This window comes from Apium graveolens, chromosome 10, assembly GCF_009905375.1.
Source record: "Apium graveolens cultivar Ventura chromosome 10, ASM990537v1, whole genome shotgun sequence".
Lineage (NCBI taxonomy): Eukaryota > Viridiplantae > Streptophyta > Magnoliopsida > Apiales > Apiaceae > Apium > Apium graveolens.
The window spans coordinates 165,880,076-165,952,164 of NC_133656.1; the positions used below are offsets into that span (position 1 = coordinate 165,880,076).

Here is a 72,089-nt window from a genome sequence, read left to right on the forward strand (position 1 = left end):
AGAGCTTTAGATATATCTATTACTAAGACCTAATAATTAATATAAAGGAGAACTATTACCATAACTTATGTCAGATAAATATTCTTTTCAAAAACAAGGAATAATATACAAATTAGGAACAAACCAGAAAAATAGACGATGAAATCGATCAGCAAGTTATATGGAGAACTATAAGCATCCCTCGTAATTGGTTTACTAGAAGCAACACTGCTTCAATATAAACAAAGACACTTATTCAACCACTCAGTGTTCGAGCAAAATTTCTTGCAGCTTATCCAGTTATTGCCCCCCTGTGACCATCTCTTTTGCAATTGTAGCTCCTCTTTTCTTTTTTCCGATACATGAAATTGTAGCTCCCTAAATTGAGAGTTGTATGCCCTTCCTATTTGGTAGAAACATTTTTTCTACGGATAAGGGTCCTCCATTTCCTTCTGCAATTTTCTATTCAAGAGAGAAAGTAGGGTTAAATACCTTCATCACAGCTGGAGAAATTCTTTCAAATGTAAAGTGTATCACTACTAAACACTTTTGAATAACAATATAGTCATGTCCATGTGTATACGTCCCACAGAGAATGACAGGTAAAGGTTTCAAAGTATAGCTCACAATTAGAAATGAAATGGTAGGAGCATAAAATATAGTTCTATTGCTCCCAGCGTAAGCGCTATATGCAGCATCATAAACTTGATGTGGGTTTTCTTTCAAAGGCAAGAATACCTAGTGGATCGGAAACTGATCTAACATTCATCAGCAATGTAAACGTATAAACAGAACGAATCATTTTCACCGTGTAAGTATCAATTATTAAAAGACATTTTCAGCACCATGTAAGTATCAAAAAACAAATATGTAATTATCATATATCTCTAGCGACTATGCTTATGGTAATAAAGATCAAATACAAGGAACAATAATCCAAGTCTGAACTAAATCACTTGTATAAACAAATGCAAGTACCGCAATCAAATTGATCTTTGCCTTTACATTAGAGAACCGTGATCTTAGGGTGCAAATGAGCGCATATATTGATTATTCGAGCACACTGACAAGTAAACAGTAGAATTTCAGGAAATAGATTCCAAAATCATCTTTAAATTCCAAGCTATGGTAGTATTAGCATCTGTACATTTGTTTCACAATAGTCAAAAATAGTATTCATGAAACTAATCTACTCAATTCTAAAAGTATAACAAAAAACTGCATGTGTATAAAATTAATTAACATCAATTTCAAACTGTAGATCAAAAGAGGTAATTAACCAGAAATTCAAGCTAGAGATTTGAACATAAATAACTACTAAGACATAATTATTAACTTGTATCTGATAAGCAACGATTGAGAGTACATTCTACTGTAAAGAAACTTTCATCTTCTCACCGTCAGAATGGAATACTAAAAGGCAAGGCTAATAATAATGCAGCCATTTCATATAAAGATATTGAACTTATGTCAACAATCATGCCTTTAACAACAGAGATGGGTTACAACATGACAAAATCTGCCCCTACATGAACTATCAAAGTTTCCCCTGCTGTCAAGAAGAGCTTTAATCTCTGTATCTGTATTTTCAAGAAAATATAAAGAAAACAAGTACATTGTTGCCTGCTAAGAATATCTCCAAAAAGTTGGTCTCAAGAACAGAAACGTTTTGTGCCTCATAGAGCAATCAGCTTCTGCACATCCATTTGAAAAAAAGGGTTAGTACACAATCAAGTAAGAACAAAGCCAAAGAGCTAAGAATAAAGAACCCACCCCTCCTGCAAACACCATGCTCTGGCATTCTGGAACATTTGCAACCATGGACTTGGGCCTTTCTTCTTCACATCCCAATGCTTGGGATACCATGGGAACTGCCACATCAAGAAGCAACGCTCTGGATGAGGCATCATAGCAAGATGCCTCCCGTCTGGTGAACAAATAGCTGCCACGCCCAAGGGAGAACCATTGAGATTAAAAGGGTACACTTCGGTTGGATTTCCTTGATCATCACAATATCTTACAGGAGCCAATTTCGAGTTGAGCACACTTTCATGAACATCATTATCAGGAAAATATGCTCGTCCTTCACCATGAGCTGCCCATACACCTAGCGTACTACCCTCCATTCCTCTCAACATTATAGCTGGTGAGTCTTGTATTTTGACACTTGTGAACCGGCACTCAAAGCGTCCAGACTCATTGTGCACAAATCTAGGCTGTGATGGATCTCCACCTGTACCATGAACACCTCCAACTTCAGGTCCTGGAACCCACCCCAACAACGCCATCAGCTGGCACCCGTTGCATACTCCAAGACTGAATGTATCAGGACGATTGTAAAACTCTTGGAATTGATTCAATAGAGGCTGATTAAATCGTATAGAAGCTGACCATCCTTTAGCAGAATCAAGCACATCCGCATAGCTAAAACCTCCAACAAACACAATCCCACGGAATTTATCAAGTGACATGGCCCCATTAAGCAGATCAGACATTGTAACATCCCATGGTTCAAAACCAGCTGCATAGAATGCCGCGGACATCTCTCTATCACCATTGCTTCCTTCCTCTCGGATCACGGCTACCTTTGGTTTTGAACTGGCAGTCAGATATTTCTCATCCGTAGCTGTTGGAGTAAAGGACAATGACCATGAAGGTTCTTGTCGATTCTTCAATCCATCCTTTTCAGAATCCACACAAGAAGCTAACCTCTGGAGCTTTTCCAGCTGGAAACTAGTTTCTTCCCACATGTCCCGAAGAACAGAAGTTTTCTCATTTAAATGACTGACCCCGTTAACCTTTAGTTCTACCACAGGTTCTGCCGTTACTTGTCCAATAATATCAGCAGAAATGCCAACACCAGATAGCTTTCCCACCACCTTATCCACATTATGCTTGCTAACCTCAAGAACAAGACCAAGCTCTTCTGCATATAATGTTTCAAACAGGCTATTTGATTGTGAAGCTAAGTCCAAGCACACACCACAATTCCCAGCAAATGCCATCTCAAGGAGACAGACAATCAATCCTCCATCACTGATGTCATGACCAGCAGTAATAAGTTCATCCTCAAGGAGGTCTTGGACTCCTTCAAAAGCACGTTTAAGGTAAGACACGTCATCAAGATCGGGACAATCATCCCCAACTTGGTCAAACACCTGTGCAAGTGCTGATCCACCTAATCGTCGTTTTCCCTTTGCCAAATCAATATGAATTAGTATGCCATCATTTCCCAGCTTCAAATCTGGAGTCACAGTTTTGGTTATATCAGGGCAAGTGACATAAGCACTAATTACAAGATTCCCAGGAGCCTTAACTACTTCTCCAGATACATGGGCTGCCATGGAAAGACTATCTTTTCCCCCATCAATAGCAATTCCAAGTTCGATCATAGCTTCTGAAAGAGCTATAGCAGCATCATACATCGCTGCTCCTTCACCATCTAATTTGGCAGCATACATCCAATTCCCACTTGCCTTAACATCAGAAAGAGATGTAACCTTTGCCCAAACAAGATTAGTCAGTGCTTCTCCAACAGCAAGCCGTGCCATCGCCTTGGGATCCAGAAGACCTTTTATGGGCTGCTCTCCAATAGAGCATGCGCCACCAGTAAAGTCGGTATAAGTTTGAGCAATAACAGCAACATCAGCTAAAGTAATCTGTAAAGGACCCACTGTTTGCTGCTGTGCCACAAGACCTGTTACACACCTGTCAACTTTCGTTGTCAAGAAACGTTTTGAACCAACTGAAGGAAGCCTCAGGATCCTTTTCAGAGTATCCATTATAGTGATCGCGGGAGCAATATCAAGTGGCTCCATTGCATTAGACACACGATTGAATTCAAAAGTTTTTTGTGGCATGTCACCCAATACTTTCTCAAGCTCAAGATCCACAGCAGGGGGAGGCGGAGGTAGACCATTTGCACGGCATTTCTCAACAGCTACGCTATCAACCAAAACAACACGCCCTTCACCACTGATTGTACCAATAACAGCCATAGATACCCTCTCCCTTTGACAAATTGACTGCAAAAGATTACGGCTTTCAGGCTTCACCAAAATAGCATCTTGCTCCTGATATTCCGCACCCCATATCTCCAATACAGACATGGTATGGTCACCAACAACAATTGCCCTGATATCAATCTCCGCACCCTTCGGATATATAATTTCTTTGACAACATTACAGTTTCCACCTGCACCCTGGTCATGAATGCTGATAATAGGATTGTTCCCTCCCATTTCAATACAGGCGCGAACAACACGATACAGTTTCTGCGACATTTCTGCATCTCCACGCTGTACTGCATTAAAATCAAGCTCTGCATCATTCTGGCCACTAACCATACTTGATGCTGCACCACCTCCCATTCCTATACGATATGCTGGTCCTCCAAGCTTCACAACCAACATTCCTACATCAGGCTCTCCCTTCGAGATATGGCTGTGATCAATCTGCCCAATGCCTGCACTAAACATAATTGGCTTCAACCATTCGCGCCTTTCCCCGTTCGAGAGTCTCATACCAAAAGTCCTTAAATAACCTTGAATCATTGGCTCGCCAAATTTGTTACCATAGTCAGATGCGCCATTACTTGCATCAATAAGTATCTGCAATGGCGGTGCCAAGTTTGATGGATATGTGAAGGATTGATCTTCCCAAGGAGCATAAGAACCCTCGATATACAAATTTCCAACGCAGTATCCAGATGTAGAAGCAACTACAAATGATCCACTTCCAGTTGCATGAGTGTCCCTGATTCGACCCCCTGCACCTGTCTCTGCACCAGGATAGGGTGCCACTGCACATGGGAAATTGTGCGTCTCAGCAGTGAATAAGATATCCAGGACACGGCTAATCGAACTCAATGGGCAAGTTGAACCAGGCTGCTCTGGTCGCAGATGATTCACTTGAAACCCAGCAATTGCACTCGAATTATCCTTGAAACCAATAACAGAATTATTCGGATTAGCTTTCAACGTGCTCTTGACAATTTGCATCAGAGTATTATCCATGGGCTTACCATCTATCACAATTTTCCCAGTAAAAAACCAGTGCCTACTATGCTCACTATTAGACTGAGCAATATCAAACAACTCAACGTTTGTTGGATTCCGCTTAATGTCATCCTGGAAGAGCTTTGTATAATACTGTAAATCTTGTTCATCAAAAGCCAAACCCATCTCCATATTAATTTCTTCTAATGCTTTCCTACCCTTCTCCAAAACTGGTATATATCGAACCTCCTCCGGATGTACACTCGTCTCAAATGATCTTAACCTCTGAGTATAAACACATTCTGTCATCCGATCATGGACTATTGCAGCAATATCATTTATCTGACTCTCCAACAATCTGCCCCCTCCTCCCTTAACATACAACCGGTACCTCCTAGACCGTTCCATCCTATTCACTTCCGTCAACCCACACGCCTGACAAATCGAAACAGCATTAGCAGACCACGCAGTCGTAAAAGACAACCTCGGACCAACTTCAATCACCACACTCTCCAAACCCTCCTCGACCTCATCAAGAAAACTCTCAGTCCCCAAATTCTCCGGCTCAAACGTCTCCTGTAAAAGCCACCTAAGCACGGAAAGCTTCTCACTCGACAATGGCGAACTAATCCCAATATTAAAACACTGTTCAGTCTTCAACCCAACAATCTGATTCGAAACCTTAGTCTGAAAAGACTTCAGCAACTCATCATTAGCACTATCTTGAACCAACGGAACCCGAAAAAAATGTATCACATTCCCAACAAAGCTCGAAACTTTAGTCTTTTCATCAACAGAACTACCCACATCACCCGAAACCACAGCTTTAACCGAAAAGACTCTATCTTTACACACTCTTAGTGGTCTAATTTTATTTCTAACACTACCCCAAAGCAAACAATTAGTCTGCTTAGGTGAATATCTGGGCAACAATAATTTTTGCCTACAAGAACCCTGTACCCAAAAAACCCATAACACAAAATCAATTTCAACACTAAAGATCACAACTTTAAACAAAAAAAACACAAAAAATGGGCCATCAAGAAATACATAGATATACATACCTGTAAAAACTCAGCTGCAGAAATTTCTAAAGCAGCAGCCATAATCTAACCAACCAAACTGCAAAAATTAAATAATATATTTATTATTTGGAGAAGCTTATGCATTAATATAGTTGCATATAGATACATATATAGATACAGAGTGGGGGAGAGACTAACCTTTGAGAGGGGGAGGAGTGTGCTGAGGGTGAGGAAATGAGTAAAGTGGCTGAGTACGAGTAGAACCCTAAGTTTTGTTTTTTGTTTTTTTTTTTATTTTAACAATTTTTTGTTATAATTATTTGTTGAATTGAATTGACTTATTATGCTATAAAAATATATACTTCAAGAATTAGAGGTGCTTCTTTAAAGTTGGAAAGTTATTCCATTTTTGTAAGATTCTTCTTGTATTGTAAAGAATTCTCAACAAAGTACACATTCATGCCTTTTTCTGAATATAAATACTGATACATTAAATAAAGACTTAATTACACGAAAATGGCCTCAGTTATAAATTTTTTGCACAAAACTGGCTGAGTTTTAATAATAGGCACCCGCATGACTCTTCTTTAATTTTTTTAACATGCGATTGCATTCCGTCAGTTTCATCTAACAGACGTTAAACCAAAAGGATAAATTAGGAAATGTCTATTTTTAACTGCTATTATCCTCATATACAGTATATCCTGAAATCACCAGAGATTTTTAACAACAGGAATCCTAGTATCCCTGAAATCCAAAGTCCCCGATGAGGTTGAGAAAACGCAGCTGGAGCCACCACGCCGAGTAAGAAAGCAGAGCAAATTGTAACCAAAACACCTGCACAACAATCTTCCCGTATCACATCACCAAAATGGGAGTTTGATGGTTTGCTACATTTCTCGAATTTTGAATTCCTCTGACAAGGTAAACATATGAAGTTTTCTTAAGTGTGTCGTTACACTTGTTTTAGCGAAACAAATAAAATTCTCATTTCATTTCACAAACTTTGCAGAAAGAGCAACTGGATTTTGGAGAGATGGACTGATTTACGGGCATTGGTGCTTTTGGTGAATAAATTGCTCAGAAAGCCTCAGCAGCAGCAGCTGAAGTCCCTCAACTTCCATCATATCAGTTGGCTAATTGACGGACAATTTGAAACCACTGAGACCCTTTTCTCCAGTCGGAAAGTTTTATAATCGGGTACATATCTTGGCTATAGCGACCACGTCCAACAGGGTGGTTTAAGTCATAGGCCGCCACAAAGTTCTGGGAGGAGTTCATGAGATACGAATATAGAGTGGAGAAATTGTAGAGAGGAATGCATGATTCACAGAGTAGAACAAAACGCTGATTTGAAAAATCAAGAAGTGCATTGGCTAGCAAACGTCGCTCTGCTTCAATCATGTTAGCGTTTCCCATTCTACTATCTGCATTTGTGAGTGAATGAACAACCATGTTATTGAAAATCATTATATTACTTGACGGGGCTATAATGCATAAAATTGCCTCCTTAGTTAGTTAGCATAACCTTAGTGTTAAGATAAAAATTTACAACTAACAAACAAAGCACGATGAGATCCCTTGTGATATCTTGCCGCCCTAAGTTTTGGGTTTCACTCACCTCTCCCAAAATTTATCAAAAGACACTAATTTAAGGCATATTTCTGAGTGTATTATAGTCTCTTTGAGACTCTACCAATATTAAAAAGAAAGATCTAACTAAAGGTTTATGTTATGTTTATCAAAAGTTTTGGACAACTCTCATCCAAAGACGACGAAAATTACTTGCAAGCCATGTACAGGATAACATTTCAGTTGAGAACATTACACTTCACATAACCTCACTCAATAAACATATATTATAATAAGATGCGTAGTATTCATTTACAAAGCAACTTCTGCCACAAAAAATGAAGACACGTCTCCATTGCTTTTAAATTTCAATACTAAAATGTGAACAAGCTATATACATCAAACATGTGACCAAGTAATTGTGTTCTGTGCGTAAGTTTAAGACTTATAGTCTTCCATTCACCTTTAAAAGTCCAGCATAACTCAAGACAGAGTAATCTTCCTGATAAACTACATCAAACTAATGTCATCTATATTTTATTGATTCTTGGCAGCATATGATGCTACAAAAAAATCTAAAATCAAGTTACTTAACCTCACTGCCAAGACCAGAAAGGAATTAGAATTAGTCTAACAACTCGGGGCGAGTTACACATCCAACAACGCATCCTCTCCGTCTAGAAAAATACCTGCATACGGGTTTGATTCTTCGGCTGCAGTGGCAACAACAGTGATGAATTCAAAGTCATCAGCATTTGCCAATCGCAACCATAACTTTGGATTCACTAACCATGCTCAATTTTCTCTGATGCCCTCTGGTCTGCATATATATACAGGGGTTGTGTGTAAATAATATGATTTTACCAATTTAGCCCTCTGCTTAATTTTAAAAATTAGAATATATAACGTCCGTTAAATGGAGTTGACGGAATGCAATCGTGTGTTAAAAAAATTAAAGAAGAGACATGCGGGTGTCTATTATTAAAACTCAACCCGTTTTGTGCAAAAAAATTATAACTGAGGCCATTTTCGTGCAATTAAGTCTTAAATAAACGGTAGATAATGATATACTCCCTCTGTCCCACCAGATTGTATACAGTTTTTTTTCAATGTTCGACACGCATTTTAAGGTGAATAAAAAACATACTTCCTTAATTTATTTTTAAAATTTTCTTTTTTTTATTAAACTTCAAATATCAAATTTTAATTCAGAAGAAAAAAAAATTTAAAATAATTTATGCAAATATGTTATAAAGGAGCGTTAAAATGCGTGTCGGCTCCCCGTCCCCCAATGTATACTTTCTAGGGGGACAGAGGGAGTACTGTTTTTTTCGAATATATTAATATTCTTTTCTTTTTGGCTAATTAATATTGATTTTCTGTTAACATATACTCCCTCCGTCCCTCCCAATTGTTATCGTTTCTGGGAGAGTGTCCGGCACGCATTTTAAGATTTTCGATCGGGCCTATGAAACTTTTTTACGAGGCAAGTTTCGAGTTTAAAATTAAAGATTTTGTCAAACTCGAGTACAAACTTTTTTATTAAAATTCGAGATAAGCAAGACAGTGTTCTAGTAGACTCGACTATATTACACCGAATCTACTGGTCCAAATATTTAAATGACTGAAAGTTACCCAAAATTCCCACTATATAAGTATCGGGAATATGCATAGTATTAAAAAATTCAAAATTTTATAAAGGCTACGCATATTCCCTTTTTTATTTGAAATGAATTTACATCAAAAAAGTGTCTAGTCACTTAAAATATAAAATATGAATATACATGTGTAGCATGTGGGTTATATATTAAACTGTAAAAAATTGATACATAATTTCTAGATGCATATTACTGAAAAAAATAAAGGTCAATTATTAAAAATATCCTAAAATTAAAGAAAAATCTTATATCATTTTCATTTTATTATCAACAATAAAATTTACTAGAATAATGATTTGAAATGTTATAATTTTAAATAATTAGAGCTGAAAAAAAATTACAATGGTAAAAATTGAAAAATAAAAAGAGAAAACTATACTAGAAGACCTTGGCATTATGTTAGTGATGGTGGACATTGTATGTTGCCAATTGCCAACTGATCGGCAAGTTCAATTGCTATAAAAGTAACACTAGAATGGTGTTATTGAAAAATCTCGGGGGTCAGCTTCTCCGGGACCCCCCTCTCTCGGATTATACTTGTCTGAGCGATCCAAACTACTAACTTAGAGCATCTTAGAGGTGTAATTATATCTTTTAGTAAAAAATAGATATTATGTCAAATTTACTTAAGGAATTGTGTTTTAGTGGTATTAGTTATAATGATTAGCTATATTTAAAAAATAATTTTTATGGTTATTTTCAAATTTCAACAATTATACAATAATCTTTTAGTAAAAGGGGTTGGTAAGAAATTATTAATAAAAATTAATTATTTTTTACTTGATATAAGTGGAAATAATATATATATATATGTGTGTGTTTATATATATAACATATTAAATGATATTGTTAAAATATTTAAATCATGATAAAAATTAATTAACAAACATTACTTTTATATATTATAAAACATTTAACTAATTCTTTTTTTTCCAAGTAATTTATTAATAGTTTTTTATATAAAAATGTACAGTAAAATTATTATATAAGACATCACTGGGACACTCTTGGAACTACTTTTCTTGTCAAATGCCCTAAATATTAATTTAAAACATCATATAAGGCACATGTTGGACTTGCTCTAAACTAGTCTCCTTATCCTACTAATCACATCTACCTATCTTGATAAGAGCTTTTACCTATTTATTTTATTATTTTTATTATAAATATATAATTGTTATATATTTATATAAGTATATTAAATTTATTATATTATTGAATAAATAAAATTTAAAAAATATTTTAATATTAACGGGAATGATGCACGAGATTTATGTTAATAAATTTAATATATTAAATACAAAAAAAAACTAATTGATAATCCCAGATCACCCCGGGGTCTTCTCCTTTCCGGGCCCGGACTCAAACTCCTTTTGGGCGGAAATGGCGGCGGCGTGCGGTGTAGCTGTAGGGTGGGAACCTACAAAACAGAACCGGAGGGTGGTGGCGTCCCCGCGGCACCTCCGGCGTGAGAATGAGAAAGGGTTTTAAGGAGAAGAAGGGCAAAACGGGGATTATGCGAATATATTTTATGGTGTATGCATGTGTGTATGTATGTATAGGTGAGAGAGAGAGTATGTGAGATTGTAACCTGTAACCTTCCTTCTGTTCTACCTTTTATAGGCCTCCTACTAGGGTTTAGGGGTTTGTACCTTTTAATCTGGACCGTAGGTTTGCCTTTTGGACTGTAGGGCATCCGAACGCTTGGGATGCGTCAGAGTACTACCAGATCCGGACCGTAGGAACGTTGTGGATCCCGGCTAGCTGGTCGGTGGTGATGTTGCCACGTGTCCTGGCCCTTCCAGGTTAAAGCTGAGTACTTTTTGGGCTCTTGCTATTGGGCCCTGTGCCCCTATTATTGGGCTTGTATTATTATAGGCTATCATTTGCCCCCACCCCCTTATGCGGGTTCACCCGGATGGGGGAAGTATAGTAGTTATTGTTATGTGGCAGCGCCTTAGGAGAATTTTTGGGGGTTTTTTGATTTGTTGCCCCCTAACCCCGGGGTCAAATGGTAATGAGACCCCGGGGTTGACTTGGTTATTCATTTGATTTTAGCTCAAGGTGGGATTCCTTAGAAAATTTTTGGGGGTTTTTTGATTTGTTGCCCCCTAACCCCGGGGTCAAATGGGGATGAAACTCCGGGGTTGACTTGGTTAGTCATTTGATTTTAGCTCAAGGTGGGATTCCTTAGAAAATTTTTGGGGGTTTTTTGATTTGTTGCCCCCTAACCCCGGGGTCAAATGGGGATGAGACTCCGGGGTTGACTTGGTTAGTCATTTGATTTTAGCTCAAGGTGGGATTCCTTGAAGTACTTAGAAAAGTTTTGGGGTTTTTTTGATTTGTTGCCCCCTAACCCCGGGGTCAAATGGTAATGAGACTCCGGGGTTGACTTGGTTAGTCGATTTTGAATTTAAATTTTGGGCACGGTTTGGTGGACAAGTACACTGCTGACATTTGATTTGACCGGACTCTGAAAAGTTGACGCTGCAAATCCGGGGTGTCAGACGACTGTTGGGATTCCATCCGGGGTCAAAGATATATATGTTTTATCTGCATCTTTTGAGTGTGCCAGTTATTTACTTTCCCCTTTTTTTCTCCTAAAAAGACGCGCCCACGTAATGATTACGTGACAGTTCTTGTAATAACTGTTGTGCAGTTATTTTTTGGGACCAATCGGGGGCTGCCACGAGGGTGGGGTTAATTTTACTTCAAAAAACCTTTCACCTTTCACTGCCTTTCGCCCTTCTATAAATACCCTCATTGCTTTTCTTTTTTTCTTTTACGCAAACACTTCCACAGAAAGAGAAAGAGACCAGCGAAATTTTACAGAGATTTTTCGGAGCGTTCCTTGTTGAAGCCGCATTTCTTTCTCCTGCCATTTTGTAAGTATCTCGATCTTTTGCCTTCTTTTTTCGTTTCTTTTTTCTTTCATTTTCGCGATGCATGTAATCGCTTCGCGCGAGTTTTGCTTCGTTACTTTGTGTTTCTTGCTCAAGTTTCATGATTGTTTTGTTGTTTTGGCCTTGAATCTGTGTAGTTGTGTAGGATTTGCGTAGCTTTTTCGATGGTTCCGTGTTTGGTTTGCATAAATAACATGTATTGTGGTAGTTTTGTATGTGAAAAAGTGGGTTTTTAGTAGTGTAAAAAGTTGAAGAGCCCGGGGTGTGTTCTTGATATGTGTTTTTAGTTATGATTGTGTATATGAGTTGTAGATCTTGTTTTTGGGCTAAGATACGTACACGATTTGTTTCTAAACTCTTCTATTTTTTGTTTTGTTTTTGCTGTTGTTGGGTTCGGGTTTGGCATTGACTCCGGGGTGCGTTTATATAGATACAAATAATATATGCCAGGTAGTCGTTTTAAGCGTACTGCTACTCTTAGAAACCGGTATCCCGAGCGTCCTGTCGGATTAGGCGAACTTAACTCCTTCTACCCTTCTTCCTTTTCTAGCAGTAGCTCTGTAGAGATGCCTCCCCGGGTTGACCAGCCTCAACAAGTTTTAGCCCAGACCTTAGTTTTAGGCCCCGGGGGTACCCCGTCCAACCCGGATGGGTCTTGGGAAGATGTGGACGAATACTTTGTCCAATGCCGCGTGAATCCTAAGCCCTTGGGCTTTTATTACAGAGACTTATCTGAGGCGTACGGGGGCCCGGATGGGTTGGGCGGTAGGGAGCCTTACGACGAAAACGATATGAACCGGAAGTTTTTTACCGCCCCAGGGACCCGGTATGAGTGTGGGGCGGTTCACAAGGAGATTCAGGATAAGTACACAGATGTCGAGGTAGATAGTGCTCTTAGGCTCGCGTTTAACCTTGAGGATAAATATCAATGGAGATGGCCCGAGGAGCACGAGAGGGTATATCACAGACCGGAGGGGGGATGGGTTGGTATTCCCTTAGAGTACCTCCGGGGCATGCGCCTCGGATTACATCAATTCACCAAATCCTTATGCCGGGATGTTTACGGGATTCCTTTCACCCAGCTGGCCCCGAATTCAGTGAAGTGGATAAGTTGGTTTTTGGCCTGCTGCTATGCCAAAAATTACCTCCCTACCTTTAAGCTATTCCACCATATTTTTAGGATCAAGAGGTCCACCTCCCGACCCATATACGAGTTCTTGTTTAGGATCGAAGACTGCGGATATCCTTCCGATAAGATGGTCCTCCCGGTCAGCATGTTAACATCATTTAAGGGATGGCACCGGGAGTTCATTTTTGTCCGGGGTGGGGATCTGGAGTTCATGCCACTCCATAAACTCGAAATTAAAACAGATATGTACATTGAGGAGGAGACGCGGCTAGAGCAGGAGAAAGAAGTCATCCAGGCAAGGGAGTCTGGTGCCGGAACCTCTACCAATGTTCCTCCCTTTCCCGGATCGCCACTTGTCGAGCAGTCTCCCGTACCAGAAAGTGACCCGGAGCAGCCTCCTTCTCCCCCCGCCGAGCCTGCAGCAGAAGTTTGAAAACTTTGCCATTTTTTGGCATGTAATTTCCATTTCCTTGTTTTTAGTTTAAGCAATTTCGAACTGAGCCTTTTGGCTTTTTTAACTTGTCTGTAATCTGAATGATTTCGATTTGCCCCCCCGGGTGTGTTTCCCCGGGGTAGTTTAATATGATTGTGCTTTTCTTTCTTTCCTTTCTTATTGACTCGTATATGTTAGGAAATTTTTGGAGTACACATGGGCTGTGTTTTTGCGGACCCCGGGTTAGGGTAAAAATATTTAACTTGTAGAAATTTTGTAAGTACTCATGGGTTGAGTTTTTATAGGACCCCGGGTAGGGGTAAATTTCCATTTGATAGAAATTTTCAAAGTACATATGGGCTGTATTTTTGCGGACCCCGGGGTGGGGTAGAACTAATTATCTTGTAGAAATTTTATAAGTACTCATGGTTTGAGTTTTTATAGGACCCCGGGCAGGGGTAAATTTCCATTTGATAGAAATTTTCAAAGTACACATGGGCTGTGTTTTTGCGGACCCCGGGGTGGGGTAGAACTAGTTATCTTGTAGAAATTTTATAAGTACTCATGGTTTGAGTTTTTATAGGACCCCGGACAGGGGTAAATTTCCATTTGATAGAAATTTTCAAAGTGCACATGGGCTGCGTTTTTAAATCTGATGGTAAATAAATAAGCAACATAATGAAATCGATTCAAACTATGGAAAGCTTAAAGTAGAGTTTTTCATTCATATCGAAAGCAAAAATTACATTATGGGGTTAATGGGAATAGTGCTTACATCAAAATATCATAGTATAAATGTAGCCGAACCATTCGGTTGTAGCCGAACCATCGACATGTAATGTCCAAGAATCCCGGTTGCTGGTCTCTTTTTCTTTTCCGGATTGGGGTTTAGGTTGCTCCCGGACTTCCGGAAAGGTGCATTCCATGACGAATTCGGCCAACGCCCGGGCCTTTATAGTTGTCCTCGGAATAAATTTGATATTGAATTGGCTCAATTCAATTGCCCAATTGACTAGTCTCCCAGAGGCATCTGGCTTGTAAATGATCTTGCGAAGCGGTTGATTAGTGATTACCCTGATTTCCCGGCCTTGAAAGTATTGTCTTAGCTTCCTGCTCGAGTGCACAAGAGCCAGTGCGAATTTTTCCAAATTTGGGTACCGGGTTTTAGCGTCTTTCAGGACTTGACTTACATAGTATACCGGGCTCTGTGAACCATTTTCCTCCCGGATGAGTGTAGAAGACACCGCTCTTTCCCCGGCTGCAATGTAGAGATAAAGAGGCTCTCCGGGCTTTGCTTTTGACAGAATAGGCGGGTTCATCAGATGTCGCTTGACTTCCTCAAACGTTGTTTTGCAATCCGGGGTCCAGTCGATCAGTTTTTTGTTCTGGGCTCCTTTTAACAGCTCGAAGAAAGGCAGACATTTCTCTGCCAATTTTGGGATAAATCTTCGAAGGGCTGCTAGGCATCCTGCAAGCTTTTGAATGTCCTTTTGAGTCTGGGGGACTGTCATTTCCATTACAGCTTTGATCTTCTCCGGGTTGGCTTCTATTCCTCGTTCACTGACCAGAAAACCAAGAAATTTCCCGGAGGGGACCCCGAACGCGCATTTCTCCGGGTTTAGCTTCATGTTATACTTCCTCAAATTATCGAAACACTCCCTGAGGTCCTGGACGTGCTCTGGGATTGTGACCGACTTGGAGATCATGTCGTCAACATAAGATTCCATGTTCCTGCCCAGCTGGCTTTGGAAGATGGTATTCATCATTTTTTGGTATGTTGACCTGGCGCTGATTAACCCAAACGGCATCATAACAAAAGCGTAGACAGCCCGGTGTGTAATGAATGCCGTCTTCACAATGTCTACCGGATTCATCTTGACCTGGTTGTATCGCGAGAAAGCATCTATGAAGCTTAGCATTACGTGGCCCGAGGTTGCGTCTATCAGCTGGTCAATGTTGGGTAGGGGTAGGAGTCTTTAGGATACGTCGAATTGAGGCTAGTATAATCCACGCACATTCGCCATTTTCCATTGGGTTTCTTGACCAGCACAACGTTTGCTAGCCAATCCGGATACTTAATTTCACAGACTTTGTCCGCCTTTAACAACTTTTCAACTTCTTGGTCGATTGCCTGCTGTCTCTAAGGGGCAAAGTTCCTTCATTTTTGCTTTGGATCTACGTCCAGGCTGTGCATGGCCACGAATTCATCAATCCCCGGCATGTCTTCCGGGGACCAAGCGAACACGTCCGCGTATTCCTTTAGTAGATCGATGAGCTCCTTCTGGAATGTGGTTTCCAGGCCTTTGCCGATTTTGATTTTCCGGGTGGGGTTCCCGGGTTCCAAATCTACTTCGATTGTCTGTTGGGCAGGTTCTACCTTCGTCTTCTCTTTGCTCTCTACAAATTTCTGAATCCGGGCATCAGCGTTAGTTACGTTGTATCCGGAGTCTTCAATCATATTCACATCTAGGCGGGCCCTTTTACTAAGGTGTTCTCGATGCTTCTTTCTGCTTTGTCCCTTGGGTAGGGACATTATCTTCTTCCGGTTTTCCGGTTCCGTTTCTGCCATGACAAGTGCTTGACCATAGCATCTCCCTGCCATTTCCCTGTCTCCTTTCAATTCTCCAACGCCTCCCGGGGTGGGGAATTTGAGTTTTAAGTGAATAGTTGAGGGGATTGCCCTGAGCTTGGTGATAGCGGGCCTTCCAAGGATCATGTTGTATGAGGAGGTTGCGCTTATCACATAGAATTTCATCATATGAGAGACCTGTCGGGGTGCGGTTCCAAGGATGATGGGGAGATAAATGATGCCCCGGATTGGAATCATCGTGTTCCCAAATCCGTACAAGGGATCTTCAAGACAGGGGTCCATTCGGAGGTGGCCGAGCTCCATCCTGTTAAGTGTGTGCTCGAATATAATGTTAGCAGATGAACCATTGTCAACTAGAATTCTTTTTACCTCGTTGTTTGCGACATCAAGGGTCACCACCAATGCCAAGTTGTGATCCGGATCGAGCCCCTCATAATCAGAATAAGAGAAGCAGATCGGCTCGTCATCCAGAGTCTGGATCATCATCACATCATTCTCCTGGTCTGGGCTCTGCGGTGGAGAGGCTGTGCCTCCGAAAACAACTTTCACCACATTTTTGCCTCTTCTCGGGCTCTGTCTTTGTCATTTGACCCCCTTTGAAGATACTGGTTCATGTTTCCTTTCTTGATCTGGTCTTCTATGAACATCTTGAGGGAGAAACAGTTTTCAGTGGTATGGCCATGATCCTCGTGATAGCCACAATGCTTGTCCCGGGCCCTATTTTCGGGAGGCGCCAGCAAGGGTTTTGGCGGATAATAAAACGGCTTGCCCTTGACTTCGCGCAAAATGTCAGCCCGGGGCCTATTGAGGGGTGTCCACTCCGGTTCCGGCTTGGGTTCTTTCTTGGTCTTGGGTTTCCTTTCATTCTTTCTTGATTCGGGGTATGTATCCCGGGGTGGGGTTCCCCGAGACTGCTGAATGTAGTTGGCTTGCTTGTCAAGCTTGTATCTTTTATCTCTCCGGGACGACGAGCATCGCTCTGGAGATTCATCATCATCATGCATTCTTCTATTCATCTTCATTGACTTGAAAAAATCATTTTCTTTTATGAACTTTGATGCCAATGCGTATGCTGATGCTAGGCTCTGGGGCTCTCTATGAATCAAGTCTTTAACATAGCCTTCACAGGATATCGGGTGCAAGTTTCTTCGAAAAATGTTCACTGCCTCCTTTTCTTCTAAGTTGGAGAGTTGGTTAACTACTTCCTGGAATCTTTTGATGAATTCCGGGAGGGACTCCTTGCTTCTTTGTTGGATTGTTTCTAGATGACACATCTGCAGCTCGTTCATCCGGTTGGCCCTGAATCTTTTCAAAAATATCTCGCGAAAGTCTTTCCAAGAGTCCACACTCCGGGATGGAATGCAGCTAAACCATTTCTGAGCACCCCCCTTCAATGTTGATGCGAAGAATCGGCATCTAATTAGGTCACTGTAATCGTAAATATTAGATATTTGCTCGAAATAGTTCAGATGCTCCTCGGGATCAGCTAATCCATCAAAATAGTCAAAATTGAAGTGCTTCAGCCCTGATTCCCTTGGGGTAGATTCCAACTTCTTGGTGAACGGGGTGGCCGCCGCTCCTACTTCCATATCGCCTTCCACTTTTCTTTTAAGGTCCCGGAGGATCCGGGCCATTTGTTCTTGCTTGGATTCCTTTTCTGGCTCCGAGTCTGAAGAAACATGAATCTGGTGTGCCTTTCTTTTTAGCTTGGCTTCTTCTTCCCGAACTCTCTTTTCAATTGCTTCTTGGGCTTTGGCCTCCTCTTCTTTTCAGATTCTCTCACGGAGGGCAACCCTCTTTATTTCATCTCTGGCATCCTCCAGTGGTTTCTTTAAATTCTTTGCAATACGGTCAAAGACGGATCCCCGGGATTCTCCGGACCGTTCACCGGACCTTTCTCGCTGATCCCCTGGGCGGGTCTCAGGTTCGGCATCATGTCTTTCCTTCCACAGGTCCATCGCCACCTGTATCTGTTCCGGGGTCATGCTTCCCCATGGATTGGCGGCGGTCCCAGTGTGCTTCTGGGCAGCTTTTTCGATAACTGTTCTCTGGTTTCCTGGTTGGAGATTTTGAGATGGAGTCTGGGTTATGGGGGGCCCTTCGTCCAGGTCTTCCATATCTCCATCCCTGGGTTGGGGGGAGGTGGAAGAAAAGAAGTCGAAACGGCCGCTTTGCTCTTTCTAGTAGTCATGGTTATTCAACAGTACCACAAACTCACAGTAATATAATTTGTAAAAAATAGATCTAAGAGATTGGGAGTGGCGTTCTTACTGGGGGATGGTATTCCAAGCTGTTGGGTAGGGTAGAAGTTGCGGATAAGAATACCACTGGACGGAGGTTCGCCCCTCCTAGCGCCAATGATAATCCCAGATCACCACGGGGTCTTCTCCTTTCCGGGCCCGGACTCAAACTCCTTTTGGGCGGAAATGGCGGCGGCGTGCGGTGTAGCTGTAGGGTGGGAACCTACAAAACAGAACCGGAGGGGGGTGGCGTCCTCGCGGCACCTCCGGCGTGAGAATGAGAAAGGGTTTTAAGGAGAGGAAGGGCAAAACGGGGACTATGCGATATATTTTATGGTGTATGCGTGTGTGTATGTATGTATAGGTGAGAGAGAGAGAGTATGTGAGATTGTAACCTGTAACCTTCCTTTTGTTCTACCTTTTATAGGCCTCCTACTAGAGTTTATGGGTTTGTACCTTTTAATCTGGACCGTAGGTTTGCCTAGGGGTGTACACGGATCGGATTGGGCGGGTTAGGAGAATTTAGCAACCCAACCCAATTAGTTCGGGTTTTCAAAATTTCAACCCAGCCCAAACCGTTTAAATTTGTAACCCAAACCAATTTGTATACTTCGGTTTGGTTCGGTTTGGATCGGTTTGATCGGTTTATAAAATATACAAAATTAATATAAAAAATTATAATAAAACATAAGGTTTCAAAGTTTAAAACACTTAAAAATAGTGCAAAACAATATTACAATCCTCCATATTAAATAGTCTTAAGCATCTAATTTTCGACATCAAAATTACTAATAATATTGCTTACGCTTTAAATATTGGAATGAATCATAAATGCAAAAAATATAACACTAATCAAACATCTATTGTTGTTACGAAATGAACTATGAACACGGAGGTTATAAGTTACATTTAGAGTTAGAGATATATGGATCTATGTAAATGGCCTAAATATAATTTTGGATTAACTTATTAACATGTACATATATATTTTAATCGGGTTGGGTTGGATTGGTTTAAAATTATCGAAAACCATATCCAACCCAATTAAATCGGGTTGACATTTTTCAACCCAACTATATATCGGGTTGAAAAAAATCGGGTTGATTCGGCCGAAATAGGGTCGGTTCGGTTTGGATTGGTTTTTTTGGTCAAACCGTGTACACCCCTAGGTTTGCCTTTTGGACTGTAGAGCATCTGGACGTTTGGGATGCGTTAGAGTACTACCAGATCCGGACCGTAGGAACGTTCTGGATCCCGGGTAGCTGGTCGGTGGTGATGTTGCCACGTGTACTGGGCCCTTCCAAGTTAAAGCTGAGTACTTCTTGGACTCTTGCTATTGGGCCCCTATTATTGGGTCTGTATTATTATAGGCTATCACCAATCATTTTTATGTCAAAGTTCTAACACTCCTCTTTCAAAAAATTGTTTTTATAACACAAATTTACTTTCATATTCCTAATAAATTGTGGGAATGTAGTTGTTCCAATAGACCAATACTATGATAGAATAAAAATCACCTAAAATTTCAAGAGGACAGAGTAGTCCAGACGAAGCTTTATGTATGCCGTAAGGAATACAGACCAAATCAAAATTCAGTCTTATACAACCGATTAAATTTAGAAAATAGAGTATGTATTAACACAAAACAGTTGCAATACAAAAGGAGCAGCATTTCGGCCAACTGCCATAAAAGATTAAACGCACCCACGCCAGAGAAGTTAGTTACCAAAAGAGAAGTGCTTTGAGGTTTGAAAATGCATCAATTAGAATTGCGGGAGCCGAAAGCACTTGCAAGTTGCAATTTATATATCACACTGACCCCAAAAGGTTGAGACTCAAATTCTTTCACATAGAAATGTATGGAAGTAGAAAAAGAGGAAAATGAGTACATACTAATCTCTGGGTGGCTTAACTTATAAAACTTCTCATTTCCATTCCATCCTGTCCCGGAGAACAAGTCCAGCATTCGGAATGGATACCGGATCAGACTTTAGAGTCGTATGGGGCTGGAAGAATGTCCCTTCATAATCTCAATCTAATGTGTTCGTTTTTAGACCCTAAATATTTTAGTTGCAAAATAATTTTGTATTCATGAATAGAATACTCTCTCCATTCCATTAAATTGTATATATTTTTTTTCAATACTCGATACACATTTTATGATAAATATAAAATATTTTTTCACAATTTATTTTTAAATTTTTCTTTTTCGGTTTTAAACTTTAAACAACAAAATTTTTCAAATGAAAAAAATAAAATATTATTTACAAAACTATATTTAAAGGAACCTTAAAATACGTATTGAGGGACCTGACTAGAGGAGTAGTACATAATTACCTGTATACCCAGGCGAATCCGAACCATTTTCATTTCCAGATTTTATTTTAATCTAGCAATGTAAATCGCTTCTAAATCGAACCCAAACAAGTATAAGCGGTATAGAGTTTGAATGTGATTTCACAAACAAGTAGCTCGTAATATTTTTGACTTAAAAACAATATTCCCCCAAAAAATTTAATACATATATATAGTTAAAGAGTAATGTTAGAGACACAAAAAATGACACAAAAAATTGTTACAAAATGATGTGTCATGACTTATGTGTCATTATGGAATGATTTTATAGGTGTTTTTGATGTAATTGAGGGGGGTCCATTTTTAATTAACCAATAAAAATTAGACAAGATTTTTTGGGAACCAATTTGATACCCTTGGCATTTCCCCACTAGTAGAAATCACCAAGAGACAAGAACATGCAGCACCAACTATGGCGCCACTGTTCAGCTTAACTAGACCAGTAATCTGTAAGGAACTACAGTAAATAGTTACACCCCAACCACAAGGTACATGAACTAGACAGACCAACATGATACTGGCAGTGTACCTTGTGAGCAAAAAATGACTCAAGTCTGTCGAGATATAGAGTTTTCCTTGGAAGTTTGAGCACTTTCCAGGAAAATAATATGAAGCATAAACAAGTACACAATGCAAAATAAGATAACCAAGTACTGTCCTGCTGCAGCTGCGCTTCTGCTTCTTTCACATGAAATGAAGAAGAGAATCAAATATCATCTTTACACTGAGGACAATACTTATTGGTTGCATGCATGATGAACACAAATAATGTAGATGTGCAACCAAACACTACTATATTACTCATCCTGATTGTAGAATGAATGGAATTCATGCATTTTATTATCTTAGCATATGTAGTCATCGCATGATCTAAGGTTTGACCCTCTTTAACGTATGAGCGAATATTAGCCTGGCCTTAATGCAGCAAAAACACTGCTCGCATTCAAAAAACAAAAAACTTTTCCAGAGCACTGCCTAAATAAGATAGCTTACAAATATTTTTCCTAACAATATCAAATGGTAAAGGAAGTTGATATAGATGTACTAATATTGCTAACAAGGATAAAAGTTTTCCAAGAATCAAGCATCCTAATAACTGCCCAAGTTTATTACCATCGACTAAGGTAGCAATACATGGCCGCAGACTCTAACTAGCATAAGGTGAGTATGTGAGTATGTGCCTAACCTTATATGAGCAATGACTAATTTTGAGACGAGATCATTTGAATAAGATGAAATGATAAACTAGTTAAACAGGTGCATTATACAAGAGAGGAACAGATGCTGTTTGAAGAGACTAGTTATGTGTTCTAGAAGAGCTGTAATAATAGACTATAAACCCCTTGTTCAATCTGATTTGTTGATTTGCTGAAAAATTTCAATTTCAACATTTGAATCCATGAACATACTATATCAACAGTAGATGATATGAACATTTAATTAAGACTGCAATCAATGTCGTATATAGAACTATGACTCATCACACACAATCCCCTACAACTTGTCACCTTAATTTGGCATCAATGGCCCCTCCATCTAACTCACAACACTTGATACCCCAGTCACCAGCCACAAATGAGTTGTTAACAAACCAAGTCAAAGTGAATCACTATTTTAGGAACCAACCATATGACAAAAAACACAATAATGTGACACAATAGCACACAATCTCAATCTACCCTATTTTCAACCAACTTGAAGCTGTAAGGCTGAATTCACGAAAATACAGATGAATCTAGCACTAGGATTAGCTTGCCTTTCTCTTTCTTAGCCTCACTATCAGACCCAAATAATATAGGAAGGGTATATTCATTATAATCATAATGCATGCATAATGAAGTATCATTATTATACAGAAAATACAACAGCAAATAAAAGGAAGGCAAGACACAAATAAAGAATCCAAAGAATGTACATGCTTACCATCAAATGGTCATTAAGCCTCCCCAGCTCAGATGATCGATTCGATTACGATTGATTTAATTAAATCAGCGTCTGCTACTTGCAATGCAACAACTAATAGCTCATTAAAGAAATCAAAGATTAAATAAAATGTACCAAGTCACATAAGCTAAAGAAACACATAACTGAAAGACCTATGACAGAAAATGCAATCCACAACCATTGCAAAAGGTTACATCTACCTCATAATCAGTTTCTAAAGTACAAGATGTTCAAACAATATCCTAATCAGTTGTGAAATAAACTCATTGATTCTACCTAGTAAGAAGGCGGTGGACGCGGTGGTGGTGTCCAAAACACATCATGATGCATCTGCCCATTTGGTAACATATTAGGGGGTAAGCTGTACATAGGCACGGGTGCTGCTGGAGCATCCTGATCACTAGCCATACCATGAGACTGAGCTGAATTACCACCACCGCCGCCACTTTGTCCAACATTCCCCGCTTGCATTCCACCTTCACCAACAACTGGCGCCTCCTCTTCAATAGGCAAACGCTCATAAGTTGTCTTCATAAACGTAGCAGCAATAACCATAACCGGACCCGACGCAACCAATGCGCCCACAACAGTCCCACCAACAACCTGCCCCTGACCACCAGCTAAATAAACAGTCAATCCATTCGCCTGAGGCGGTGATGGAGCAGGCAAATAAGCACCCGAAAGCGACAAGATCTCAAATCTTCCCTGTAGAGTAATAACACCACCAGGAGCAGCTGGTTGACGAAGAGTCACATTATTAACAATACCACTACCACTAAGCACAGAAACACCAACAAGGCGGCGATGCGCAAAGTTAGCAATACACTCAGCAACATCACTTCCATTACTAATTTCCAAAACGTGACTTCTTAAAGCATTAGGGCTATCTTTAGTTATAACGACAGGAGGCTTAGGCTTGTTTTTCGAACCCGGAGGCCTTCCTCGAGGACGACGACTACCAGAGCTACCAAGATCAGAAATGACAAGAGCACCACTAATATTACCCATCTCATCCATGTTTTGATGCTCCTCATGCTCTTGTTTCCTCTCATCATCACTTTCTTGTTTTAGAGTATTGGTTTTAGGATTGCTCCCACCACTGTTTGTAGCTGTGTTCTCCATCAATTCTTGATCTTCTCTTCTGGGTCCAAGCCTATTCAGTCCACTTTTATCTCCTTCATCTTCACACATCGGGTTCATCGCCAGGTTCCCTGTCCACCACCTGTTAGCCATTAAGTATCTCACTCTCTCTCCAAAATCTCTCTCTCTTACCTCTCCCCCCAAAATCTCTCTCCTCTATTTCTCTCTAATTTCTCCTAAATCTCTAAAATTTAAAATCTGTCTCTCTATCTCTCTCTGGAATCCACTTTATCTTTGACAAACCCAAAGTCTTACAGCAGCAATAAATGCAAATATTTGAGTAGGCTATGCTAGACTGGTGCTAGTGCAGCTATACTTTCTCTGCTACGAAGAGACAAGACAACTTTTGTACATAAATAGGACCTTAAAATTATCCTTATCTCTGCATCCCTTTGGCCTTTTGTCTGTTTTCTATACTTAATAAAGTAAAAAACATCTAAATCCAAATAAATAAAAATCCCTCCCCCAAATCCAACAGATTTCGATATAGATTTTACCAAAATCTTGACAAAACCCTAATCTTGACAAAACCCTAATCTTGACCGGCCCTCAAAAATCAAAACCCGATCCAAATATTTCACATTTTTACACAAAAAAAACAAAAGCCCAAATGAGAAAAAAAAAAGTTACACCCACCAAAGAAAATAGTGTAAATAGTGTCAAGTCCTTTTTATTGCTCTAGTCAAACAAACTTACATGGAACTTAGTGCCATGTATGTAAATGTGTGTAAAGGATAAAAAAGGTGGTGTAGAAGAGTGTAGAAGAAGGTAAAAATGTACAAGATTTAGAAACTGAGTCAGTTAGTACGGGGGAGTTTGGTTGACATCAGGGGGGTTTATTACATTACATAGATGAAAATCCTAGAATAGTGTCTTTTTATTCATCAGAAGTTAGTCTGCTTTTATTTTTGGTTGGATGTATAATTTATGTACGTTACTGTGGCTTTGGTGTACGTTTTAAAGGACTTTTTATCACCTGGCGTCCGATAGATAAAATATGTAGCTTAGCCGCGAGTGAGTATGTGTATGTAGTAGTATTTGCGTGTGTATGTCATTTACAAACTAGTCAAAACTCAAACCTATGGCGGTTTTGCAGCTTTGTGGGTTTGCTTTTACGGGTTTACTAGCCTTCGCTGGCTGGCTTCCCCCTGTTTTGGCTGGCCCCTCTTATTTTTCAAATTTTTGTTACCATAAAAATAAATTCATTATTTCGTAACATTTGGGTCAATTTTGTTCTATAGTAAGCATATTTCAGTCCCTGCAAATGTATTTGTGAAATATTAGCTTTTAAATCTTGTTTAACTTCAAAAAGGTTGAAAATATATTACTTATAAATGTTTTTACCGAATAAAATACATGAATAAAATGGGTCATTCATATTTTGAAACGCGTGGATTATTTTCATAGAAATTAAAATATATCGGTTTGGTTTGGAAGCATTGAATTTATACAAGCATAATTAGACCCTCAAGAGTTCAGGAATTAGAATCGAATCAACCTAAATTTATATTTATTTATTTGGATTCGAATCGAATCGAATCGATTTCGGAATTTTTGTATGAATTAGGTAGGCCGATTCAGGTTCAATCCGTTCGGATCAAAAATTTCGAATCTGATATAAACTCCATTTATGTATATAAATTTTTAAAGTAATTTAATATAAAAGTTACTTCATATCAACAATTCTGAAATATCTTAAAATACAAGTAGAATAATAATTTAATAATATTAAAAGTTATGAGTTCCAACATAATACACCAATTTCAAAAACAAATTATAAATTGAATTTTTTTTGAAATAAAAAATATGTTGGTACTTTAGCTCCAACAAGAAAGCTTCCTAATTTTAAAGAACTGATAATGAGTCGTGACCTATGAGACTGTGAAACGTGAAAATAATTGGGATATATATAAATGGACTGAATTTAGAAGTATGGACTGAGACTTAACTCGGTTGGGAAAAGACTTCTAAATTTAGAAGTAGTAATATATATATATATGTTATGAAATTGTCATAGATATTTTATCGGATTTTCGAGAAAATGGATCGAAAAAGAAGAAGAATGACGAGTTCCGGAGACGCGTTTCCGGAAATCCGGGTGGCCCCTTTATAGGACTAACCCTATATCGGAGTCGCTTACGACGAGAAGTTACAATGACGATTGGTAAAAAAAATTACATGAAGGTTTGCAACAACCATCACAACGTGAGATTACAACAACCATAGTGAATGAGGCGTGTGACGCCCTCAATCTCGGGGTTAGGAAATGAGGACCCACACACCATAAAACTAATATAATAACAACAAATATAATAAACCCCGATAATAATAACAGGATCTAAAAAGAATTAAGTTTGAGACAAGATTACAACTACTAACCAGGATAAATATAATACAACCCAAAATATTAATAAATTCAAATTCATTCGATTCCGACATGGAACCGACAGATAACCCACTGTATCTGATCCAATATATACATTCCTTCCAACTATTACGCTTGCTCACACACACTGCTACATGCTCTGACATCTGGAAACTTACGACACGGTAGGGACCGCCAGGAACACTCTTGCGAGCGGTGCGCCCAAGTCTGGCCATCTTCTTGCTTAACTGCCATGGTTAGATCAAAGCAAATAAATGAGCAAAGAAGCTCAGCAAGTAACTATATAACAGTTCTATATCACAATATCAATATCTGAGGCATTCTACATTCATTATCTAGGTGGCAGCTATATAAATTTGGCTAAGTAAAAGTTATGAAAAAGGTTTGGGTTTTCAAGAATCAAGGCTCAGGGTGGGGTGAAAGCCGACATTCATCACAAATCATTAGCATGATTATAAAAGAGTTCCTCAAATAAAAGAAGCTATTAATCAAGCTTCGAGATTCAACAACTAATTAAGTTGACAGGATTCGCAAGTCTCATAACTATAACGAAGATACAAATCATTTCATTTCAATAAAAGGAACAACTGCTTTAAAGTTTATATTAATTTTCTCTTTTATAAAATATAAAGGAACCCTTGATTGCAATATCCATCTATTAAATATAATACGGGTGATCATCACGTACCGACCTCCATCTGGTCGTTATGGTACCTATGACATTATTTCAGCCTTTTATTAGACTAGCCCCGCTAACCTCTTATGTGACTGGACTAGTCCCACTAGTCTCTTACGTCTCTATCCAATCCATCAAGAATTCTTTGGAAAACCTTTATGTTGGAAGTAGGAAAAGTTGATCAAGTTCATTTTATCATTATCAAGAATATGAAATCATTCGGACTCAAACAAGTCGAAAATCATGTTATTCCCTAACAATACAACAAGAATTACAGAAGGGGGGTTGAATGTAATTATGGCTTCTTTTTCAAGATTTTAAAATAGTTCTTACTTGATAATATATATAGTGTTTAATTTGCAGAGTGCGGAATAAATGATTTATATGAATCAAAACACAAAAGTAATAAAAATACAAGCTTTTAAAACTTTCTGGTGGATTTGAAAGTATCCACCAAAGAGATATCGAATGAGAACCCTGTGAACCTCGAATGGCTCACAGCTGCTTATAAGTAGAACAACTAAACTTACAGAGAAATACTACAGAATACAACTTGAAAATGTTTCTCGGAAAATGTGTGTGCTTAGTTAATTGTTCTACTAGCTATACTTGGTTTATATATCACCAAGTTTACATGATAATAAGACAAGATAATAAAACAAAACATATCTAGTCTAACTCCATGTTGTTTCACTACTCTATTCCAGCATCTTTGAATATCTTCATAATAGCATGGAAATTGTAATGCTTCTTTGTTCTCAAATCCCTACTTAACAGGCTGCCACATTCCTTTTACAAACACCCAACGCACGTGACTGTGTTGTCACTGTCAACATATATTTGAATTTGATCATCCGTCGGGTACATGCTTGTCATCCGTTGGGTAGCTTTGTTGATCATCCGTCGGGTAGCTTTGTTGATCATCTGTCGGGTAGCTATTTTGTCACTTGACTCCATTTCACTTACACAGAATTACAAGACATCACTTATTTACAATTAATCAACTTATTCTGCATATCCACTAGGAGTCAACATGACTCATATGCTCCTACAGAATCTACACAAAGTTGTTTGCAGAAATGTGCTACAATACTTATTTATTACATAAACTACTCACTCGATGGATGTCAATTAGTCATCCGTCGGGACTATAAGGTTCAGCCGTCGGGACTATACTAGATCATCCGTCGAGTGCTACAAAATTTACTAAGTTAAATCTATTAAGGTGTTTTGTTAATTTAATCATCAAGTACACAACATATTTCTAACAATCTCCCCCAATTTATGTCTACTGGAATTGTAGCCATAAATTAAGTGAAACTTGATGATAAAAAAACACCCAAAAATATACATATTGAAAATAGTAGATAAAACTGATAAGTGCTACAATTCTTATTGAAAATTGAATAAAGCAAAGTATACAAAGAAGTTACTCACAATCATTATCAAGGTGCTCCTCTAGTCTGAGCAGGTAAGCCTATTTCCTTGATTATCTGGATTTCTTCCCAAGCCTCATGTTGTTCTCTTCTATCTGATTTTGGAGTTGTCTGTGGAACTCAAGTTCATTAGCTTCTGAGAGATCTAGCATTTCTTGCATTTCCAATAGAGTCTTATTGCTAGAGATACTCAACTGGTCCTCCAATCTAAAGAATCTTCTTACTCCCTTTTCATCCCTAAATTCCATCAGCCAATAGGGCCTCAAATGCACTCTCTTTCCTGTGAAGGGAATTGACAGAGTTTTTGGTAGTGCATCTTTGGTTCTATTACTCCTCAGCTCCTCAATCTTCTTTAGAACTAATCTCCTTTCAGTCATATTGTATCCAAAGTTCTTTTTGAAAGATGAGTAGATCTTTATTAGAATAGCTTGGCTTTCTAGAAGAATCTTGTGAAGTGGCCATGTTATCTCTTTTCCTCCCTTATATTTAAACACCAGCCTTTCAGGAAGATGTCTGTGAGCATCAATTCCTCTTACTTCTTCCAATTCATCTAAGTAGAGGTTTATGTCAGAGAACTCCTTGATGTCACAGATGTATGACAAATCTCCCTTGTTGACTGTAGATTGAGTTTTGGTTAGGGTCTTGGATCTGAGAGTCACAGGCTTCACTTTCTTGTTTGCTCTAGTCTTTGTCTTCTTTGGCTTGTTGAAAATAGGAAAATTTAGCTCAGGAATTGGCAAATTATCCCAGTCTACTGACTCATCCTTAGAAATAATGGGCTCATCATGAATGTTCCTAGTTGGATCCACCACCTTATATTCATCAAATACCACTGAGGGTTTTGTTGTCTAAGTTGAAGTTGTAGGTTTTTTGGGAATATAGTCTTCCATTTCATCATCACTGAAGTCCAATTTTCTTTTGGAGTGGAGCTTGTATCTGAATCTTCTTTTCTGTTGTGGTTTATCTTGTACTTTTTGATCTTGAGGTTCAGCAATTACAGATGGTTGTGCAGAAATCTCAGTTGTGGTCTTTACAGCTTGAAGTTTGGCTAAGATAGCAGCTTGCTTCTTCTTTTGTTTGAGCTTCTTAGCATCCAGAGCAGCTTGCTTCTTTTATTGCCTTATTTTTTCCTTATCTTCCTTTTTAGCTTCCACAAACATAGGGTGTCCAGCCATCACACAAATTTCCTTACCATTTCTGTAAATCTTGGTTAATCTTCTTTTGAGTGCTGAATCTGCTGGATCTTTGTAAAATGTAATTGACCTAGCCAACAGCTTCTTCTCATCTGGCCTAGGTGTCTCATACACAATATCCATAGGATTTTTGTCTGAGAACTTTGAGTAGTCCTTTAAGGCTTCATGATCAGATCTGCTTTTGAAGGTTTAATGCAAGATGTTTGGCCTTTTTCCAGATAATTCATACTCATTTCATTCACAAAAATATTCTTGAATTGAGAGTGATGAATGAATGTTTTGTCTGGCTTCTGAGTTGGTCCAATTTTTTGTTGAATTTATGCATCTATTTTCCTCCATTTTTCTTTTAACTCCTTCTCAGGTGCTGCTACATCAATCTTTAGCAAATTTTCATCTGTGTTTAATTTTGCTGCTGCCAGATTTATGATGTCAATGCTGTCCATAGATGGTGGCTTTGTGAAAGCAATTGTTGGCACAATTACTTTGCTGACTTGGATGTTTAGCACTTTCTGCCCCCCCTCACTCCTTGATCCCTCTTGACTTATTGGGACAATAGTGCTTTCTTTCTCCCCCTTTTTGTTATCAGTAAGTAGAGTAGAAAAAGAGGTTTGTGCTGCCACTAGCTTTTGAAGCAAGTCTGTTTGTTGTGCTTGATGTAGATGAATAGCTGTTAGAGAAGCTTCCATAGCAGTCATCCTTTTATCCAAGAAATCCACTTGAGTAGCAAGATCAGAGTTCTTCCTTAGTTGTCTCTTAATATCAATCATTGTTGCTTCTGAAAGTTTAGCATCCAATCTTTTAGAAATTGTCCTTCTTCATTTGATCAACCTCATTTTTGATATATTTGACATTCTGACTGTGTTGAAAGCCTTGGATTTGTTGTAACTGAAGAGAAACAAGGTGTGCTTGTAGGAGCTTCTTGGTGCTGGCATTTGTTGTTGATTGAAGAGCAGAACGTGTCTGACTGATGAGTTGTATGAGGGTGGTCTTGAAATAATGTTCATCACATTTCTTTGAAAATGCCCAAGATGGCATACCAGATCTGAAACTAGGGCCTACTTCTCCCCCTGTGTCCAGTGACTCCTCTTCACTATCATCACCCTCATCACCAAAGAATTCTCCTGACCCACCAGCTTTATAATCTATGTCATCACCAGCTGTAGAAGGCATAGATGTGATGACATCCTTTGCTCTTTGCATGGATTGAGTGGTGTGCACCAAATTTAGCATTCTTTCTGCATTTTCATTGCCCTATCCAGCCAAAAGTTGATATGCTAGAACATGATGAGTAAATATATCAGCATCCAAAGAGTTGGAATCTATAACAGCTTGACTATGCTGAGATAGTTCCTCTCTGTTTGCTTCATTGACATTCATTGACTCACTAACAATGATATCCACCCTTATTTCTCCTGTACCTGCATTTCTCTCATGATCTCCCTGTTCTTGCATCAAGGGCTCCCCTTGGCTTCCCACCCTCACCTTCACCATTTAAGGTGGGACCCCTCTCACTCACTTTTGCCAGTTCTGAAGAAATGGACTTGTTAGTCCCTTAACAATATAGCAAGAATTACAGAAGGGGGGTTGAATGGAATTCTTGAACTTTTTCTTGAAATAAAAATGTTCAACTCGATTATAGATATATTTGTTTTGATTAGCACAATGCGGAATATAAACTTTAATGAATCAAAACAAGAGTAATTAAAAATAAAAGTCTTTAAAAACTTTCTGGTGGATTTAAACAATTCCACCAGAGATATATTTAATATATCGAGAGGACTCTGTATGCAGAAATGCTCACAGCTGCTTATACAAAATAGAACTACTAAGAACACAGGAAATGCTAAAGATAGTGCTTACAAAGATTTCTCTGTGTTTGTTTCTTAGCTCTCTTAGTTGTTTTTCTATTTGCTACTCTCTTGGTTTATATATTACCAAGATTACAAAGTCAAAAGAACTGAATAAATATAAAATCTAACAGTCTTGATCTTTGCTGCTTTTCGTCCTCTATTACCCAGTTAATGGGCTTCCACAGTGTGTTTGTATCCAACTCGACGGCTGTGTGTCAGCTTTTACTGTTCAACTGATGTTTGAATCTTGATATGATCATCCGTCGACTTTCAGATCATCCGTCGATGACTTACTTGATCATCCGTCAACTGCTATTTTAAACATCCGTTGAAAGTCATTTGATCATCCGTCGAAGCTTTGTTAAGCATCCGTTGATAGCTATTTTGGCACTTGACTTCATTTCACTTATACAGAATTACAAGACATTGCTTATGTACAGTTAATCAACCTATTCTGCATATCTAGTTAAAGTCAACATGACTTATATACTACTACAGATTCTATACAAAGGTGCATACAACACTGTGCTACAAACTTATTATTACATAAGCTACTCACTCGATGGATAATAAGTTACTCATCCGTCGGGAATAAAATGAGTTATCCGTCGGGACTATAATTTTTATCCGTCGAGTGCTACATTATTTCACTAAGTAAAATTTACTTAGATGTTTTGTTTAGGTAATCATCAAGTACACAACATATTCACAACAATCTCCCCCAATTTATGTCTACTGGAATTGTAGCCATAAATTAAAAGATACTTGATGATAACAAAACATCCTAAACATATATCTTTAAAGATAAGTAGATAAAACTGAGAGTGCTTCAATTTAAACAGGATATACAAGGTTTGGCTCACAGTCAGTTCAAGATGCTCCTCTAGCCTGAGCAGATTTTTCTAGTTTCTTGAAGGTCTGGATCTTCTTCCAAGCTTTCTGTTGTTTTCTTCAATTTGATTCTGGAGCTGTCTGTGAAATTCTAATTCATCAGATTCTGAGAGATCTAACATTTCTTGCATTTCCAAGAGAGTCTCATTGCTAGAGATACTCAATTGGTCTTCTAATCTGAAGAATCTTCTCACACCCTTGTCATCCATGAATTCCATAAGCCAGTAGGGCCTTAGATGCACTCTTCTCCCTGTGTATGGGATGTTAAGAGTTTTGGGTAGTGCATTTTTGGCTCTAACACTCCTTAGCTCTTCAATCTTCTTCAATACTAATCTTCTTGCAGTTACATTAAACCCAAAGTTTTTCTTGAAGGATGAATAGACTTTGATCAACACAGCTTGGCTTTCTTGAAGTATCCTGTGAAGAGGCCACTGAATCTCTCTTCCTCCTTTGTACTTGAATACCAACCTTTCAGGTAGGTTTCTGTGTCATCCAGCTCCTCCAGATAAAGGTTTAGGTCTGAGAATTCTTTGATGTCACACAAGTACAAGTAGTCTCCCTTGTTGATCTTGAGTTGAGCTTTGACTACTGCCTTGGATTTGAGAGGTGACAGCTTCACTTTCTTGACTGCCCTTGATTTTGTCCTTCTTGGCTTGGTGAGAATTGGCAAGTTGAAGTCAGGAATTGGTAATTTATCCCACTCTATTGGCTCATCCTTTGGCACAATAGGCTCTCCATGTATGTTCCTGTAGGGGTCCACCACCCTTATGTCTTCAAATACCACAGAGGGCTTTGATGCTTGAGTTTCAGCTTTAGTGGATTCCATTGGAAATTGATCTTCCAATTCCTTGTTAACAATATCCAACTTTCTTTTTGTTCTTTTAGCCAGTTCTTTCTTTCTTGGAGATTTCTTCTGTTCTTCAATCTTCTTCTTTGATTCAGTAGCTTGAGTTGGTTGAGAGGGAATTTATTGAGAAGAGTTCACAGCCTGTAGCTTGGTCAAGATAGCAAACTGTTCTTTCTTTTGTTTAGACTTCTTTGCATCTAGAGCAGCTTGCCTCTTTTCCTGCTTCAATCTGACTTTTTCTTCTTCCTTTGCATGAGCAAATTGTGGATGTCCAGCTACCACACAAATTTCCTTCCCATTTCTGAATATCTTTGCAATTCTCTTTCTTGAGGCTGAATCAGCTGGATCTTTGTAGAGGAGAATAGATCTTGACAGAAGCTTCTTTTCATCAGGCTTGGGTGTCTCATACACAATATCCATAGGGTTCTTCAAAGATGACTTTGGATAGTTTGCCCTTGGTTTAAGAATTATCTCAGCCTTTTTAGTCTTGATGCAGGAAGATTGTCCTTTCTCCAGATAGTTCATGCTCATCTCATTCACATTGATTGGCTTGACATGAGAGTGATGGATGGCTGACTGATCTGGTTCCTTGACTAATTGAAACTTTTTCTGTATTTCCTCATCAATCTTTTTCCAGTTGATCAGAGTCAACTCTTATTTATCAGCATCTTTCAAATTTGCTGCTGCTGCATTTATAAGATCTATACCATCTGCAACTGGTGGCTTGGAGATAGTAATTGAAGGTACAATTACTTTGCTGATTTGAACTAAAATGTTCTCCCCCTCAGTTGGTCCTTTCTCCCCCTTACTTGATTCTCTCTCCCCCTTTTTGTTATCATCAAGTGGAGGAGTTAGGCCTTGTGCTTTAGCCAGTTGCATGAGAAGATTTGTCTGAGTCTGTTGATTTTGAAGAAGTAGAGCCACTGAATTCTCAATAACTTGAACTCTGGTCTCCAGCTTGGCTATCTTCTTGTCAGAATCTGATTCTCTTCTCAACCTTAGTAATAGATCATGCATGGTACCATATGGCATTATTGAATCCAGCTTCTCAGAGTTGTATGTCTTTAAGTCAGCTATCTCCTTTTTCAATTCATCCACACTGATATTCTGTCTTGAGTGTTGGATCTTCATTAAGTGCAAAGAGTCTAGATGAGCTTTAAGAACAGCCTTGGTACCAGCATCTAAAGCTTTCTGAAGGGCTTGCTGAATAGCTGTTACTTGTTTTACCAAAGACACCTCAAATTGTCCTGGTGTAAATTCCTTTACCCATGCCCATTCAGGTAAACTTAAAGCAGAACTTGGGCCTTCAGCTCCCCCTAAGTTCATGCTACCATTCAAAGAACTAGAGTCATCATCATCAGAATTTACTCCAAATTCTTCAGATGGCTCTCCAGCTTGAGAAGGCATCCTGTTTACAGCAGCTTTATCTCTTTGAAGAGATTCTGTGGTCTGCACTAAGTGCAAAGTCTGCTTTACCTCCACATTGCCCTGAGCAACCAACAGTTGATAGGCTGAAACAGGGTGAGTAAAAGTGTCAGCATCCAAGGAAATGTTATCAATTACAGCTTTGTAATGTTGCTGAAATTGTCTTTCCTTTTCAGCATCATCCACAATCATTGACTCACTAGCAATGGCCGGTTCCATCCTTATTTCTCCAGTACCTGCTTTTCTCTCATGTTCTCTCTTTTGTTGCATCAGGGTCTCACCCTGGCTCCCCACCCTCACACCCTCACCTTCACCTACTAAGGTGGGACTCCTCTCACTCACTTTTGCCAATCCTGAATGAATGGATTGCTGAGATTCACTCTTTTCCTCTCCTTTTGCCTGGGAGCAACCCAGCCTCTCACTCAATGCACTCTCCTCTCTCAGTCCTAAGAGTGATTGTATTACCACCAAATCTTCTGCACTTGAAATTATTGAAGTTTGAAGTTGTGCAGAGATACTCGACGGATAAGTGATATCCGTCGGGTGAGTGGTAAAGCTATCCGACGGATAACTGCTGTTAAGCTTATCCGTCGGGATACAATCACTACTCGACGGATGTGCAATATCCATCGAGAGAGTGGAAATGAATGAGGTGGGAAGAGAAACTATTGTTGACTCTGTGTTGATTGAAGTTATTTGAGGCACAGATGTCACAATAGAATCAGAAAGAATTGGCAAGTGAGCCAACAAATTATCTAAAAGATGATGCTCACTTGCACTGGATTTTGGCTTCCCCAACAGAGTTAAAGAAGGGGAATCAGGAATTGAAGTGTTTATCATGTCCACTTCCAGTGAGTTGGTTGGTGAGTATTGTGTTTCAGTGGCTTCTATAATGAGAGATTTTGGCTGTGACTCCACATTTATTGGAGCCACATCAATCTGAATTTGAGAAGGTGCAGGGACTGTGTCTTTAACACCAGTTTGCACTAATTGTGTGCCCTGTGCATCCCCAGTTGTTTTGGATTTCTTCTTTCTAGTGTAAGTTTGGTGTGAGCTTGTGTCCCTAACCCTCTTGGCCTGTGCTCTTGGATGAGAGCTTTGTTCAATAGCCACATCCTTTTGGGAGGATGCAGCTAGAAGTGAGCTTCTGTCCTTTTTAAGCACTGCAGTTTGTTGGGAAACTGCAGTGTGGCTAGGCTGGGATTCACTCATCTCTCCAACCTTATCCTTGGGGTTTCTTTGATGTTCACCCCTTCCCTCACCTATCTTACCCTCCTTCACACTCCCCTCTTTGGCTTTGGTAGATTTTTCAACTGGTACCTTTTGAGAGATACCAGAGGGGGTTTTCTTTGATTTGGATTTGGGAATTGCAGTTGTTTTGGCAGCTTTGGCAGGCAACTGTTTGGTCATTTTCACAATTGCCATAACTATGCCTGAAGTCAAAGAAATAGAAGAGATTGGAATAGTTGAGGGTATGGATAAACTTACCTTACTTACCTGAGGTGTCAGCATTACAGGAAAATAGAACATTGGCACATCCTTGTGATGGTTGGCTCTGTTCAAATCTGCAATGATTCTTCTCTCTTGAACCCAACAAGCTAATTTGTTGTTTGGGTTCTCAAGTTCAATCTCTTGACAAAGATGGTTAGCCAAAAGCATAAAAAATCTAGCATAGTAAATATTCTTTCCTCTTTTGGCTAAGTCACCTAATTTAAAACCTAACTCATACACAACAAGGTCACTGAAATTATAATATTTGTCTGTAACTAGCATGTATAGCATGTTAAGCATGGAAATGTTCACAGAATCAAAATTACTGATTTTTCTAGAAAAGACTTTAGTTACTACATCACACAAGTAACTCCATTCCTTCCTAAGACCTAGTCTTCTAATTTCACTTAGTTTTGTAGTAGGAAGTGCATAATGAATGGAATTATGCATATTGACAATATCAGTGTCAGTGTGTGGTGCAGTTACATTATCATCAGGAATCTTGAAACATGCTTTTATTACATCACTATTGATACAGAAATCATTACCTTTGATGGTCAGAGTGATGGTTTTGTCAGTAGAGTTGTAGATTGCTGTTGTCCACATTTCCTCAACAACTTCACAATAAATTGTGGGTGATTCCAGCATAGCAAAACTTAACTTGCAGTTCTTCACGAAGTCCATTATCTTATGATAGTCTTCAGATTGCTGAATCCCCTTATTGACCAAGGCAGTGAAGTTGTTCTTCTCATAGATGAACCCAGTCTGTGACATGATCTTTACTACGGGTGCCATTGTTAGAGAAGAAAAGCTTGAAGAGAAAGAGGATTTTTGCTTGAGAGAGAATGAAATAACACAGTTGAATTTGAGAATGATAAAAGAAAATGATTAGAATGAAATAGGCTTTTATACTTTGCTCAGACTCAATGGATGAAAATAATAAAGAGAAGTAAATTGCCCAATAGAAATTGCCTAAAACGACCGTTTTAAAATAAGCTTTAAAAATTCCACCCATTATCCGTCATGTAATGCTTATAAACTATAAGTATACTCGATGGATAATGTTCAGGGAATTAACGGTTCAGATTTAGATACTTCGACGGATGAGGATAAAATGTTATCCGTCGAGCTTTAAAATATTCCAGAAAAGTAATTGATTTTTATTTACAATTTGTATATCGACGGATGACTCAACCCGATGGATAATGGTCATCCGTCGAGATACAAATTTTGACTTAGCCAAAATTTCATCCAAGACTAAAAATCAACTAAATTTCTGGCTTCTTTACAAATTGCAAGAATAATACAGATAAATTCAAGAGTAATTAAGCATACCTAACTCACTTACCAACCTAGAAAAGGTGGATTCATCCAGTGGCTTGGTAAAAATATCTGCAAGTTGCTTCTCACTTGGAACAAAATATAACTCTACAGTACCATTCATTACATGTTCCCTTATGAAATGGTACTTGATGTCTATATGCTTTGTCCTTGAATGTTGCACTGGATTTTCAGTGATGGCAATTGCACTTGTGTTGTCACAGAAAATAGGAATCCTTTCAACTTGCAAACCATAGTCTAGCAATTGATTTTTCATCCATAAAATATGTGCACAACAACTGCCAGCAGCAATATATTCAACTTCAGCTATGGAAGTAGAAACTGAATTTTGCTTTTAACTGAACCAGGACACAAGCTTGTCTCCTAAAAATTGACAGGTTCCTGTTATGCTTTTTCTATCAATTCTGCAACCTGCATAATCTGCATCTGAATAACCAGTTAGATCAAAACCAGAATCTCTAGGATACCAAATGCCAAGGTTTGGTGTTCCTTTGAGATATCTGAAAATTCTTTTAATAGCTATCAAATGAGACTCTCTAGGATCAGCCTGAAATCTAGCACACAAACATGTAGCAAACATTATATCTGGCCTACTGGCTGTTAAGTACAGAAGTGAGCCAACCATGCCTCTATAACTTGAAATGTCCACAGACTTTTCAGTAGTGTTTAGTTCAAGCTTAGTTGCAGTGGCCATGGGAGTTTTTGCAGATGTGCAATCCATTAGATCAAACTTCTTTAAAAGATCAAAAATATATTTAGTTTGACTTATGAATATTCCATCACTAACTTGCTTAACTTGTAAACCAAGAAAGTAAGTTAGTTCTCCCATCATACTCATTTCATACTTGCTTTGCATCAGTTTGGCAAACTTTTTACAAAGTTTCTCATCTGTAGAGCCAAAAATAATATCATCTACATAAATTTAAACAAGTATGTTAGAGCCATTCACATTTCTGAAAAATAAAGTTTTATCTACAGTACCTCTTGTGAAGTGACTTTCCAAAAGGAACTTTGATAAAGTATCATACCGGGCTCTAGGTGCTTGCTTCAGTCCATAAAGTGCTTTCAGTAGATAATAGACATACTCTGGGAAATTTGGATCTTCAAAGCCAGGAGGTTGACTTACATACACTTCTTTCTCCAAATCTCCATTCAGAAAGGCACTTTTGACATCCATTTGATAGACTTTGAAATTGGCATAGGCTGCATAGGCTAAGAAGATTCTGATGGCTTCAAGACTTACAACAGGAGCAAATGTTTCATCAAAATCTATCCCTTCTTGCTGACAATAGCCTTTAGCAACCAATCTTGCTTTGTTCCTTACTACTATGCCATTTTCATCCATCTTGTTTCTGAATACCCATTTGGTGTCTATTAATTTCTTTCCTTTAGGCTTGGGTACCAGCTTCCATACTTTATTCCTTTCAAATTGGTTTAGCTCCTCTTGCATAGCTAAAATCCAATCAGGATCTAATAAGGCTTCTTCTACCTTCTTTGGTTCTTCCTTAGACATGAAGCTGCTGTATAGACATTCTTCTTGAGTTGCTCTCCTGGTTTGAACTCTGGAAGAAACATCACCAATAATCAGTTCAAAGGGGTGATCTTTTGTCCATTTTCTTGGTTGAGGTAGATTAGCCCTAGATGAAGAGACCTCAATGTTGTCTTGATGTGTGATTGAGTTTTGATTGCTAGAAACTCCCTCTGAGTTTATGGATCTTTGATTTGAGATTGGGGTGCTTTCTATGGGTGATCTGCCTTGACTTCCTGCTCCTTTTGATAACCCGACGAATGGTGAATTTTGAGTATCGACGGATGAGGCAGGTTGTCTTCCGACGGATAATACAGATTGCCTTCCGACGGATGAAGCATTATGTAACTCGACGGATGTTAAGTTTTGTGCTTCATTTGTAGTAGATTTGTCCGCATTATCCTTAGACACTTTTTCTTGATCACTCTCATCATCAATTTCATCACTGACCATCTCAACATTGTCGAATTTGAGGCTCTCATGGTAATCTCCATCTTTTAGTCCTTCAATCTTTTTATCATCAAACACAACATGTATAGATTCAACAACAATGTTGGTTCTTAGATTGTAGACTCTATATGCTTTACCAACAGCATATCCAACAAAAATTCCTTCATCTGCTTTAGCATCAAACTTCCCATTTTGATCAGTTTAATTTCTCAGAATATAGCATTTATAGCCAAAGACATGAAGAAAGTTCAGAGTTGGCTTCTTGTTTTTGAACAATTGATAAGGTGTCTTGCATTTTTCTTGATTAATCAGAGAGATGTTCTGAGTGTAGCATGCAGTGTTGACAGCTTCAGCCCAGAAATATGTTGGTAATTTTGATTCTTCAAGCATTGTCCTTGCAGCTTCAATAAGAGATCTATTATTTCTTTCCACTACTCCATTCTGTTGTGGAGTCCTTGCTGCTGAAAACTCATGCAAGATCCCATTTTCCTCACAGAATGCTCTCATGACATAGTTCTTGAACTCAGTTCCATTGTCACTCCTGATTCTTCTAACTTTGAAATCAGGATGATTGTTAACTTGCCTTATGTGATTGATGATGATTTCACTAGCTTCATCTTTGGACTTTAGGAAATAGGTCCAAGAGAACTTTGAGAAATCATCTACAATTACTAGGCAAAATCTTTTCTTTGAGATTGACAATACATTGACTGGTCCAAGCAAATCCATGTGAAGCAGTTGCAGAGGTTCTTCAATTGCTGAATCAAGTTTCTTCCTGAAAGATGCTTTAATTTGCTTCCCTTTTTGGCAGGCATCACACAGTCCATCCTTTGTAAACTCCACCAGAGGAATGCCTCTAACCAGCTCTTTCTTTACCAGCTCATTCATGGTCTAGAAGTTCAAATGGGATAGCTTCTTGTGCCATAGCCAACTTTCATCTTGACTTGCTTTACTGAGAAGATAAGTTACAGATTCTGCTTTAGTTGAGTTGAAGTCAGCTAGATACACATTTCCTCTTCTCACACCAGTGAGAACCACTTTGTTGTTTTGATTATTAATCACAACACAGGTTTCTTTGTTGAAGGTTATTGAGTTGCCTTTATCACAAAGCTGGCTGATACTCAACAGATTGTGTTTGAGACCATCCACTAAGGCAACCTCTTCAATGATGACATTGTCCTTTGAAATCAAGCCATATCCCACAGTATAACCTTTGCTGTCATCTCCAAAAGTGATACTTGGGCCAGCTCTCTCTTCAAACTCTTTGAGCATGGTAGAATCACCAGTCATGTGTCTTGAACAACCACTATCCAAGTACCAAAGATTCCTTCTGTTTCCCTGCACACATTAAAATCAAATCAAGTTGATTTTGGTACCCAAGTTTCCTTGGGTCCTGCCTTGTTAGCTTTCTTCTTCTGTTTCTTAGGTCTTAACTCATTTGACTTAGGAATTTCAGATTCTTCCTTAGTCATTTGGGTTGGGCCTTTGAAACCACTAGATGCAACAAAATTATTATGCATGTTATGGCTAACAGGAAATGGCATGCTTGGTGCAAACATGTTATTCCAGTAAGGCATGTTAAATGGCATTTGAGGCACATTGTATGCAGCATGATATGGATTAGGTGTAAATGGCATGTTAGCAAACTGTGCATTCATGTTTTGTGTAGGCATAGCATTAACAGGCATAGGAGGCATGACATTCATGTTAGAGAATTGAGGTTGAACAGATATGGGAGTAGGCATGGCAGATTTGCAATTATCAGACAAATGATTTACACTACCACATTTGACACAGATTTTTCTAGGAGCATATTTGTCAGGTGTGTAGTTATTATGTTTGTTAATCCCTACTTTACCATTCCTATTGTTTTTCCTTTTAGTCTCTGTTTTTACCTCTATCTTCTCAAGTCTGTCACTCAAATGTTTGACAGTCATGTGACCAACATTAGCCTTCTTCCCTTTCTTGGCTTGACTTGACTCCCCTGAAACAAAGTTCTGGAAACAGACCCATACTTTTCATTTAGCTTGGTTAATTTGGCTTTGCTAATGGGTTTGCTCACAGCCGACGGATTAGGATTTTTATCATTCGACGGATAACACATTTTATTATCCGATTGATAGTCCTCATCATCCGTCGAGACATCTGTCAGCAATCCATCTACCAAAATAGGTTCTAGTTTCTCCTTATTCTTTTTCCAGGCTTCATCACAAAAGGACTCAATTCCTTGAACCTTGGTGATTTGAGCATGAACATCTCTGGATGTTTTCCATGCTTTAATCACCTCCTGTTCATGATCAAGCTGCTTCTTTAAAATTTCTTCCTTTTTCAAGGACTCAGTTAATTTCTCCTTAGCAATTCTACACTCAATTTTTAGTTTCTCAAACTCAACAAACTGAGACTCAAGCACATTATTCTTCTCACTCAAAAACAAGTTATTTTCTTTGATTTTAGCATTTTCTTCAGTGAGGGACTTAAGTGTAACACGCAAATGATACAGTTCTGTAGACATGTCATTTATTGCATCATTACACTCAGCTTTAGATAAATGTGCAAGGTTTGTAGTAATTACCTGATTGCTTGAGGAACTTGTCTCTGTTTCATCAGATTTGGCCATAAGGGCTAGATTGACATAGCTGACATCCTCATCTTCATCCAAACCATCAGCTGCCCAGTCATTCTCTTGTGTAATAAAAGCCCTTTCCTTTTGTTTGAGTAGATCAAAGTATTTTTGCTTATAATCCACAGACTCAAATCTCTTCTTACTGGAATCTGACTTTCTACACTCATTTGCAAAATGCCCTGCCAAGCCACATTTGAAACACTTGAATTTTGACTTATCCACCATGTTTCTATTTGGCTTGGCAGCTCCAAAGTTCTTCTTGAACTTGAGCTTAGCAAATCTTCTTGAAAGGAATGCTAGGTGCTCATCAATGTCCTCCATGTCATCTTGACTCAAAGAATCTTCACTTTCTGCAGCTAGCCCTTTACCCTTGCTTTCACAGGCCTTTGAAGTTGATTCCACAGCTTGCATCTTCACTTCCTTCTCCTTTTCCAGTTCAGCCACTAGTGCAATGGATCCTCCTTTCTTCTTTCCTCTCTCCATTCTTTCATCCTGCTCTATTTCAAGCTCATAGGTCTTCAGAATGCCATACAGTCTCTCCAAAGTAAACTCCTTATAATCTTGAGAGTTTCTCAATGAGACTGTCATTGGTTTCCATTCCTTTGGAAGAGATCTGAGAAATTTCAGATTGGAGTCTTTAGTCTGATAGACTCTTCCATGCAATTTAAGAGCATTTAGTAGCTTTTGGAATCTACTAAAAATGTCAGTGAGTGACTCACTTTCTTCATTGTGAAAATGCTCATATTGCTGAATCAGGAGCTGCATTTTATTTTCTCTTACTTGCTCAGTACCATCACAGATTATCTGTATTGTGTCCCAAACTTCCTTGGCAGTCTTGCAGTTGATGATGTTATCAAACATATCTGCATCAACACCATTGAACAGAATGTTCATGGCCTTTTTATCTTTCCTGACTTGTTCAAGATCAGGTTCAGACCATTCATGCCTTGGCTTTGGAACAGATGGTTCATTTCCTGTTGCAGCTCTCATTGGAACATGAGGGCCTCTTTCTATGCAGTCCACATAGGCCTCATCTTGAGAAAGCATATGAAGATGCATCTTTACCTTCCAATGATGGTAATTATCTTTATCAAGAAAAGGAATCTTGACTCCAACATCTATCTTGTTCATCTTGCTGTATTGTTTTGATCTTTAAACTCTTTGTAGATTAAGAGCCTGCTCTGATACCAATTGTTAGTCCCTTAACAATATAGCAAGAATTACAGAAGGGGGGTTGAATGGAATTCTTGAACTTTTTCTTGAAATAAAAATGTTCAACTCGATTATAGATATATTTGTTTTGATTAGCACAATGCGGAATATAAACTTTAATGAATCAAAACAAGAGTAATTAAAAACAAGAGTCTTTAAAAACTTTCTGGTGGATTTAAACAATTCCACCAGAGATATATTTAATATATCGAGAGGACTCTGTGTGCAGAAATGCTCACAGCTGCTTATACAAAATAGAACTACTACGAACACAGGAAATGCTAAAGATAGTGCTTACAAAGATTTCTCTGTGTTTGTTTCTTAGCTCTCTTAGTTATTTTTCTATTTGCTACTCTCTTAGTTTATATATTACCAAGATTACAAAGTCAAAAGAACTGAATAAATATAAAATCTAACAGTCTTGATCTTTGCTGCTTTTCGTCCTCTATTACCCAGTTAATGGGCTTCCACAGTGTGTTTGTATCCAACTCGACGGCTGTGTGTCAGCTTTCACTGTTCAACTGATGTTTGAATCTTGATATGATCATCCGTCGACTTTCAGATCATCCGTCGATGACTTACTTGATCATCCGTCGACTGCTATTTTAAACATCCGTTGAAAATCATTTGATCATCCGTCGAAGCTTTGTTAAGCATCCGTTGATAGCTATTTTGGCACTTGACTTCATTTCACTTATACAGAATTACAAGACATTGCTTATGTACAGTTAATCAACCTATTCTGCATATCTAGTTAAAGTCAACATGACTTATATACTACTACAGATTCTATACAAAGGTGCATACAACACTATGCTACAAACTTATTATTACATAAGCTACTCACTCGATGGATAATAAGTTACTCATCCGTCGGGACTAAAACGAGTTATCCGTCGGGACTATAATTCTTATCCGTCGAGTGCTACATTATTTCACTAAGTAAAATTTACTTAGATGTATTGTTTAGGTAATCATCAAGTACACAACATATTCACAACATGACTGCATTTGTTGACTCATTTTCTCTCCTTTTTCCTAGGAGCAACCCAGACTCTCACTCAATTCACTCTCTTCCCTCAGTCCTAAGAGTGATTGCACTATCACTAAGTCTTCTGCACTTGTAAGAATTGAAGAAATTTGAAGTTGTGCAGAGACTCCCGACGGATGATGAATATCCATCGGGACAGTAGTATGGCTATCTGACGGATGACTGCTGTTAGGCTTATCCGTTGGGATACAATCACTACTCGACGGATGATGAATATCCATCGAAAAAGAAGAAATGAATGAGTTTGGAGTATAGACTATTGTAGACTCTGTGCAGATTGATGAAAATTTGGGCACAGATGTCTCAACAGACTCAGAAAGAAATGGAAAGTGAGCCAACAAATTATCCAAAAGATGATGCTCACTTGCTTGGATTTTTAGCTTCTCCAAAAGAGTTAAAGATGGAGAATTTGGAAGTAATGTATTGATCATGTCAACATCCAGTGAATGTGTGGGTGAATTTGGTGTTTCAGGTGCTTCAATTGTTAAGGATTTTGGTTGTGACTCCACATTTATTGGAGCCACATCAATCTGACTTTGAGAAGGTGCAGTGACTGGGTCTTTAGCACCAGTTTGCACTGTGTGTGTTCCCTGTGCATCCTCTAGGGTTTTTGATCTTTTCTTTCTAGCATAAGTTTGTGGTGAACTAGTGTCCCTACCCCTCTTGGCCTGTGCTCCTGGATGAGAGCTTGTTTCAATAGTAACATCCTTTTGGGAGGATGAAACTAGAAATGAGCTAATTTCCTTATTAACAATCACAGTTTGTTGAGAAACTGTGGTGTGGCTAGGCTTAGGTACACTCATCTCACCAGCCTTATCCTTAGGGTTTCTTTGATTTTCACCCTGTCCCTCACCTTACTTAATCACCTTCACACTCCCCTCTTTGTGTTTAGTAGATTTTACAACTAGTTTCTTTTGAGAGAAACCAATGGGGGCTTTCTTAGCTTTGAATTTTGAAATTGTGGGTTTGGTAGCTTGGGTAGGCATCTGTTGGGTCATTGACACAAATGCCATAGCTACACTTGAAGGCAAAGAAATGTGTGAGGTTGGAAGAGTGGAGACAATAGTACTTACCTCACTTACCTAAGGTCCCTTCATGACTTGAAAATAGAATAAGGGCACCTCTTTGTGGTGATTTGCTCTATTAAGATCTGCAATAATTCTTCTTTCTTGAACCCAACAATTCAGCTTGTTGGTTGGGTTCTCAATTACAATATCCTTAATAAGATGGTTAGCAAGCATCATAAAAAATCTAGCATAATAGACACTTTTACCTCTCTTATTGAGTTCTCCTAACTTCAAACCTAACTCAAACAAGACCAAGTCACTAAAATTAAAGTACTTATCAGTAACTAGCATGTAAAACATGTTAAGCATGGAAATGTTAACTGAGTTAAAATTGCTAATTTTACCAGAGAAAACCTTAGTTACCACATCACACAAATAACTCCATTATTTTCTAAGACCTAACCTCCTAATTTCACTTAATTTAGAGGTAGAAAGTGCACAACCCATGGAATTAAGCATGTTAACTATATCAGTGTCTATGCATGGAACAGTAGCAGTATTATCAGGAATTCTAAAGCATGCTTTGACAATGTCTCTATTAATGCAAAACTGCTTACCGTTGAGAGTGAAAGTGCTGGTATTTGTTAGATATATTTGTGAAGTCATGTCTAATAGTGATTTGTGTTTAGTTTTCAGATCTTGACTAACAGGACAAATCAGGACTTAACTGGAAATCAGTACTTATACTGAAGTCAGAGCTTAAGATATCAGAACTTAAGTTATCAGAACTTAAGATATCAGAAGATATTTATCAGGACATAATATCAGGACTTAAGAAGACTTTCGGATAAAGAAGGCGGCTGATTGATAGGAAGGAAGATCAAGACTAAAACAAGAAGAGATATGCATGGAGAATAATTCTATGAAGAATAGAAGACTTGGAGGAAAAGATAACTAATTGATATATTTTAGGATACAGAATCATATTCGATATCAATTAGAAGATTATCTTGTAACTGTGTAGTATATAAACACAACATAGGGTTTACACTATAGGTGTTATCTTAATCGAGAATATTATTCATTATAACCCTAGCAGCTCTCGTGATATTTGTTCATCACTGAGAGAGAACAGTTTCATTGTAAAACTGTTTTATTAATAAGATTATTCTGTGCTTCACACTTGTGTTCTTAATTCGATTTAATTGTAATATACACTGTATTCAACCCCCTTCTACAGTGTGTGTGACCTAACAAGTGGTATCGGAGCAATCTGTTAACACATATACAGTTAAGATCCAAAACAATCATGTCTGAAGGAGAACAAACTCTAACCAAGCCCACCAAAACTGAAGAAACTCCAAAAACTTAAATCCATAATCGATATGAGACTATTAGGGTTCCCATACTGAAACCTTCTGAGTATCCCATATGGAAAGTGAGGATGACTATGTTTCTGGAAGCTACAGATCCAGAATACCTTGACAGAATTAATGAAGGACCACATAAGCCAACCAAGATCTCTGTTGTAGTTGCAGATCAGCCAGTAATGACCGTACCAAAGGAGAAAAGTGAATATACAGCTGAAGATATCTAATCTATTGCCAAGGATGCAAAGGTAAGGCATTTACTGTATAGTGCCATTGATAATGTCATGTCAAACAGGGTAATAAACTGCAAGACTGCAAAGGAGATATGGGATGCCTTGGAAACAAGATGATTGGGAACTGATGTAATTAAGAAGAACAGGAGGACTATACTCACTCAAGAGTATGAGCACTTTGACTCAAAACCTGATGAGTCATTAACTGGTTTATATGACAATTTTTGTCAAACTTTTGAATGATCTGTCACTGGTGGATAAGGAATATGATCTTGAAGATACTAATCTTAAATTCCTTTTAGCTCTTCCTGAAAGTTGGGATTTGAAGGCAACTACTATAAGAGACAACTATGCTCTTGATGAAACTACTGTTAGTCACACACACACACTGTAGAGGGGGTGAATACAGTGTATAGTACACTTAAATCGAACTTTAAGAACTTAAGTAACAGAAAACAAACTTTATTGAAACAATAAACTATGTTACAGTATGGAACTGTTACCTCTCAGTGATGAACAAATATCACGAGAGCTGCTAGGGTTACAATGAATAATCTTTTCTAATAATGATAACACTTATAGTGTAAACCCTATGTCTGTGTTTATATACTACACAGTTACAAGATAATCGCTAATTGATATGGAATATAATTCTGCTTCCTAAAATATATCAATCAGATATCTTTTCTTCCAAGTATTCCATTCATCACGGAATTCCTTCTCCATGCATATCTCTTCTTATGTTTATCTCGATCTTCTTTCCTTTAACCAGCTACTGTCCTTATCTGATTGTCCTTCAGCACTTAAGTTCTGATATCTATCTTCTGATGATTATCTCCTGATAATATAAGTACTGATATCCTTAAGTCCTGACTTCCAGTATAAGTACTGATCAACAGTTAGGTACTGATTTATCCTGTTCACGTAAGATCTGAAAGCTAAACATAAAACATATTAGCCATGACATTATCAAATATATCTAACAATCTCCCCCAACTTGTAAATTAACAAAATATACAAGTTTAACAGATATTTGATGATGTCAAAAACATTAAGTACAAATGCATGAGAAATAGACTAGATAACTACAACTTACAGTCCTTAAAGTTTTTACCAATTTCAACTTCTGATAACAACTTCAATCTGTATAAATATCAGAATTTAAGCAGTTGTAGATCTTCGACTTGGCTTCTTCATTTTCTGATCTCTCTGATGTCAGGAGTTGTTCTGAGATAGTTCTTCAACAAACATTTCTCAGTATATCTTAGTTCATCAATCATTCTCCTTTTAACACCTTTAAGCTCTACAGTATCTTCACCAGTTTGAAAGATTGCAGCTCTGAGATCATTAATCTTTGCTTTTCTCAACTCCTGATCTAGTCTTATGACATAAGCTTTGTCAGACTCAAGATTGAATTCAAGTCCCTTAATACCAAGATACGTTCTGATCTGTGCAGTATTAGGCTTCATATCAACAATATCACCATTGTGATCTCTGTACTTTGGAACATATATGCTGTCAGACTTAACAGAATAAAGCCTTTTCTGTCTCTGAATCTGTTCTTTTAAGTAGTTTGCAGCAGTCTCTGTTATTTTGTCATCCACTTGAAGTAAGAAAAGTACATGCTCCAATTCTTCAAAATACTTCAAAGGAATGGCATTTTGTCTTATATGATAAACCCTACCATCTGTCATGAAATATAACATGATGTATTCTTTCAAGTAGGTATGGTAAACCATCTGTACAGATTCCAGTTGATTCAATCTCTCAGGAGTTGCTCCAATACCTGGTTCACTCAAGGAAGTTGGATCATTGGTAGTGTTGTGTACTCTTTTTTCATCAGTACTTCCCAATCCAGTTTTATCTCTAGCTTCCTTTCCAGTAACTACTCTTGCTTCAAAACCACTTACAGTAGTCTTCAAAGATTGAGTCTGTTTTGCTTTAGTGAATCCTGGTAGGAGTGTCTTTGATCTATTTTCTGATATCAAGTTAACTTGAGCTCTGTCAGAGGTTACTTGCTTCTTCTGAATATCAGAACTTACAATTTCTTGACTCTGAACAACTTGAGCCATGTCAGAGGTTGTTTTAAGAACTTTTCTTGAAGTCAGAGCAAGATCATCTTTTCCATCAGTAATTTCTTCTTCCTCAGGAGGTACATAAGCCTTGATAGGTTCACCAACCTTTTCTTTACCCTTGGATCTTGGATCTATCTGTGGTTGTGATCTAGCCAATGTTGCTTCAGTATGTATCCTTTCTTTGATCACAATGCCTTTAAGTTTTGGAAGTAACTTTTTACCAGAAGCTTCAGATTTAGATGTGACTTTCTCTGATTTAAGTCTGGCTTCTTCTTCCTTTAAACTTTCCAAGTCCATCCCTGGATTTTCTTGAAGAAATAACTGTCTTGACATTTCCTCATCAAGATCTAGAAGTTCATTAGAACTTATTCTTTTACCAGCAGCAGAACTTATTCTTTTCCCAGTATCAGAACTTGTTCTGTGACTAGCTTGTCTTGATGTAAACCTTCTACCTTGACTATGACCACTACCCATTCCAGAGTTTCCTTGGTCATCTTTTCCATCATCCTTTCCTTGTAGTGTCTTGTTGGTTTTGCATTTGGACTTAATTACCTTCTCCCCCTTTTTGGCATCAGCAGGTAATAAAAGAGAGATAAGTAGTTCCACTGAGGTCTGGATTTCAGTAAGTTGCGATTGTTGAGAAGCTTGATTTGTCAGAATTTGATCAATCTGAGCTTGTTGTTTCTCTTGAGTTTTCTCAATATAAGCAATCCTGTCAATGGTAGGTTGAAAGAACTTTTTCTTATCAATTTTCCAAACTTGTTCCTGTTTGATAAAGTTCTCCTGAATCTTGTGTAGCTCTGCATGAGTATTGGAATGAAGACCTTGTAGATGTTTAGTACTCAATGCAGTGACTCTAAGCTGGGTTTTAAAATCATCAGAATTTAACATTTCATCAGCTTTAGTCAAGTGCTCAGCAAGATGTAAAGCATTTGGAACACATGAAACTGAGTTCCATTCCTTAGTCCACTCCTGACCTGCAGGAGTTTCACTCCAAGGCACTGGTGCATCCCTGATAACAAACTCCTTTACCAGTTCAGACTTAGGAAGAGTCGGTGGAGGAGTATGTCCTGAAGGACCTGCTTCATCAGCATCTATAGTTGTAGCAGCTTCACCAGTATCTCCAACATTTGCAGCATCAGAACTTAAAGAATCAGTATCTTCTGATAAGATAATAGTGTGAGTAGCAATGGAGGCTTCAGCATCCTCTAATTGCTGATCTGATACTAAGTTCTGATCAACAACCATATCCTGATGCTCACCTAAAATCTGATCATCAGCATCTTGATGCAGAGAAGGTGTTGTTGATAACTCTGGAGTTTGAACAGCATCAGTAACAGGTGTTGTGGAAGGATTATTTGCTGTTGGAGCTTCTAAGAAAAGTATTGTAGGCACAACCAGGTTCTGAATATCAATTTCAGAACTTGTGCCTGGATCAACAAGAGACACAGATGGTGAGTTAGCCTTGTCAGATACAGCTTCCTGAGATGGAGTTGATGGAGAAGAAGTGACTGGAGCAAATTCCTTGTCTTGTGAGATCAGAGATTCCTGATCCCCTTCCTTAGCTGCTTCCTCCTCATCATCTGAAACTGGCCTTTATGCCCTCTGTTTCTTGTACTTCCTTGTTGATTTGGATTCCTTGGGAGTTGGAATTCCATTCAAAAAGACATGCACAGTCTCATCACCGTAATTGTAGAACCAGCCAAATTCAGCCATTTGTGATAGTAAATGAAAAACAAGACTGAATTTGTGATAAAAGTATGATGAGAAGACTAATGTGAAGTGGCTGTTTATATAGGCAAGAGAATGCCAAGAGACGCAAAGATATTTAATGCTGACAGGTAGAATTAATTCTACCTTGTCTCCCTAGACTTTGAAAAAGAATAACAGTCATTGGAAAGGGGAATCATGGTCTAGACCGCACAAGACACAAGAAACAGTGGACTGTTCAAGTACAAATACCATTAATCCTTAGCATAGTGACTATTAATCTTCCACTTCAACATATTCGAGTTTGAACTGAGACTGTTATCAAATTTTATTCATAGATAAGCCAAGTAAAGGATTAGACTGAGAAATCAGAACTTAGACCTATACCAGAACTTAACAGTCATCAGAACATAATTTCTTAACTCGAAAAAGGAATGCCCATCTTAGTAAATACTCATACAAGTTCTGAGTTATGGACGTCAGAACTTAATTATCAGGACGTGTAACTTAGAACTTGTCCTCAGAATTTGTGCAATAATGACACAATGACTGTTTATCTAAAATAATATAGACCACCACAGAAATTTTCATCATTCAGATGGAGTGATTAGTGTGTGCATTAAGCTAAAAACAGACAAAGAGTAAAGTCTGATTTACTTCAGTACATCTTAGAAATAAGGCATAACTAAAATTTTGCTGAAGATCTGTCATTGTCCTGAAACCTACTGATGAATGAGTTCATGCTAGAGTCCATCTCAACTGTTTTGTGCTAATTTTATGCATCTTTTGCAATTTTGTTTTACAGTGGCTTCTCAGTGTAAGTGAGTCACGACTGTTTATCAGAATTTATGTTATTTTCAGAGTATTTCTCCAGTAATCATAGAGTGTGAAAAGTCACCAAGAAAATATTTTGCTTTTCTGATGCATATTTACTTAATACCAGCAATGCACTTGGGTCGTCCCTTCCACATTTTTACTCTAGATCTCAAAGGAGTACCTGATTTTAATCTTTGATCTTTTTGCTTTTTCTTTTGATAAGAGAGGTTTATCAGCACTTAGTACATTCAGCAGTTTTACTAGTATCAGAACTTAACAGATGAGTAGCATTATTCTAATTTGTGACTTAGTAATAAGATATACAAAGTAAACTTAACTAAGCTCAGTTATCAGAATTTGCTAGTGTCATAAGATTTCCACTGAAATAATTACTTCTTCCATGGAATCATTTGTTTATTGAAGACTACTAGGTCAGTATCTAGCACAGTTATCCTCATAGGAATGAATAGGTACTAGAACAAACATATCACTTATCATAGTTTAGAAACATATATCAGACAACAGTCAGTACTTAAAGACATTTATCAATTAAGCACAGAATATACAATGAGATTAATTCTGTAAATACTGAGCATAAAGTCTGATTCATAGAACAAGTCTAAGCAGATTTAGAGAAAGAACCTGAAACCATTCCAAGTTCATTTACCAATCTTGTAAAAGTAGCTTCACATAATGGTTTTGTGAAGATATCTGCCAATTGTTGATCTGTGGGAACAAAATGCAATTCCACTGTACCTTCATCCACATGTTCCCTGATGAAGTGGTACCTGATGCTGATGTGCTTTGTCATTGAGTGTTGAACTGGATTACCTGTCATAGCAATAGCACTTTGATTATCACAGTAAATAGGGATTTTGAAATATGTTAACCCCTAATCCAGTAGCTGATTCTTCATCCAAAGAATCTGTGCACAACAGCTTCCTGCAGCAATATACTCTGCTTCTGCAGTTGATGTGGAAATTGACTTTTGTTTCTTGCTGTACCAAGAAACCAATCTGCCTCCAAGAAATTGGCAGCTTCCACTTGTGCTTTTCCTGTCAATTTTGCAACCTGCAAAATCTGCATCTGAGTAACCTATTAGTTTAAAATCTGATTCTCTAGGATACCATAATCCCAGAGCAGCTGTTCCTTTAAGATACTTAAAGATTCTTTTTACAGCTGTTAAGTGAGGTTCTCTTAGATCTGCTTGAAATCTTACACAAAGAGAGGTAGCATACATGATATCAGGTCTACTAGCAGTTAGATAGAGTAGAGAGCCAATCATACCTCTGTAGTCAGTAATATCTACTGATTTACCGGTATCCTTATCCAGTTTTGTTGCAGTGGCCATTGGAGTGGATGCACTTGAACAATCTTGCATTCCAAATTTCTTTAGCAAGTTTCTGGTGTACTTGGTTTGACAAATAAAAGTGCCTTCCTCATTCTGCTTGACTTGAAGGCCCAGAAAATAGCTAAGTTCCCCCATCATACTCATCTGATATCTTGACTGCATTAGTTTGGCAAACTTCTTGCAAAGTTTGTCATTTGTAGATCCAAAAATGATATCATCAACATAAATATGGACCAGAAGTAAGTCCTTTCCATGGTTGAGGTAGAACAGTGTTTTGTCTATTGTCCCTCTGTGGAATCCACTTTCCAGAAGAAACTGAGCTAAAGTCTCATACCATGCTCTAGGAGCTTGCTTAAGTCCATAAAGTGCTTTGTCAAGTCTGTAGACATAGTCTGGATGTTTGGTATCTACAAAACCTGGAGGTTGTTCAACATATACCTCTTCCTCCAATTCTCCATTGAGAAAAGAACTTTTCACATCCATTTGAAAGACAGTAAACTTTTTGTGAGCAGCATAAGCCAAAAATATCCTTATGGCTTCTAACCTAGCAACTGGTGCAAATGTTTCATCATAATCAATTCCCTCCTGTTGAGAATATCCTTTTGCAACCAGCCTTGCCTTATTCCTTGTAATTATGCCATCACTGTCAGTTTTGTTTCTGAATACCCACTTTGTACCAACAACATATCTATTCTTTGGTCTTGGTACTAGGGTCCAGACTTTGTTTCTTTCAAATTCATTCAACTCTTCCTGCATTGCTTGCACCCAATCAGCATCTTGAAGAGCTTCTTCCACTTTCTTTGGCTCAGTCTGAGAGAGAAAAGAATTGTAAAGACACTCATTTGAAGTACCTGTTCTAGTTCTGACACCTGCATCAGGATTTCCAATTATCAAATCAGGTGTATGTGATTTTGTCCACTTCCTTGCAGATGGAAGGTTTTCTCTAGAACTGGATGCTCCCCCATGATCCATGCTATCTTCATTTTCATTTTCTGATGCTCCCCCTGAAACTATGCTCTCTGAGTTGGATTCTTCAGTATTTAGATTTCCAGCACTATCAGAACTTGGCTTATTAGAACTTGACGAATCAGAACTTGAAGAGCCAGATGTATGTTCGGATGTTTCTTGAGATGTGGTAGGATCTTGAGTATGCTCCCCCTGCATAGGTGCATCTTCCTTTAACGTAGTCACCACAGTTTCAATAACATCAGAGTTTAATCCATCAGAGTTTTCAGTATCAGGACTTAGACTGTCAGGATTTTCAGTATCAGAATATGAGTCTTCATTTTCAAATCTCAGCTGATCATGGTCAATGAAATCTTTAAGACCAGTGATCTTCTTGTCATCAAAAGAGACATTGATAGATTCCATGACCACTTTTGTTCTCAAATTATAGACTCTGAAGGCTTTTGTGGAAAGTGGATATCCAACAAAGATTCATTCATCAGCTTTTAGATCAAACTTTGATAGCTGTTCAGGATGAGTCTTGAGAACAAAACACTTGCATCCAAATACATGAAACCACTCCGGAAATTGAATCTCCTCAATGAGACCAGCCTCTAAGAGCTTTTCCACTTCCTGCTTTATAGCCTCTTGTCTTTCCGGGGCAAAATTTCTTTTCTTTTGTTTCACTGTCTTCCGGCTTGGATCTACGTTTAGCTTGTGAGTAATTAACTCCGGGTCTATGCCTAGCATATCAGCTGCTGACCATGCAAACACATCACTATTTTCTTGCAAAAATTTCACTAACTTCCCTCTAAGGGGCTCCTCTAATATGGCTCCAATGAAAGTCGTCCTCTCAGGATTCTCGGGGTCTAAAGGAACCGAAACCAATTCTTCTGCTGGCCTTCCTCTATTCTCATCATTTTCTCGAACATCCATATCTTCAATAGGAAGAACCTGCCCCCCGACTCCATCTGCCCTCAAAGAGGCCACATAACAGCTTCTAGCCATTTTTTGATCTCCTCTCTCTTCTCCAATCCCGTTTCGGGTGGGAAACTTCATGACTGAATGGTAGGAAGAGGGGACTGCCTTAAAGGCATGTATCCCTGTTCTCCCCATGATAGCATTATAAGTTGAACTAGCCTTTACCACCACGAAATCCAGCATCTGCGTTGCTTGCCTTGGCTCCGTACCTATGGTGGTTGGCAATTTGATTATCCCTTCCACAGGACATTCTACTCCAGCAAATCCATATATCGGCATGTCGGTTGGTGTTAACTGAGAGTCGTTATACCCCATCCTTAGAAAGGTGTCGTGGAGCAAGATATCCACAGAAGCACCATTATCCACAAGGACCCTCTTAACCGGGCTATTTCCTATTATTGGTGTTATGACCAGCGGGTCGTCATGGGGAAACTTCACACCCTCTAGGTCGGAATCATCAAAAGCCAATGTTACTTCTGTCCTGGCCCTCTTCGGGGCTTCTCCAACAATATGCATAACCTCTCTAGTATATGCCTTTCTGGAATTTTTGGACAATCCAGCAGCAGTTGGACCTCCAAAGATCGTGTTAATCACAGGCCCTCGAGGTCTCGGCCCTCCATAAATGGTGTTTATAACTGGTCCTCTAGGCTGGGGGTTTCGCCCCTGATCGTCTTGGTCCCTCCTACGATCTTCAAAGTTCTTCCTTCCATTATTATTTCCGTCCCCTCCATCTCCAGTATACTTGTTCAATCTTCCTTTTCGAATCAAAAACTCAATTTCATCTTTCAATTGCCTACACTCATCGGTGTCATGGCCAACATCTTTGTGAAACCTGCAATACTTGCCCTTATCTAGCTTGGCGGGATCAGCCTTCAAGGGTTTAGGCCAGCGAATATCTCTGTCTTTCTCAATCTCCATCAAAATCTGACTTCTGGGAGCTTTCAGCTTAGCGTATTCAGTGAACTTTTGCCCGGGTCCTCCCCTCTTGGGGGTTGAATCAGGGTTTTGTTCGGTTCTAGGATATTTGTCCTTAGCGATATACTCCAAATCAGTTTTTCATTTCTTGCCTCCAGTGGGCTCATTACTTACTACGGTCTTCCTCATACTTTCTTCAACCTTGATATACTTCCCTGCCCTCTCTTGGAGCTGCAACATGCTCTCAGGGGGTCGTTTGGCCAAAGACATCTTGAAAAACTCATCCCTAGTTCCTTGTTGCAGTGCTGTCATGGCTACCTTATCATCAAGGTCTGGGACTTTTAAAGCCTCCTTTGTAAAACGATTCAGGTAATCTCTTAAGGATTCCTTAGCTCCCTGCACAAGACTCATAAGAGATGCTGAACTTTTCTCATGGACTCTTCCACTGATGAATTGCTTAATAAAAGCCTGACTTCATTCTCTGAATGATCCAATAGAATTTGGGGGTAGGCGACTGTACCATCTTTGAGCCATACCCGACAGGGTTTGAGGGAAGGCCCGACATTTTATAGCATCATTCACGGGTTGCAGCAGCAGTGCATTAGAGAATGTCCTAACATGATTAGCGGGGTCTCCCGTGCCATCATAGGCTTTGATAGTGGGCATCTTGAATTTCCTTGAGATATGGGCATTCATTATTTCTTCTGTGAAGGGTGGAGTTGGATCATCGGGATCTCCAAGGGGAAGGAGATTGCTTGGATCAGTTCTTGGGACAACAGCCCTTCTTCTTACCGGACCATCCAGGTCTATGATAGGAGGAGGATTTCTCCCCCTAGGAGGTATGTGGGGTCTGGTGGCTTGGTGAGCCTCCAAATCACGCCTCAGCCTTTGGATTTCAGCCTCATGAGCCCTGATCTTTTCCTGCACTTCTTGGGGATTCGCCCCTGGGGTGCTTTGGGGGCGTTGCCTTCCATCGGCCATTGGCTCTTTTCCAGGACGCCTCCTTCTCGGGGCCACTTCATCATTCGAAGATTCGGAGTCTCTCTCAGTATAAGGACCAGAAAATTCCCGATCCTCAGGAATAGGACCCAAACCTCGTATATAGGGGGGTGACCGCCCTCGTGCTTCGCCTCGCCCAGCATATCCGCTTCCTCCAACCTCAGGGCGAAGGGGCATCCCATAAGGGGGGTTAGTAGTAACAACAGTTGAATATTCATACCCGACGGGTCGAGAATTCACAGGTATATGTACTTGTTGAACTTGAGGATTCGTACCTTGAATAGTCGGGGGAGTTGTCCCTTGTGGCTGAGGTTGAGTTGCCCCTGTCTGGGCTTCCCCCTGAGTAGATGCATAAGTTGAATGGGGAGGAACCTCCACGGTTGATGAAATCACCTGGGTTGTCTCTGATGGTGTTCCTTCCTCTAGAGCTCCAATTGTTCTCCGTGTTCTCGCCATGGTTGTTGTTGCTTTTCCCCACAGTTGGCGCCAAATGTTATGGATAAAAAACTAAGGTTATTACTTGTTGTATTTAATACTAAGATTCGGGAGCTCAAGGCCTTTAATGGCTGCTCTCGTGTTTCGTGACTCAATCTGCCTTTACGAGATGCCTACGTATCTCTGTGAATTAGAGAATCAAGCCAAAAAACGTAGTTCTGATTGGTGGGGGTGAGACCCCTTATATAGATGTTGGGAGTCCTTGAATTGGACTTGGTATAGGAGACTTGGTGGGCAAGTCTCATAATTAGAATGGACTTTGGAGTCCTAGATAGTAGGAAACTGATTCCTTATCCTTTTAGGTCCCCTTGAGGCTTATCTATAAGGATTTATATCCTTATCAGGACTCTTCTCAACAGCTGATTTTTCCCTTATTAATTAATTACGAAATTAATTAATAATCAGGGCTTTTGGGCCATTTTTATTCGACCAGACCTGATCTGATCCATCAGGCTTAACCTTTCTGGTCTGAATATCATACATCTTCATATTGGGCCTAGCAGCCCACAGCTTGTACAATTAATGCAGTATTTAATTATACAAGCATAATTTATTTATCCCTATCAGGGATCTTTTTATTAAACTATTATAATTATCACCTCGTAATATGTGTAACCAGGCGCTGAGACCAAGACCGCAGTATAAATTGTACATATTTGGATGATTAACCCTAAACCGGTACCGTTTGGATCTGTTTTTCTAAATAAACGTACTATTTTATATCCGGAATGATCCAACATGATACTATTTTTCCGTAAATATAAATAGCCCTTACCGTAATTATTTCCATACCGAAAATCATTTGCAAACCAGTAAAATCTTTATAAAACAGAGAAAATACTATATTTATATTTCGTTCTTCGTAATCCAACTCAAATTCGGAGGTGTTATCGATATCGGATTTTGGCGTGCATATACTCAAAACGAAGCTATTGGTTTGTACTTTCAGAATCATCCATCAGAATCACTGTAGAATCAAAGGTTAATTTCTATAAACTGATTTATATTCGAATTTCTTGGAATTAAAATTTGGGTTTTGAGTTCGAGCAACTGTTTGTATGATTTGATGATTGCATGTTATAGCTCTTCTTTTCCTGATGATTTTGGTATATCATATGATCAATTTGGAGTTCAATAACATGTTTAAATTAGGGTTTGATTCTCGAATTTTATAATTAGGGTTTATACTCGTTTGAATGTTCTTGATTAAATTTGGGGGTTTCTTATTTATGGATTTGTAGACGTTCTAGAGGGGTGGGTTTTGTTCCCCTTGAAATTTGCAATCGATTCATATATAGCTTGCTAATCGACGTTGCTCGTAGTGACCGTTGTTTTGATTTGAAAGTTCGTCGGTGTTCTTGGGAGTTCTGGCCAGATTTTTATTTCCAGCTATTGTTTGGTTCGATTATTGCTTGGTTTGAACTCTGAGAGCGATTTGGAATGAAAACCCCGTCTAAATCACACGAAACCATGCTTTTTTTGCTCAGATCGGGGCTCGTCGGAGTTGTTTTCTGGTCGCCGGATTCTGGGTTCATGAAGAACCCGTTTATGTTCTTGGTGACCCGAAATCCAACCCGGTTTGACCCGGTTTTGATCCAAATTTTTGTAAAATCAATTCCTAATTACTGTTTTTACAGTTTAGTCCCCCAGGGTTTTCAAACTTTGCAAAAACTTGATTTCTGTTTCAGAAACTTTTAAAAATCAGATCTCTATTATAAATTCATTTCCAAAATTCATTTTTATTTTCTAAAATTCCAAAAATCATTTATTTTAATTCCAAAATTCATTTTTAATTCAAAAATAAATCTAAATTACTTAATTAATTTTAATTGATAATTATTTGATTAATTGATCAATTAATTTAAATATTAATTGATTAATTAGTTTAGTTATTTATTAATTGATTTTAATTGATTATTTGATTGGATTTAATTATTTTAAAATAATTTAAAAATCCTGAAAAATAGTTTCAAGCTTTAAAAGTTTATTTTAAATTATTTTCAAGACTCGATAATTAATATAAAATTATTTTAGAGTCAGGTTTGAGTAATCAGACTCTGTTTATTACCTGAAATTGATCCAACAACCTGTTTTGACTCCGAAAAATGTTTTAAAAATCATATTAAATACCTGAAAGAGTGTTTATGACCCGATACCTCTTTATAAATGGAATTTAATTAGTTGTTTGACATGATATGTGTTATACATGACTTGTTTGTTGGACTATTGATATATATGTTCGGTGTTTACTTGTTTCTAGCATAACTTTCAATGTGTTAGTCGGATTTGGGTAAAATGAAGGGTAGATAGAAGTGTATACCGAATAGAAGCATATGAGTTGAGTATTGATAGATACTTAAGATATGTGAGGAGAATAGGCAAGGCGTAGGAAAGGGAAACAGGTAGTCGAGGAGTAGGAGATCGTGATTGGAAATTTGTGAAGTATAACAAGCTAGTACCAGGCAAATGTTCTGAACTTTCTCGAGATATATTATGAATAGCTGATAGTTCTGTCTTATATTGCAAGTGCTTTGAAGCACCGAACCCTAAACCTTGATTCCAGTTATTGATCTTTGAACTGTAAACCTTATTCTTTCTAAACCATTGATTACTGAATACCCGAATAGGAACCATAGATATATGAAACTACTCCACAAATACATACAAACTAAATACCGAACACTGAACCAAGATTTGCTTATATACTCAAACCATTATACCTTATACATTGAAAGACCAAATCCTTTTAACCTTGAAACTTTGATTCTTTTGTTATCCGATTCTTTCACCAGCTGATAGCCATTCTTTGAAATTGCTATTTGTTTCCTTGTGATGATTAAAACCCATCTCATGATTGAAATATCCCATATTGATTATGATTCTGTTTATTGCTTTACATTGTTTATTATGTTATTGTGATAGAATTGGATTGTTTTATAAAATTTTGGACCAGATTCGTGGTCGGACCAGATTGGTGGTCAAGTTAGGCCAATGTGTGCCTTGGATCCAGTAATTAGAGCAAAGCTGTGTGTTTTGCTCGGGGTTAGTGAATGACTGATCAACAGCCTAACCTTGATTTTTAAAATGAAAATTTAATATCCAATTCTGAATCATTATTCATTATTCTCTTAACACCTCAAATCATTTCACTTGATCATTGTTTATTCTCAGTATTGTCAGTGTGACTTGCTGAGCTAGTTAGCTTATTTGTGCGATTTTGTTAATGTTCTTTTCCAGTTAAGAAGGAACCTGTTGGTAGCGAGGATTTCCAATCTGTGCGAGAGCTAGGGGTCCAGGTTGATCGAGTTAAGCTAGCTGACAGCTTTTGAGATAGTTTAAGTTTGTAAAGTTTGTAATGATATTTAATATTAAGTTATAAGTTTGAATAGTTGGGATTTGGGCGTTTGTAATATAAGTGTGTTTATGTGGCTTGTGTACATACTTTAACCTGTTGCGGTCCGTGGTAGTTGGTAAGTAGGGTCACTGTATATTATTATTATCTTTATTATTATTATAAGCAGGTTATCAATAAGGTTTGTATGTGTGGACCCCAAACTTCTGACCCGGGTTTGGAGGGCGCCACAACCTCTCTCTATGCAATTCTCATAGGCCTCATCTTGGGAAAAAAGATGTAGGTGCATCTTCACCTTCAGTGGTGATAATTATCTTTGTCCAGAAAAGGAATTTTAACTCCAACATCCTTCTTGTTCATCTTACTGTTTGTTGTGATCTTTACACTCTTTGTACTTCAAGAGCTTGCTCTGATACCAATTGTTATTCCCTAACAATACAACAAAAATTACAGAAGGTGGGTTGAATGTAATTCTGGCTTCTTTTTGAAGATTTTAAAACAATTCTTACTTGATAATATATATAATGTTTGATTTACAGAGTGCGGAATAAATGATTTATATGAATCAAAACACAAAGTAATAAAAAACAAGCTTTTAAAACTTTCTGGTGGATTTGAAAGGATCCACCATATATATATATATATATATATATATATATATATATATATATATATATATATATATATATATATATATATATATATATATATATATCGAATGAGAACCCTGTGAAGCTCGAATGGCTCACAGCTGCTTACAAGTAGAACAACTAAACTTATAAAGAAATGCTACAGAATACAGCTTGAAAATGTTTCTCTGAAAATGTGCGTGCTTAGTTAATTGTTCTACTAGCTACACTTGGTTTATATATCACCAAGTTTACATGACAATAAGACAAGATAATAAAATAAAACATATATAGTCTAACTCCATGCTCCTTCACTATTCTATTCTCGCATATTTGAATATCTTCATAATAACATGGAAATGGTAATGCTTATTTGTTCTCAAATCCCTGCTTAACAGGCTGCCACATTCCTTTTGCAAACACCCAATGTGTTGTCAATGTCAACAGATATTTGAATTTGATCATCCGTCGGGTACATGCTTGTCATCCGTCGGGTAGCTTGTTGATCATCCGTCGGGTAGCTATTTTGTCACTTGACTCCATTTCACTTACACAGAATTACAAGACATCACTTATTTACAATTAATCAACTTATTCTGCATATCCACTAAGAGTCAACATGACTCATATGCTCCTACAGAATCTACACAAAGTTGTTTGTAGAAATGTGCTACAATACTTATTTATTACATAAGCTACTCACTCGATGGATGTCAATTGGTCATCCGTCGGGACTATAAGGTTCATCCGTCAGGACTATATTAGATCATCCGTCGAGTGCTACAAAATTCACTAAGTTAAATCTACTAAGGTGTTTTGTTAATTTAATCATCAAGTACATAACATATTCCTAACAAATCATTCTTAAGTTCAATTCAAGAATTCAAGGAAAGTGAACGAATCCAAAGTAAACATTGATCAATACTAAAGAACTGGATCAAATGATAGATAGGGTATACTAGTTCGGGATCAGAGCAGTTCCAAAGATTGATTCAATACAAGGCATACGGGTTATCGAAGAATCTGGGTCAACCAAAACATTATGTAAGGAGATTCATAAAGGTTACGAGATCATAAGATGACAAAGGACATAAGTAAGGTAATTATTTTATGAATTAACAGGGTTACTATAAAGGGTCGAACATGGTTTGATAGTACTGGAAACAATGACAGGGTTTTCTCAAAATCAATATCAGGTTTATCACAAGTGCTGTAAAAGGTCACTACTTTATCATGGCATCAATAGTTTCCTCTCTATATTCAAATTATATGAGAAGGTATAGTTAATTGCCTGAAATTGCTTTCCGGCTTGACGGGTACTGAGCTACTGCCACCTAAGATATCCTTCCCTTTCCTAGCCTGAATGCCTCCGCTATTAGAATTTACAATCCAAAACAGAATCCCTAATCAGCAACTTACTCAACACTCGATGTTTCTCAGAATGCCTAAGATTACCCCATATCGCGATAACACTTAAAGTATATACTCAAGTATAATCAGAAATACTCTCACATAGCACATAGTATATTATACCTTTATCCTCAAAACTCTATACTTTAGTTATAGATGCAAATTGAATAGCTCGATATCGAAACAACTCATTCCTTCCTTTTTAATCCCAAATTTCGAACCAAATCACATAATACATCAAGTAATTTCCTATTAACTCGATATGCATCCACTTAATCTTACATGCAACTATCAAATATCAACATGCAAGGTTAATTTTATAAAGTAAACCTATCTTAAATCAATTTATAACAAGAAGAATCCTTGAAACCCTTTCTTTTGAATAAAATCGAACAAAAACACAATTTTGAACCAAAAATTTGACATGCATACAACATTTAACCCAAAAATTAACTGAATTAATTTTATAATTGTATTAACTCCACAAATCGAATAAAAACTATGAACAATCATAATACATGTCAATTACAACAAATATTTTAACCCAATTCCTTTTAAAACTAAGAACAAAATTCGAAATTTTCAAAAACCATAACATGCAACACTCGAAATGAATACTTTTGAATTAATAGAGCTCAGTCAAGCATCATGGCTACCACGGTTCACCGGAGTTCATCACCGGTGGCGGCAACGGTTCGGGGTTGCCGGAATTCGGCCCCCAACTCGAAACCTCATCGATATATTTAAAATTACAGCAAAACCAACATGCAACACTCAATCATCACAAGACTACAAATATTCAAGCAAAAAACCGAAGAAATCAATAAGAACTCGGGGTTTCTATCAAAACTGAACAACAAACACACACTTATACAAGCATGCAAGCAAAAATACATACATATATAGCATAAGAAGCTTGATTAGTGGAGTGTAATGGAAGATTTGATGAGAGAGAGAGTGAAGGAGAGAGTTCGAGAGTGAGAAAAAAGAGAGAGAGCCGAAAGTCGGTGAAGAAGAAGAAAAAGGGGGGAGAAGGAAGGGAGTATATATAATATTTCAGGGGCAATTCTGTAATTTGCACAAATTCACTTCCTTTTATTCTATTTTTAATTTACAAAATATTTGTAATATTATAATTACCCACATTCTATATTCAAATGAATAAACTTTTAATTTTTATCCACTAAAACACAAAATTAGCTTTTCACTAGTATTTTTAAATAAATTTTTGAATAAATAAATAATTTATTATGAATTTTATAAATAAATCCAAATAATAGAATTTAACTCCATAAAAATCATTTCAAAATATCTAGACTTTCACATAATTCCCACTTATATTTTTATAAAAGAAATAAAGCAAATTTCGCACCTTAATCACATTTCTATAATTTTATAAAAAAAATTTAAGATCAATAAAATCCTTAAAATCCCTTTAAAAAACATAAAAAAATAAAACCGATCTCAGATTCTATCATGCACACATCAAATAGTATGTAAACATATAAGATCATCACATATATTTCACATTCACACTTTTAAATATTTTCATTCTTTTAAATACGGGTTCCGTTCAACTTGACGGCCCGACGACACAACTTAATCCTTTAGCTAACTCATCAAACTGGAACGAGTTTCTTTACATACCCAGTTACTTATTGTACAACAACGACATTTAACCACAAAATTATTTAACCTTTTATTTATTCAAAAAAATTTATATTTACAATACAAAATTATACATTATTTACTTAATCACGTCGCGAAATTCCTAGTCGCTACAAGGCGTATGACGACCGCTATAACGATGATGCTACAATAGCCGCTATGACAATGATGCGATGGTCGCTATAGTAGAAGACGACGACGAAGAACAAGTATTGATAAAGAGTCTATAATTGATGTTTTAAAGCTAGGGGAGAAAGAGTAAGGCAATCAAGGAACAAAGAATGATCCGGGCTTCGGGGAAATATCCCCAAACCCTCCTAGGGCACTCCCCGTGCTATATGGACGCACTAGGTGGCTGCTCCGTAATGCAAGTGAAATGATTAGGAAGGATTATTAAGGAGGTTTCTCACACAACTAAACTTGAAAGTAAATGAAATATTAAAAGAGTACAGGTGAAAAGGAGGAACCCCGGAGGGACCTCCCATGCCTAGGGCGCGCCCTAAGCATGCGGAGAGCCTCCGGAGGACCCCAGCCTTCTTAGGGCGCTATAGTAAAATTGGTGGCTTATCAGCAATGAGTATCCAGGTTCCACAATAGAAAGGTCAAAGTATGGTCATTGAAAGTCGGCGACTTGGTATTGAAAAAGGTTATGCCTAACACGAAGATAGATAACCATGGAGTTTTTGGAGCCCTTTGCGAAGGACCTTATAAGGTCCGAGCAGTAGTTTTGGGAAGGAACTTATTATCTCGAAGACTTGAATGAGAAGCTCCGCCGGAAGCAACATCATCCATGGAAGTAACAACATCATGAGGAATAATGACATTAGTTATCTCGGTTACAAGTCTTGTCACGCTCTTTGATGTGACAAATGAACCAAAATCTTGAGAATATCGAAAATCAATACCTAAGGCGACCCTCCTAGCAGATATGGCATAAGCACTGTGTTAGTCCCTTAACAATATAACAAGAATTACAGATTGAGGTTGAATGGAATTCTTGAACCTTTTTCTTAAAATAAAAATGTTCAAACTCGAATATAAATATAAGTGTATTGATTAGCACAATGCGGAATAAAAACTTAAGTGAACCAAAACACAAGTAATTAAAAACAAGAGTCTTTAAAAACTTTTTGGTGGATTTAAACAATTCCACCAGAGATATATATTATATCGAGAGAACTCTATGTGCAAGAATGCTCACAGCTGCTTACAAAAATAGGAACTACTGAGAATACAGAGAAATGCTAATAATTCTGCTTACAAATGTTTCTCACTTTTTGTATCTCAGATCTATGTTTCTATTTGCTACTTCTTGGTTTATATATTACCAAGATTACAAAGTCAAAAGACAGGATCATCATAAAAACTATCGGGTCTAATGCTTTGCTACTTTGTTCTCTATTACCCAGTTAATAGGCTTCCTCATTCCATTTGCATACACTTCGACGCATGTGACCAGTTGTAACTGTCAACTGATTTTTGAATTCTTTATCCGTTGAGTACATGATCATCCGTCGACTTTATGATCATCCGCTGATGGCTTCATTGATCATCCGTCGACTGATATATTGAACATCCGTTGATAGCTATTTGATCATCCGTCGAAGGCTTTGTTAAACATCCGTCGGTAGCTATTTTGGCACTTGACTTCAATTCACTTATGCAGAATTACAAGACATCATATATGTACAATTAATCAACCTATTCTACATATCTAGTTAAAGTCAACATGACTTATATGCTACTACATAATTTATACAAAGGTGTATGCAGAAATGTGCTACAGACTCATTATTACATAAGCTACTCACTCGATGGATAATAAGTCATCATCCGTCAGGACTATAATGAGTTATCCGTCGGGATTATAATTCTTATTCGTCGAGTGCTACATTATTTCACTAAGTAAAATCTACTTAGGTGTTTTGTTTATGTAATCATCAAGTACACAACATATGCACGACAATCTCCCCCAATTTATGTCTACTGGAATTGTAGCCATAAATTAAGAGATACTTGATGATAACAAAATACCCTAAACATACAGCTTTAAAGAAAATTAGATAATACTAAAAAGTGCTTCAATTAATCAAAATGTACAAAGTTTGGCTCACAGTCATTTTCCAAGATGCTCCTCTAGCCTGAGCAGATTTATCTAATTCCTTGAAGGTCTGGATCTTCTTCCAAGCTTTCTGTTGTTTTCATCAATCTGATTTTGGAGCTGCTTGTGGAATTTCAGTTCATCAGATTCTGAGAGATTTAGCTTTCCTTGCATTTCCAAGAGAGTCTCATTGCTAGAGATGCTCAATTGGTCTTCTAATCTGAAGAATCTTCTCACACCTTTGTCATCCATGAACTCCATATCAACCAGTAGGGCCTTAGATGCACTCTTCTCCCGGTGTATGGGATGATCAGAGTCTTTGGGAGTGCATCTTTAGCTCTAACACTCCTTAGTTCTTCAATCTTCTTCAATACTAGTCTTCTTGCAGTGATGTTGAACCCAAAGTTCTTCTTGAAGGATGAATAAACTTTAATCAGTACAACTTGGCTCTCTTGAAGAATCCTGTGAAGTGGCCACTGAATCTCCTTTCCTCCTTTGTACTTGAACACTAACCTTTCAGGTAGGTTCCTGTATGCATCAATACCTCTTACTTCATCTAGTTCATCCAGACAGAGATTTAGATCAGAAAATTCTTTGATGTCACACAAGTACAAGTAGTCTCCCTTATTGACTTTGGGCTGAGCTTTAACTACAGACTTGGATTTTAGAGGTGATAACTTCACTTTCTTGACTGCTCTTGACTTTGTCCTTTTTGGCTTGCTAAGGATTGGTAAATTGAAGTCTGGAATTGGTATGTTCTCCCATTCTATTGGCTCATCCTTGGGCACAATAGGTTCACCATGAATATTCCAATAGGGATCCACCACCCTTATGTCTTCAAATACCACAGAGGGCTTTGATGCTTGAGTTGTAGCTGGTGTGGATTCCTTAGGAAATTGATCTTCCAATTCCTTGTCAACAATATCCAGTTTCTTTTTAGTTCTTTTAGCCAATTCTTTCTTTCTTGGAGATTTCTTCCGTTCTTCAACTTGTTTCCTTGATTCAGTAGCTTCAGATGGTTGAGAGGGAATTTGTTGAGATGAATTCACAGCCTGTAGCTTGGCCAAGATAGCAATCTGCTCTTTCTTTTGTTTAGTCTTCTTTGCATCTAGAGCAGCTTCCTTCTTTTCCTGCTTCAATCTGGCTTTTTCTTATCTCTTTGTTTGAGCAAATTGAGGATGTCCAGCTATCACACAAATTTCCTTCCCATTTTTGAATATCTTAGCAATCCTCCTTTTAGAAGCTGAATCAGTTGGATCTTTATAGAAAACAATTGATCTTGACAGAAGCTTCTTCTCATCAGGCTTGGGTGTCTCATATACAGTGTCCAAGGGGTTTTTCAAGGATGATTTTGAGTAGTTTGCCCTTGGTTTGAGAATCATTTTAGCCTTTGGAGACTTGATGCAGGAAGATTGCCCACTTTCCAGATAGTTCATGCTCATCTCATTCACACTAATTTGCTTAACTTGAGAGTGATGGATGGCTGACTTAACTGGCTCCTTGACAAGTTCAAACTTTTTATGTATCTCCTCATCAATCTTCTCCCAGTTGACCAAACTTAACTTTTCCTTCTCAGCAACTTTCAAGTTAGCTGCTGCTGCTTGAATCAGATCTATACTATCTGCAACTGGTGGCTTTGAGACAGTAATTGAAGGCACAATTACTTTACTGATTTGTATCTGAAGCTTCTCCCCCTCACTTGGTCCTTTCTCCCCCTTTTTATTATCATCAAGTTTAGGGGTCAAGCCTTGTGCTTTAGCCAGTTGCATTAGAAGACTGGTCTGAGACTGTTGATTTTGAAGAATGGTGACCACAGAGTTTTCAATAACTTGAACTCTGTCCTCCAATTTGGCCAGCTTCTTTTCAGCATCTGATTCTCTTCTCAGTCTTAGTAGCAGATCCTGCATGGTACCATAGGGCATGATTGAATCCAGCTTCTCAGAATTGTAGGTCTTCAAGTCAGCTATAACCTTTTTGAGTTCATCCACACTCAGATTCTGTCTTAATTGTTGTAGCTTCATGAGATGTAGAAAATCTAGGTGGGCTTGAAGAATAGCCTTGGTACCAGCATTTGAGGTGTTCTGAATGGCCTTTTGGATATACATGATTTATTTGACTAAGGATACATTGAATTGTCCTGGTGTAGACTCCTTTGTCAATGCCCATTCAGGTAGATCTGGAATAGAACTTGGGCCTTCATCTCCCCCTAAGTTCATGCTTCCATCAACTGAAACAGAGTCATCATCATTAGAATTCACTCCAAATTCTTCAGATGGCTCACCAGCTGTAGGAGGCATCAAATTGATAGCAGCTTTATCCCTTTATAGAGATTCTGAAGTATGTACTAGATTTAAAGTCTTCTCTGCCTCGTCATTGCCCTGAGCAGCCAATAGTTGATAGGCTGACACCAGATGAGTAAAAGTGTCAGCATCCAAGGAAATGTTATCAATTACAGTTTTGTAATGTTGCTGAATTTGTCTTTCCTTTTCAGCATCATCCACAATCATTGACTCATGAGTAATGGCTGGATCCACTCTTATACCCTCTGTACCTGCTTTTCTCTCATGTTCTCTCTTTTGTTGCATCAGGGTCTCACCCTGGCTCCCCACCCTCACACCCTCACCTTCACCTACTAAGGTGGGACTTCTCTCACTCCCTTTTGCCAATCCTGAAGAAATGGATTGCAGATTTTCACTCATTTCCTCTCCTTTTGCCTGGGAGCAACCCAGCCTCTCACTCAAAACACTCTGCTCTCTCAATCCTAAGAGTGACTGTACAACCACTAAATCTTCTGCACTTGAAATAATTGAAGTTTGAAGTTGTGCAGAGATACTCGACGGATGAGTGATATCCATCGAGTGAGTGGTTTTGCTATCCGACGGATAACTGCTGTTAGGCTTATCTATCGGGATACAATCACTACTCGACGGATGAGCAATATCCGTCGAGAGAGTAGAAATGAATGAGGTGGGAATAGAAACTATTGTTGACTCTGTGCTGATTGAAGATATTTTAGGCACAGATGAAATAACAGTTCCTGAAAGAATTGGCAAGTGAGCCAACAAATCATTTAAAAGATGATGCTCACTTGCACTAGATTTTGGCTTCCCCAACAGAGTTAAAGAAGGGGAATCAGGGATTGATGTGTTTATCATATCCACATCCAGAGAGTTTGTTGGTGAGTATGGTGTTTGGGGTGCTTCTATAACTAGAGATTTTGGATGTGACTCCACATTTATTGGAGCCACATCAAACTGAATTTGAGAAGGTGCAGTGATTGTGTCTGTTGCACCAGTTTGCACTGTGTGTGAACCCTGTGCATCCCCAAATGTTTTTGATTTCTTCTTTCTGACATAAGTTTGGGGTGAGCTTGTGTCCCTAACCCTCTTGGTCTGTGCTCTTGGTTGAGAGCTTTGTTCAATAGCTACATCCTTTTGGGAGGATGCAACTAGAAATGAGCTTTTGCCCTTTTTAAGCACTACAGTTTGTTGGAAAACTGTAGTGTGGCTAGGCTGAGATTCACTCAACTCTCCAACCTTATTCTTGGGGTTTCTTTTATGTTCACCCCTTCCCTCACCTGACTTACCCTCCTTCACAATCCCCTCTTTGGCTTTTGTGGATTTTTTAACTGGCATCTTTTGAGAGATTCCAGAGGAGATTTTCTTTGATTTGGATTTGGAAATAGTAGTAGGTCTGGCAGCTTTGGTAGGCAACTGTTTGGTCATTGGCACAGTTGCCATAGCTACTCCTGAACTAAAAGAAATTGTGGAGGTTGGAATAGTTTTAGGGATGGATGAACTTACCTCACTTACCTGAGGAGCTTGCATTACAGGAAAGTAGAACATTGGCACATCCTTGTGATGATTGGCCCTGTTCAGATCTGCAATGAGCCTTCTCTCTTGAACCAAACAATCCAGTTTGTTGTCAGGGTTCTCAAGCACAACCTCTTCACAGAGGTGGTTAGCCAATAACATAAGAAATCTAGCATAATACACATTCTTACCTCTTTTATCTAACTCACCTAATTTAAAACCTAACTCAAACAAGACAAGGTTACTGAAATTATAAAATTTATCTATAACTAGCATGTATAGCATGTTAAACATGGAAATATTCACTGAATCAAAATTACTGATCTTTCCTGAGAAAACCTTTGTAACTACATCACACAAGAAACTCCACTCCTTCCTAAGACCCATTCTCCTAATATCACTCAGTTTAGAAGTAGGAAGGGCATAGTGCATCGAATTAAGCATATTGATAATATCAGTATCATTGTGTGTTGAAGTCACATTGTTATCAGGAATTTTGAAACATGCCTTTATCACATCACTATTTATACAAAATTCTTTATCTTTAATGGTTAGAGTGATGGTCTTATCAGTCGAGTTGTAGGTAGCAGTGGTCCACATTTCTTCAACAACTTCACAGAAGATTATGGGTGATTCTAGCATGGAATAATTGAGCTTGCAATCCTTCACAAAGTCCATCATCTTGTGATAGTCATCCGATTGCTAAATACCCTTGTTCACTAATGCAGTGAAATTGTTCTTATCATAAATGAACCCAGTTTGAGACATAATCTTTACAACATGTGTCATTGTTAGAGAATAAAAGCTTGAAGAGAAGGATAGTAAGTGCTTGAGAGAGAATGTAATTAGAGCAGTTGGATTTGAGAATGATAAAAGAAAAACAATTGCAATGAAATGAGCTTTTATACTATCTAAAAAATAACTGATAAAAATAATAAAGTAAAATAAAGTAACCAATTGTAATTGCCTAAAATAGTCGTTTAAAAATAAACAGTAAAAATTCCACCCATTATCCGTCGTGTAATGCTTACAAACTGTAAGTATACTCGATGGATAATGTACAGGGAATTAACGGCTGAGATTAAGACAATTCGACGGATGAGGATACACTGTTATCCGTCGAGACATAAAATATTCCAGAAAAGTAATTGATTTCTATTAGAAAATTGTATATCGACGGATGACCAAACTCGATGGATAAGGGTCATCCGTCGAGATGTAAATTTTGACTTAACCAAAATTTCATCCAAGACTGAAAAATCAATTAAATTTCTGGCTGCATATCAACTTGCAAAATAACTCAGATAGATTTAAGAGTAATTAAGCATACCTAACTCACTTACCAACCTTAAAAAGGTGGATTCATCCAGTGGCTTGGTAAAGATATCTGCAAGTTGTTTATCACTTGGAACAAAATGTAGCTCCACAGTACCATTCATTACATGTTCCCTTATGAAATGGTACTTGATATCTATCTGCTTTGTCCTTGAATGTTGTACTGGATTTTCAGTGATGGCAATTGCACTTGTGTTATCACAGAAAATAGGAATCCTCTCAACTTACAAATCATAGTCTAGCAATTGATTTCTCATTCATAAAATATGTGCACAGCAACTGCCAACAGCAATATATTCAGCTTCAGCTGTAGAAGTAGAAACTGAATTTTGCTTTTTACTGAACCAGGACACAAGCTTGTTTCCTAGAAATTGACAGGTTCCTGTTGTAGTCTTTCTATCAATTCTACAACCTGCATAATATGCATCTGAATAACCAGTTAGATCAAAACCAAAATCTCTAGGGTACCAAATGCCAAGGTTTGGTGTTCCCTTGAGATATCTGAAAATTCTCTTAATAG

The 72,089-nt window shown here is 38.1% G+C and overlaps 3 protein-coding genes across 3 annotated transcripts; all 3 read right to left on the reverse strand.

The window, feature by feature from the left end:
• Window positions 1–1,406: 1,406 nt before the first annotated feature.
• On the reverse strand, window positions 1,407–6,302 carry LOC141691190 (putative phosphoribosylformylglycinamidine synthase, chloroplastic/mitochondrial). Its single transcript, XM_074495929.1, has 4 exons — window positions 6,200–6,302; window positions 6,041–6,098; window positions 1,753–5,930; window positions 1,407–1,673 (listed from the first exon to the last, which is right to left on the reverse strand). Exons 2-4 carry the CDS (start codon window positions 6,080–6,082, stop codon window positions 1,667–1,669), a joined length of 4,227 nt encoding a protein of 1,408 aa, XP_074352030.1. The 5' UTR covers window positions 6,083–6,098; window positions 6,200–6,302; the 3' UTR covers window positions 1,407–1,666.
• Window positions 6,303–16,831: 10,529 nt separating this feature from the next.
• On the reverse strand, window positions 16,832–17,920 carry LOC141691268 (uncharacterized). The gene has a single exon (XM_074496004.1). The coding sequence runs from the start codon at window positions 17,918–17,920 to the stop codon at window positions 16,832–16,834; it is 1,089 nt and encodes a 362-aa protein (XP_074352105.1).
• A 5,033-nt stretch (window positions 17,921–22,953) lies between these two features.
• Window positions 22,954–24,940, reverse strand: LOC141693927 (AT-hook motif nuclear-localized protein 15-like). The gene has a single exon (XM_074499118.1). It carries the CDS (start codon window positions 24,056–24,058, stop codon window positions 23,102–23,104), a length of 957 nt encoding a protein of 318 aa, XP_074355219.1. The 5' UTR covers window positions 24,059–24,940; the 3' UTR covers window positions 22,954–23,101.
• Window positions 24,941–72,089: the final 47,149 nt, after the last annotated feature.

Bases quoted from the DNA above. Each gene is read 5' to 3' on its own strand.
- LOC141691190 (XM_074495929.1), bottom strand. From the start codon at position 6,082: ATGGCTGCTGCTTTAGAAATTTCTGCAGCTGAGTTTTTACAG. The intron at 5,931-6,040 runs GTATGTATATCT...TTTTGGGTACAG, and splicing joins CTGCAGCTGAGTTTTTACAG to GGTTCTTGTAGGCAAAAATT.
- LOC141693927 (XM_074499118.1), bottom strand. From the start codon at position 24,058: ATGGCTAACAGGTGGTGGACAGGGAACCTGGCGATGAACCCGATGTGT.
- LOC141691268 (XM_074496004.1), bottom strand. From the start codon at position 17,920: ATGGCCCGGATCCTCCGGGACCTTAAAAGAAAAGTGGAAGGCGATATG.